Below are 56,391 nucleotides of genomic sequence, written 5' to 3'. Positions count from 1 at the left end.
TACGTATGTAATATCACTTTGTACATTACATATGCAATATCACTTTGTACTTTGCACATGGAATATCACTTTAGTAATTTACATATGCAATATCACTTTGTACTTTACATATGTAATATCACTTTAGTACTTTACATTTGTAATATCACTTTAGTAATTTACATATGTAATATCACTTTAGTACTTTGCATATGTAATATCACTTTAGTATTTTACATATGGAATATTACTTTAGTACATTACATATGCAATATCACTTTGTACATTACATATGTAATATCACTTTGTACTTTACATATGTAATATCACTTTAGTATTTTACATATGGAATATCACTTTAGTAATTTACAAATGCAATATCACTTTGTACTTTACATATATAGTATCACTTTAGTACTTTGCATGTGTAATATCACTTTGTTTATTACATATGTAATATCACTTTGTACATTACTTATGCAATATCACTTTGTACTTTGCATATGGAATATCACTTTAGTAATTTACATAATGCAATATCACTTTGTACTTTACATATGTAATATCACTTTAGTACTTTGCATGTGTAATATCACTTTGTACTTTGCATGTGTAATATCACTTTGTTTATTACATATGTAATATCAGTTTGTACATTACATATGCAATATCACTTTGTACTTTGCATATGGAATATCACTTTAGTAATTTATATAATGCAATATCACTTTGTACTTTACATGTGTAATATCACTTTAGTACTTTGCATGTGTAATATCACTTTAGTAAGTTACATATGCAATATCACTTTGTACTTTGCATATGTAATATCGCTTTAGTATTTTACATATGGAATATCACTTAAGTACTTTACATGTGTAATATCACTTTAGTAATTTACATATGTAATATCACGTTAGTACTTTACATATGTAATATCACTTTAGTACTTTTCATGTGTAATAACACTTTAGTAATTTACGTATGTAATATCACTTTCATTCTTTACATATGTAATATTAATTCAATACTTTACAATTGCAATATCACTTTAATACTTTACCAATGTACTAATATCACTTTAGTATTTTACATTAGGACTTAACATATGTAATATTACTTACTTTACATATGTAATATCACTTAGTACTTAACATATGTAATTTCACTTAGTACTTTACATATGTAATATCACTAATTACTTTTCATGTGAAATACAACTTCAGTAAATGGGGTGTGTATGTATGTGTGATTTGGATTTTTAATGTAGCTTTAACAATTTTTCAGTCATATCGATACGATGTTGGCAGTGTGACAGTTTATAGTGATGTCTAGCATTGGGGCATCATGCCGCAGACATTTAACATGATATCCCACCCAGTCACATTATCCTGACACCAGGCTGACCAGTCCTTCAACACTAACCTCTTAATGCTGAGTGCCAAGCAAGGCAATGTTAGTACCATTTTTGTTAAGTCTTTGGTATGACTCGGCCGGGGATCGAACCCACGACCTCCTGCATCCGAGGCAGACACTCTAACCACTTGGCCACAGGAGCAGTGTCAGTAAATGGTGCCTCTAGGACATCTGATATGGCCACTAATGTAACCATTTTGAAAATCTTACTAATATTACTCATTGCGAATGATAGTTACATTGGTGGTGTTTTTTTCTGAATGACTTCTTATGAAGTCTAAGACAAAATAAGTTTTGGGGGCCCCGAGTGGCCAAGTGGTCTAAAGTGCTGTCCATTATGGATCACTGCCATCTCACCTCTGCGTGGGTTCGAGTCTAGGATTCGGCCAATGTGGGTATGTGAGAAAGCTTGCCAGTAGCTTCTCGTGTGTCGGTGTTTCTTCCCAGGTTCTTCCTCCACGATTAATACTGGCCACCATGTATAGCCTATCATGTGCTGAAAAATGGCATTAAACCCCACAACAACAACAAAAATAGCTATAATTTGTCATCCACTCTGGTGACCATGACAGCCATCTTGAAATCTTATCGCTCCACCTCCAGAATGGTCATATCAACATGGAACTTTGAAGAAATACTTTTTATAATGTCTGATTGGTCCTAGATGAAAATGGTGCCATGAAAATCAATTTATTACTGTTCAACCTGCATGGATAGTTGAATCATCATTGGGCTTTCAAAAGAGACTGGTGATGTCTGGTTTGTACTAATTAAAAAGGGTGCTAATTACCAGGAGGCCATCTTGAACCTCTTATCACTACTTAAGACATGACATTTTTCACTAGTCAATCAGACCTTCAAATTGGCTGCCATGGTAGCCATCTTGAAAATCATGTTAACACTGCTCTTTAAGGGATGGTCATATTGACACATGGATTTGACTAAAATGCTTCTCATTATATGTAGTTGGTCCTGAATGAAAATAGGTCAGTGTGACTTCTCAAAATTTGACAAACCTTGTAGCAGCTACTTCTTCTGAAAAAGATGGTTATACTGACAGTTGTGTATATATTAATATCACATTGATCCAACATCCAAGGTGGCTGCCTGGATGACCATCCTGAAAATATTCATATGGTTCTTAACCTCAATGGAAGGTTCTGTAAGCATGGGGTTTTCATTAAAATATTATGGCAGTAGGTTGCTGGTTTTGAATGACTATATATTGATTGCCAGATTAGCCTTGTAAGATTAAAAGGGTAGAAACAGTGCCAGATCAGCCATGTAAGACTAAATGGGTGGGTACATTGCCAGATTAGCCATGCAAGATTAAATGTGTATGTTGAGTGCCAGATTAAATATGTGTGTTGAGTGCCAGATCAACCATGTAAGATTAAATGTGTGTGTAGAGTGCCTGATCAGCCATGTAAGATTAAATGGGTGTGTATGTTGCCAGATCAGCCGTATAAGATTAAATTGTTTATGGAGTGCCAGATGTGTACAGTACCAGATCAGCCATGTTAAGATTAAATGTGTGTGTACAGTGCCAGCTCAGCAGTGTAAGATTAAATGGGTGTGTTGAGTGACAGATCAGCCATTTAAGATTAAATGCATGTGTAATATCAGGATTCATAGGTCATCACAGCATATCACAAGGAATTAGAGTTGTGCTTGAACAGATGTTTGTGTAACCTCAACAGACATTGAACAAATACTAATGAACAAATACTAATGGAAGTTCACAAAATATAATATATGTGTACATTTTAATCACTTGTGTTCGTATGAGTTTTCCTTGTGACATGACTGCAGGGTTTTCCCAAAATTTTGGAAAAGTGATTTCATTGTTCATTGAGATAAGGAGATGGAATATACATTACTGTAAGGATGAGATGACATTGGGTTTTACATATACAGTTTCATTTCCTGACTTGGACAAATCATGCATTGATGTCTGTATACAAAGGGATGTTGCATGATATTGTTTTAAGTTTGCAATAGAATTTTGGCAGAATACAGCTTCAAACAGTATGTGTGTGTGTGTGTGTGATTTGGAATTTTAACATAGCTCTAACAATGTTTCAGTCATATCACTATGATGTCTGCAGTGTGACAGTTTATAGTTATGTCTAGCACTGGGGCATCATGCCACAGGCATGTAGCATGATGTCCCATCCAGTCACATTATCCTGACACCAGGCTGACCAGTCCTAACACTTACCTCTTATGCTGAGCGCCAAGCGAGGTAGCTGTTAGTACCATTTTTCTAAGTCTTTGGTATGACTGGGCTGGGGATCGAACCCATGACCTCCCGCATCCGAGGCGGGTTTCAAAAAGTAAGGTATGTCTTTGTGGTGTCATTTCTATAATGTGTTACCATAGTATTATACCAGGTTTGCATACAAATGTTTTGATATCATGGAGGCATGCAAGAAGTCTGGTTCAATTAGATTTTTCCATCTCAGTTGAATAGGATAATTGGCATTATGTGACCTTGGGTTTCATGTCAAAGGTCATGACTTGCATTCAGATTGTTTTAAAGTTATGATGTCTTGTGAAAAAAATATAAAATACAGAATTTGATCTAACTTTATATGTGCTTGTATATGAACAATATGACAGTAACATTTTGATAAGCAGTCCTCTAATGTCTTTGGTTAAAGATCAGAATAACAAATTTTAATTTTGTGTTACATATTGCTTGTGAACACAATAGCTTTAACAATTGCAAATAAAATATGACCAGATTTGGTATATAGGTACATATAGGTACATAGGCAATGACATATTTTACGATTCGGATAATTAATATAGTCTAACCTTGTGTTCAGGGTCAAAGAGATCATTAGATATAGTTTGTAACTATAATAGATGTGAAGCAATATGATTTTTATTTTGATTAATGCATCTCTGGTTTTGCTGTCTTATGTGGCAAAAAATTATGTATTTGTGAACTATGGATAGCTTGTAAGAACGATAACATCAAGAAATATCCTTGAATTGAAACAGATTTATCTCATCCAATTTCAGGCAAGTTTGATAACCAGCTGTCCATCATGTTGACTTCAGTAGGTCAAAGGTTTTACACTACAAATACCTTGTGAATGCAGTAACTTGTTCAAATAATATGGTTTTTAGCAAATATAGCTCGCTTGTTTAGCTTTTTCCATTTCAGACAAATGTTTTAGACAGTTTCCAATACTTCGGATTCAAGTTCAAATACTAAATCTGATTTTTGTGCTACAGACAGCTTGTTAGCACAATAACTTGAACACAAACAAATGGATGGTATGTAGATATATATCAGTTACATCTGTGATGAATATTGTTAATCATATTGTTTGACTTTGGGGTGAGAATTAAAGATCCTAGGGTATTTTTCTGTGGCTGGTAAACATGACAACTTGAATATATTTAAATGGATCTTGATCAAACATAGCTGGATTGTATAAAAAAAACCAGCTGCAATTTCCTTCTAGTAACACAGCAGCTCGAACAATTAAAAGTGGATCTTGATCAAACTTTGAATATGGATACATGTCAGTCACATGTCAGATGAGTTTGTGAATCAGTATTGTGCAAACCTCCTGGTTAAGGTCAATAATCGTGACTTATGTAATTAAATCAGACTGCTCGTGAATACTGCAAGAAATTAGGTCATATCTAAATCAAACCTTATTTGATTGTTTATCTCATCAGCATCTCAGAAAGTTCAGCATCATGCCCCCTGTGACCTTGGGTTGTCTTTTTTCTAATAGATCTTTGTATTATTTATGAACACTATTTCTTGTGGAAATATATGTGAAGAATCATTACAAAATCATCTCTACAGTGCTTCAGGTTGAGCTTGGTGAGAAACCTAGTGTGACCTTGACCTAATGGTCATTGATCATAATTCAGGTTTTTATTTGTAATTGCTTGTGAACATTGATTTCAGTTATAAAAGGAGTTGTATTGTAGTGTCTCACATTTAACATATATTGTGAACATTATTAATGAAATAGAGTATAAATGAATTTTTTATTAAACTTTGTTTTAGGAGTTATATAAAAAATATATATGCTCAATGAGTGTAATAAATTCCCTTGTCAGCTTGTAATAAATATCAATGACCAAGGACACAGGGTTGTAAATTAGAATAGCTTATTAATTAATACAGATATCAAAGCAAATAGTAGCAAGGGAATTTTGTTAACCTGTTCTTTGTGTGTATATGTTTTCCCTACTGAGACAAGTTCAGTCAGTCACCACCATATCCACAAATTTACATTCCACGTTTATGACTTCGACATTCTTTATCCTTCACTCAGCTTGTTGGCATATTAAGCTAAAATATAATGGATGCAGGCCCTATTGGATTGGTTGGGGTTTCTCAAATATATCTTGCATGATTTATATACTCATCAGTTAAAAATAATACAACAGAGAAAAAATTATAATTTATTTCTGCTATCTCTATAAAGTATCGGTTTCTTCAAAGGGCTTGAGTTTAAAACTGAAAGTCAATTTGATCATGTTATTACAATTTATCACTAGCTTTGCACTTGGTTTCTAAAGTAATTAATATTTTTGTTCTTTTGTCAAAACTGGCTGCAATTTAATGTGTATAAAAGAACTACTGCAAATTTCTAGCAATATTTACTTGCTTATAAGTCGAATCAAACTGCAAACAACAAAGATCCTGATCTGCCAAGGCATAATGCTCCTGATGATCAGGACTATGTTATACTGAGATACCACTGTTGTGTTAGGGACTGTGTTATACTAAAAAACCAGTGTTATGTGAGGGACGATGTTATACTGAGACGCCAGTGAATTGTGAGGGACTATGTGATACTGAAATACCAGTGCTATGTGAAAGGATTATGTTATAATGATATACCAGTGCTGTGTTAGAGACTGTGTTATATTAAAATACCAGTGGTATGTGAAGGAATGTGTTATACTAAAATACCATTGTTATGTTAGGGACTATGTTATACTGAAATACCAGTGCTATGTGAAGGATTATGTTATACTGAAATACCAGTGCTATGTGAAGGATTATGTTATAATGATATACCAGTGCTGTGTTAGAGACTGTGTTATATTGAAATACCAGTGGTATGTGAAGGAATGTGTTATACTAAAATACCATTGTTATGTTAGGGACTATGTTACACTGTTATGCCAGTGTTATTTGCAGCACATGTACTGTTATACTGAGATACCAGTGTGATGTGAAGGACTATGTTATCTTGAGGTTCTGTCTATTGAGCTGATAACTTAGAAATTATTTTATGCAACATTGAAGAAAAAATATGGAGAATTAAAGTTTCCAATAGCAAATACAACTATAAAATGTAAAATTGTATTTCTTTGAAACTAACTGTCATTGTGCTGTATTGTTAGCATTAGTTGCAAATCCATCTAAAATAAATACTGTTGAAATATTTCTCATTTAAGGAGCAGATCTAATTAAAGCATATACCTTTCTGTAATTTGACGCAAGGAATTACAGTTCTGCTTTCAGCTTTCATGAATTATTTACTTGTTTAATTCATTTTGGTTTCTGAGAATAACATTAAAGCAGTCTAGTTAAGGAGCTAGTTATTGATCCTGAGTTTGTTGAATACTTTCTTACTTTTAATAAGGTTATTACTAAAGTTAACAAATTAAATAAGTTAAAAGATGCCAGCTACACTTTATAAATGTAGGGAGGCTCAGCAGGTGACTGGGTATAGTCCATGTCAGGGGTGTGCAGTGGGGACAGGCTACGAACATTAAATTTAGTGGGGAATGGCAGAGAAAACATTCCATCATGAAACTGTACTTGACTCCAAATATTCTTGCTGTGAATTAAAGGCAGCATATGTACATTTGGGTAAGACATATTTTCAGTACAGTATAAAATATTAATTGCCCAAATTAAGAGTTTTATGACAAGAGGGAGCGGGTAAACTTTAGATAGATTAATGGAAGTATTCAGATGCAAAATGACCATTATGCTATTATACTTGTAAAGTCTCGTTTTAGTGGGTCATTTTGTTAATTGGTTTTATGTATGGGAAGATTTGACCTGGTTTGGTTTTTTAATTCACCTATACAAAATTGAAATAAAGTATTGTTCTCCCCAGTCACTGGCTTTGGTGTCCACACAGACAGAAGTACTTGATATGCATCTAGGATATATATATCCCAAGGAACATTTTGCTGTACCACATCACAGATTTTTCCCAGGACGAAAATGACTGCCAGTTTTCAAGATGGCTGACATCTATTTAAATGTTACCTAAAATCTGGTAGGCTGGATCCCTTTGTGGGATTGAAAACTTGATTTCAGTCACATTTCCATTTATAATGATTATACAAGAATCATACAAGATTATGTAATTTACATTTTTGATATTATAAGGTTTAAACACATGAAATATTTTGTTTCTGTGGATGACAAAGGCCAAGATAGACAATGCTGTGGATCCACAGCAACCTGGGATTTCAAGTACAAATTGGAAGAAATGCTTTCTGTGTCAGGGGGAAACAACTAAGGTACTCAGTTGTCAGACTAATTCAAAAAATAGTACAGTTGAAGCTGTCTACAAGACCCTAGCTGACAATTTCATTGGTTTCAACAATATTGGTTGTTTGCCAAGAACAATGCAGTTCTCATGACTGGATGATGGTGAGGACATCGAAGCAATATTCTAGCATCATAAGGACAAAGTTTCGGGTCATGCAGACTGTGTTTCAGCTTCAATAGACAGTGAAGGTGAAGCTGCCTGATGAAGACAACTAATATGTTCCAGAGAAATACACATGAGAATATGCAATAAGCGATTTTGTTTTGGGGGTTGTTTTGTGACAGACTTGCAGCTGGAGCATCATTACATGAAACTTCAGCATTTCAGCCTGATATTCATGTGCTCTCAAACTGCAGAATAAACCTCTTCTTGCCAAACTCTTGGCTATTGACTTAATTGCACAAGTAGTCAAGTGCCACATGAAGTACGTGCTCTCTCAGTACAATAAAAGCATGAGAAATTAAAACTAAATACTCAGTACAATCAGATTCTGATGCCAATGACCTTGCCATCACATTTGCTAGTCTGGTGTTCTGTGTCAACAGCATGTCACCAGTGTTCAGACTGACAAACCTGGCCAGTCTATATATCACCAGACTGAAAGAGCTTGGGACTGAGATATAACTGAGCATATTCACTCAACTAACCAGGACAAGTGCCCATCATCATTATAGTTCAGCCTCTGTACACGCTTGCACAGCAAACCCAGCGGTGCTGGCCAACAAGTTATGGTGAAGAAAACTTTGTTGTGATGTTTGGAGGGCTATGCATCGAGATGGCATCTCGAAGACACTTGGAGATTTTTTTTAAGGACATTGGTTAGATCAGTGGACTTGTTGAAGCATGTGTTACGACACTGGGAACAGCAATGTCGTTTCAGAAAGCTTATGTAACACACTCGACGTGTGCTGCATGTACTCATGGTGAAAAGCTTTCACCCAGTACAGATGAAGTCCGAAAGAAGGAGAGAATATGATGTCCCAGGAGAACTGGTGTACATACAGGGCTGTGGCGAAGTCCCATGTTCCAGTTTTGGTCCGTAACCCTCCAGTTGGAACTTGAGGTTGCAATCTGTTTGAGAGCAATACAAGATGCAGATAAATTGCTCAGTATTGGTGCTTTATCTAAGATCGTTCCATGTCTCTTTTCCTGGGACCACCAATTATGCTTGGCGAGTTCTAGTTCATCAACTTGACCTGGTTACACTGGAAGTTAAAGATCGGGATGTATTTACCGAGTTTCTCAAATTGAATATTACTGTAAAGCAGATGATACGTGTCTCCTCAGCTATAGACCAGGCTCACGAACGGAACTTTACACAGTGGTAGGTGATGGCCGGACCATGAGTCTGTTTGAGAACCCCACAGCCCTGCACTTTAAGTAGCTGGTACCGAGGTGACCCAAATGATAAGAGAGTCTGAAGTCTAAGTAGAGAAGTAAATGGAGACATGTCTCCAGCATCATACGCAGACGCTATATATACAGACAGCATTTACGCAAGATGCCAAGTCGCTAATGGTTGTCATAGAAGATTTAGTTATTACAGTTCTGACCTTCTCGCACTAAACAGCAGAGACTGCCGATCCAGCTGTCATAAACATGCTGAAACACTTGAACAAGAACATTATGATACTTGTATCAAAGAGCGCCTTGTCGGACAAACACAATCTATTGATGGTTCAATCAAGAGGACCCCCCCCCCCCCATTATGTCGACCTACAATCTGAGGGAAGTAAAAAGATATATATATATATATATATATATATATATATATATATATATATATATATATATATATATATATATATGTCATCCCTGAAGAACGATTGTTCCATAGTATCCAGGTTGTACTTTGTGCTATATATATGCGACCTCGATCAGTTCACAGAAAACCAGGGATTTCGACCGACGTTATCATAAGTAGGCAAGATGAGAATTGTAAGCAAAATTGTTTGGTAGGTTACATCAAATCCCCACCGCAAATAGTAAGCCAAGCAGGTGGTGTGAGGGAGAAACAAGACGGAACTTTTCTTTGTGGCGACCAGTGTAGCAGCCATGAACTGCAAACATAACTGCAAATAGAAATCATCAGCACACATAACTTTAGTGTGCTATGTAGTCAACTCCGATATGTGTCAGGTCTTTTCTCCATGCATCGTGAAGAAGGCGTTACATGAATCCTCTCCAAGGTGTTATTACACACAGTTGACACGGATTGGTCATTCTGGCAGTTACGTCAGCCCAGCGCATCAACATGTCTGAGCTGTTGTTGCCTTTGGAACTGGGAAGAACTTTCGGTTCTTAGCGACTCATGAAATGGCCTGAGTACTGGGTCCTGATCGGTGAGTTGCTTTGCCAATGTTGCAGTCCATTTACTGGGTGTGACACAATGTCATCCATTGCAGGTAGAAGGAAGAAGATTGCATGCCACACATGGAAAGCCTACGACAAAGTCACACCAACATTTTTTGCTTTGAGTGATACACCAGAGTTCATAGAAGACTATTTGGAGCCACAAGAACACCTTGTGGTCTTGCTGTATGACGGTACCAGCAGCCATGAGTGTGTAAACCAAACTCGGTCTTTACTCGGAAGGGTAGAACACTTGAACACCTTCCTCCGACAAAAGCATCACTCTTTCAGCACAGAGGGTTGCGTACCTGACAGGTCATTGCTATTCCCAGATGATAATTGCGGCTCTTGAGCTTCTGTCACCAAGTGAATAGGTCTGGAACAAAAAATGAAAAATGTAGTTGGAAAGTATACTGGACAACTGTTCAGAACCAGAAGCTATGTAAGCTATTTGGTAACTGATATGCTGCATTTGCAAGAACGGCTGCACGAGACAGTGCAAGTGCCATAAGGTAGTTCTCCAGTTCAGTGGCCTTTGTCACTGTAGTGGAGAATATGTTCGAACCTAACATGTCTATTATAGAAATAATGCGAATAATAAGCTATATAATTGTAATTGCTGGATACACTGTTTAATCTTGTGTGCGTGGTGTGTTTTTGCTCAAGATATCACATTTTATATTTTTAAACCTTATAATACGAATATATCAATGATATTATCTTATATGATCCTGGGACAGTCATTATAAAAGCAAATATAATTGAAATACAACACTAATATCAAATTTGCAACGCTACGAGTCAGTTCGGACTACGAGATTGAGAGCAATATTTAAACGGATGGCGGACATGTTGGCAAATGGTTGCCATTTCTGTTCCATGAAAATCCGGGACATAGCTTACCTGTGTGGCAAATTTGATGTTTGCGTCACCAAACTTAACATTTCATTCACATTTCTGCTGTACTACTACAGATTTCTTTAGGGCAGGGGCTGGGGCTGGGATTGTTTGTTTAAATGGTGGGGGACTTCAGATAGCTTGAAAAAATGCAATTTTTCTGCTTTATACAGGACAAGAACCTATTATATTTATTTTATTAGTTGAAATAATATATTTAGATAAGAGAGAGAGAAAAAAAATCCCGGCTTAAAAGAAATCCCTACCACTCACGAAAATTTTATGGATTGGTCCATTTGTAAAATTTCATCAGGGTTCAACGCCTGTTGTATTGATATTGTAAATGAAATATTTCATAAATCATAATTATTTTTTTTATATATAAACCAAATGTCTCCGTCGTTATAGCAGCATTTAGAATAAATGAAGCGTTCATTGATCTGTTTTCTAATGTACCATGTTTTTCATCTATAACAATGTTTCATTTATCAAGGAAAGACTCCTTTGCAATCGAATCAGAGGTAATATGATCAGGTTTGACGTTTCTCTCGCGCCGGTTTAATAGACTCCGGGGATTTTATATCATTAGAGATATTATGGGGAGAAATTATTGATTCTTCTCATGTTAATGCTACTTGGCCAGACCATACTATACCATCAAAGACACCATCAATGACGAGGTCGGTGTGAATGGGATTTGCACTTTGTTTATCTTCCACCGCAAACTTCGTAGGGCATATAGTGTTACCTCTTGTCCGTCCGTCCGTTTGTACAACCATTCGTCGGTCCAGTCAGTGTGGTTAAGTTTTGCGTTTAGGTCCGTTTTCAGGCAGTGTTGAAACATTCTTGTTTCATGCACACTTTTATTTTTCTTTAAATAGGGACGGATTAATTAATTGATTAATTGATTGATTAATTGATTAATTATTTGATTGGTGTTTAACGGCACACCAGGACATGCAAAGTCATGTCGTGCCATCGGATATCCATTACGTTTATGTTTGGGCAGGATTCGAACTCACACTCTTACGGTTACTATTCCTGCAGGGTAGGGGTCGAGCCACATTGGGTTCAGGAAAATGGGACATGAGGGTAAGGGGGTTATGTCATTTTGTCCGTCCGTGCGCTGATGCAAGTATGTTTGTTGTTAATTCTCGTCAATTATGACAAATATGTGTGTATTTTACGATTGACAGACATGCAGATAGATATCATAGTATTTAAACCGGTGACCACTTCCATTGATCAGTATTCTTCATCTGGACGATTGAACCCAATTGTTGTCAAGGATATTTTAGTATTATTGGGGAACACGTATTTCTGTGAATCTCTAGTGTTATTAATGAAATGAGACTCGTAAAATGCAAACTAGGTCGAAGTTTCGTTGTAAAAGCCTTTTTTTCTTCCCCGACCTGTGCCTTTTACTCGGTGTATGGCTCGTATCGGTTTTAGATTGCTTTTCCATCACTGTCACCATTAGTAGCGCGTGCTTAAAGGTTTAACACCCTTGGGAACACCATATAAACTTGTACCATTCCGCGCCATCAAACCTGTTATATCAAGCACACTGATGGCGTTTAAATATTTTATGAACTGCGGAGCACCCAGTATTTACAGAAAGCTATAAAAGGAAACTGCAGCATTTCCTTCATAACCATATTGCGAAATTATCAGTACAGCAGGGAAGAGAGACATAGCCAGAGACAAAATGGTAAGTAACTGTGTTAGTGTTTTCCGCAAGAAAAAGGATTATATTTTTTTATTGAATTACGAAACTTAGAATGTGAACGTGTTGCATTTATTTATTAATTTCAAATGAAGTGTCACAAACGATAAAGGTTTAATACAGACGAGTTGAAATGAGTATATTTCAAACGGAAATCACACGCATTCCCATCAATGTAGTTGTTTGCGGAGGGATGACTAAACTACAGGGTACGACCAATCATTAGCCTCGAGGATATCATAATGATTGGTTTTGGTTACTGAAAGATTAATTTAGGTTCCTCAGTGAACTAATACGTGAGTTTTTCTTCATTTTCTTTCAAAGAATGGCCGTAAGATTGTTTTTATAATTAGTATAGCTATTAATGATCTGCCGAAGTGTAAAATAGATAGTATACAATTGAGTATAGTTCGATTCAAACTACAAACTGCACAGATCCACACCTGCTGTGGCAGAAAATGCCGACAGATATGGTTCTACGCAGTTGGGAGTAATCAGTAGAACAAAGATGGTCCCAGAGATGTCGGTGCATGATGCGACGGCAGATCGGTATCTACGTTGTTTACAGTAGGATTCGACCTGTCTTGAAGCGAGCAGTTTTATTTTATAGTTTCATAGATGAGTTTTTTAAAGCTGATTTGAACATTTGTTGGACCCGGTAAGCAATTTTTAAAATAAAAAATAGAGCGAAAATTAAAAGGATAATCGAATATCCGAAGATATTTGTGCGTGCGTGTTTATGTGCTTTATCATCAGGAAATAAAATAAAACGCCAGGAAAGAAAAATGCGCTAAGCAGATGTCATTTTAACGCAAACATTAGATTGAGAATACGTACAACTTTGTTGCAAAAAATGTTAAGAATGAGAGGTTCACATATATTCAACAAGATACTCCTAATTTTACTACTTGTGCTCGTTTTTTTATCGTTAGTGTTCAATGTTAGATGGGTATGGTTATTTGTAATTTTGTCTAACTTAGGACATATTTAATAGATTTTCGTCGTTTTATGCCAAGCGCCCAATTACAAACAGCATAGACCCTAATCTGCTATTGAATAATGTCATAAATGGTAAGAGTCAACGCATGGACCCAGGACCCAATGCTATGACAGGTTTATTTAATTTGTATGGGTTTGAATACATTATTGGATATTTCAGCCGAGGAAATTATAGATAAGTGCCTTTCTAAAGGATTTGCCTGACTGGGTATGGAACCCACTATCCTTGGAATATGAGGCCGACGTCTACCAGCTGCCGTGGCTCAAATGAAAGAGGGTTTTACGATAACCTGAGCGGGTGTTATTTGCGTACATCTGGTTCTTTCTTCGTCACACACACACAAACACACACACACTTGAAGTCTACATCTATACTATTGCCATCGTGCAGTTACCTATGATAGGATATTTTGTTTAATTAATAATCGATGCATATTTAATATAAAAAGTTACCGTGCAAAATTGGCGCACATAGGAAAGGTTTTATGACTAAGGTCTTCCACATTTCACTTTACGGTTAATGCAGTTTCTCAAATATCAATATATATTTTTATATTGTCAGATTGTTTTGATAAATATGAACCCCATTACAAGACTGTAACACTAGTGTTACGTATTGTGATTATCAGTAGAATAATAACCATGCACTATTGCCAAATCGTTATCGTAATATCGCCAAATCATTATCGCAATATACCATGCAACATGAAATGTAACTGTCTTTTTTAAATCATTTAGAAAAACAGCAACAAAAACAACATAAAATTTAACTGTCTTTTTAAATCATTACAAAACATACAAAGTTTTTAAAAAAAATCGTTGACACTTGTAAGTATACGAAGTTAATATATTAGTTGGTTATCTTTTTGAAGTCAAGTGTATGATTTTATTTCAGAAACTGATATACGTATGTTACGATCAATGTTTAAAGTGATATCTGCAGTCAAGAAAGATAATGTGCATTTGATGGACATCAGCACGAAAATTGGTTGAAACAGTCCAAATGGTCATTCATGGTATTTTGACTGTCATTAATTTCTCAATATGCAATAATTTTTGTGCCCCCAAAAATATGTTAAAAACTAAAATTACCAGTTGATGGAGCAATTGGAAAGAAATGGCAACTTTAACTATAAAAATATATAATCGATCACGCACCTCCCCATTACCCCTCTTACTTTCTGGATCTCCTTTTGTGCACGTGCAAGTTATACACAAAACCTGTAAAATGCGGAAAAAATCGGAGGCGGAATTCGGGGTTGGGACCTCTCCTCTTCCGAACCCTACATAAAATAAGCGAACTCTGTGTGTGTGTGTGGTATATATATATATATATATATATATATATATATATATATATATATATATATATATATATATATATATATATATATATATATATATATATATATTCAGTCAAATCGTTACTATGTCTGTAGCGTGGCAGTATCTAGTGATGTATAGCACTAGGGCATCATGACGCAGACATATAGCACCATGTCCCATCCAGTCACATTATCACGACACCAGGCCGAGCTGTCCTAACACTAACCTTTTAATGGTGAACGCTAAACGAAGAAGCTGCTTTGGTATGACTTGGCCGGGGTTCGAACCAGCGACCTCCCGCAACCGAGGCGAACGCTCTATCCCAGTGCTGTCCGACCTGCGGCCCGCCAGCTGATTTTAAATGGCCCGCCAGAGCTCGAGCAATTTTGTGTGGATTTATGTATATTAAAAATGTCAATGTCCTACTTTCATAGTATATCTTCTTAACCAGGTAATCACGTGAGCTTGGATCAACAATATCAAACATAGCGTATTACAGGTAACGCAATGTATCGAATGATAATGACAGATAACCAGTAAGTTAGTAAATTAATACATCCTGTCATGCAAAAGACACGAGCCGTGAGTAATTAAAATAAACGCATCCCGCCAAAATTAATAAAACCGGAAACCGATATCTAGAACACGCTAGCGTGTCATTTTTTGTAAATAGTAATAACTACAACCATCATAAATATATTTCTTTATAAAAATCTAAAAAAGTGACAAGTAGTTCGAGAAAAGCAAACATTCGGAAAGTTACGGAAGAGAACCGTACGTTTAATAAGTCATGGTAACTGGATTTTGTCTTCATATTGTCAAATGATAAGCCGGTGTGTCTGAAATGTCAGAATTCTCTCTCTGTTTTGAGAAGAAAAAATCTACAGAGGCATTAAACGTACATGCATTAAGATTTCGACAGACATTATCCAATCGGTACGAAGGTAAGAAAAGACAAAGTTGCTTTCCTGAAAAAGAATCTTAATGGCCAGCAAATTGTTTTTCGTCGACTGTTGAGCTCACGTGAGTGCTACTGAGGCATCTATAAAGATAAGCTGGGTCTTAGCTCAAAGGCAGAGACCATACTCAGATTGTGATACTGTTAAACTATGTTTCCAAGAAAGTGCAGATTCTTTATTAGCTAAGTTTAAGAACAAAGATGAGATCAAGAAACATATATCAAATCTTCAGTTGTCTTACCAGACGGTAGCAAGACCTGTTGAAATTATATCGCGTGAGATAATTGAGCAGTTTCTTTCTTCCTTTTTTTTTTTTGAGGAATGCAACCGGTTTCAGTCTAGCATTGGACGAGTCATGTGCTGTCCCTGATACAGAACAACGTATAATTTAGGTTAGATTTGACATGGAACATAAATTTAAAAAAAGAATTGCTGGCACTGGTTCCATTGCAAAATACAAGAGGTGAGGATATATACAAGGCATTGAATGATTTTTTTTTTTAAAGAAATGTAATGATATGAAAAAGCTCTTATCGGTTACCACGGATGGTACCCCAGCAATGGTGAGACGAAGAGTAGGCCTGATCGGATTGCTGATGACAGATGACGATTTTCCAGGTTTCTAAGCATATCATTGTATCATTCACCAGCAAGGCTTTTGTTCAAAACTGAAAGATGACGCGCTCAAAAATGTAATGGATATTGTTGTTACAATTGTAAACTTTATACGAGCAAGTCCTTCAAATCAATTGCAGTTTACAGTGTTAGAAGAGTACGAAAGCAATTATGGTGACTTTGTTCTTCATACTGATGTTCGTTGACTGAGCAAAGGGAAGGTACTGGCAAGATTCTGGGATCTAATTGAAGAAACCAATCTCTTCCTCACGGTCAAATCCAAGGAAGAATTATTGAATTATCTGTAAACGCCAGTGTTCATTGTTATGGTAGCATTTCTTACTGACATCACAGACCACCTGAATAAATTAAATTTGAAATTACAAGGGCAGCATAAAATATTGCCAACTCCGATAAAGGAAATTAGCGTTTTTGAAACAAAGTTGGGCTTATTCATCAGTCAATTGAATCAATCGAATTTTCCACACTTTCCTGCACTTTCCAAGATAGCACAAGAATGTCCAGATCTAGTCAAAAGTGAGCAGTTCAACATATCATTAGAAAAGTTAAAATTGGATTTCTCTGCTCGTTTCAAAAACATTCGCAGTCTGACTCCTCTGCTACCTTTTGTTCAAAATCCATTCACATGTGACATTTCTATCGTAGCCACAAAGATGCCGTTATTGGAAGGAGATGAAGGTGCAGTGCAGCTTGAAGTAATTGAAATGTAACATAATATGGCTCTTCGTGACAAACATAAGGATACGCCGCCAACTGAGTTCTTTATGACACACATTTCTTCTAATGAATTTCCGCACATTTCGAAATGTTGTAAAAAATATTGACAATGGATGGAAGTACTTATGTCTGTGAAGCTGGATTTTCTGCAGTGACTAATATCAAGTAAAAAAAACCTAAACTCTTTGACTGACGAACATTTTAAAATCTAATGACGGCAGCAGTTACTGAATGTTAACCGGAAATAAATAAAATATCAAGTTCAATTCAAAGCCAAATATCTCAATAAAAACGAGTTTGAACTTTTTTGCTATACGTTTGTGCGCTGAACTATTTCAAACCATACATACATTATTACTTAACACATTTTAATAAAGATAAAAAATTGTGAGTTGTTGCTTTTAAGTTTTCTGCTGTGGCCATCGGTTTCAAGAAAAAAAAATGCAGTGGCCCATGGCGTCAAAAAGGTTGGACAGCACTGCTCTATCCACTTGGGCCACCGGAGCGGTACAATTAAGAGAAGATATCGAAACGTGTCATAGAAAAGTTTTCCAAGGGCATTACTCCTTAGGCACCGGCCAGGTGTTCCGTCTCACACCCCTCCGCAACATGTTTAGCAATCCCCAGCGATGGAACCGCCACTTAAATTCGTACATTTCTTGAACCCGAAAAGACAATGTCTTGTTTGAAGCAGAGGGTGGTTCTGATTCCTGATATGAAGTTCGTTCAGACTGAAAGGGATACTCTGGTACGAAACGATTGGTAGTTTTGACCACTTGCGTTAAACGCGTCAGAAGCAGTAACTCATCTTAAATTGTACATTCTTTTCATGACTATAATATGCACGTGTAAAAGTTGAGTGGAAATACTTTATCTTATTTATGCTAGTAATATAAAAGGGGGGGGATTCCCAGAGAAGTCGCTATTGTTTCTATTTTATTTTTTGTCGTATTTACTGACTTCAAGAGACTTCTGTACTACCATGTTACACAACAGAATAGCTAAAGTGTATGTAAAGCAGAGTGTTACTCAAGAACTACCTACTTCTGTACTACCATGTTACACAACAGAATAGCTAAAGTGTATGTAAAGCAGAGTGTTACTCAAGAACTACCGACTTCTGTACTATCATGTTACACAACAGAATAGCTAAAGTGTATGTAAAGCAGAGTGTTACTCAAGAACTACCGACTTCTGTACTACCATGTTACACAATATAATAGCTAAAGTGTATGTAAAGCAGAGTGTTACTCAAGAACTACCGACTTCTGTACTACCATGTTACACAACAGAATAGCTAAAGTGTATGTAAAGCAGAGTGTTACTCAAGAACTACCGACTTCTGTACTACCATGTTACACAACAGAATAGCTAAAGTGTATGTAAAGCAGTGTTACTCAAGAACTACCGACTTCTGTACTACCATGTTACACAATATAATAGCTAAAGTGTATGTAAAGCAGAGTGTTACTCAAGAACTACCGACTTCTGTAATACCATGTTACACAATATAATAGCTAAAGTGTATGGAAAGCAGAGTGTTACTCAAGAACTACCGACTTCTGTACTACCATGTTACACAACAGAATAGCTAAAGTGTATGTAAAGCAGAGTGTTACTCAAGAACTACCGACTTCTGTACTACCATGTTACAATACAGAATAGCTAAAGTCTATGTAAAGCACAGCATTGTTGGCAGAGTAGTCAGCGTCTTATGCAAAAGCGTACTTTCATTTGTAGAGCAAACGCGCTAGGAATTCCAAGGTCTAATGAACGAAGCTACAGGCATAATTAGTTGTAATAAAATGTCAGCAGATAATATATTGCGGTCCTAATTCGAATATGTAATTTTATTTTACAGCAACGTATAGTTTGAAACAATGAAATATATCGATCAAAATAGAATGAAGATAAGGGTAGGCTACATAAGCTTGTAAGTAGAGAAATGTATTTGAAAAGATGCAGATTGTAGTGCAATATAAAACTATATATAAAAAGCCCATATATAACCAGTCGTAAACGATGATCGACACTACAGTTCTTAGAAATTGTATTGCTGTAACGCTGTGGTAAAACCATATCAGAATAGTAAATAGAAAAAAAATTCCTATACTGCTATCCAGATATATATATATATATATATATATATATATATATATATATATATATATATATATATATATATATATATATATATATATATATATATATATAGATATATATATAGTCATAGATCATCATCCAGTGTCTCACCAATTGTACGCTGATGACACCCAAAAATACAAATCTAGCCACCCAACTGAAGTTGATGCTACCATCCAAGATGTAGAGAGGTGCATTTCTGATGTGAAATCATGGATGACATGTAACAAGCTGCAGACGAATGATGCTAAAACTGAGGCCATTCTGATCACAACACAAAGACTTTCTCATTCACATCCTTTACCTCAAACAATAAATATCAGCAACACCAACATTAAATTCACCCAATCAGTACGAAACCTAGGTGTTACTCTGGACAGTACTCTCACATTGCACCAACATGTCATGAATATATGCAAGGCTGCATATCTTGAGCTGAGACGCATCAGCTCAATTCGCAAATATCTTTCATTTGATGCCACTAAAACACTTGTGTTCATTAGTACTTTCAAGGCTGGACTATTGTAACTCAATTCTGCCTGGTTCATCTCAATATCTGCTCCTGAAACTTCAAAAAGTTAAAAACACAGCTGCTCGGATCATACTTAGAGTACCACGATCAGAGCACACTTGCCCTGTACCCTACACTGGCTATCCATTCGATTCAGAATCAAACACAAATGTGTTCTGTGTGCTACGTTTCACTGTCGGACTCTAGTCCAATATACCTCTTCGACCTCACCCATGTGTACACACCAGCAAGATACTTACGCTCTTCTTTTGACAATCGTATACTCATTATTCCCACTATGAAAACAAAGTCATATGGACAGTGTTCTTTTGCATACCAGAGCCCAGCAACGTGGAATGAATTGCCCACTGAACTTAGACACAAAGACACAGTGATCCCATTCAAGAGTGCTCTCAAAACTCACTTATTTCGACTGCAAGAACAAACTTAAAGACCTAATAATGTTTCCTACCTTAAATATTCTCAGCATGTTTTTAAAAATATATTTTCTAATTTCATGGTGTTTGTTTTTGTAATCATATCATGTTTTTTTTTTTATCTTATAGGTGTTGTTTAATGTTGTAAAGCGCTTAGAGCTTCTAAAGATTATGCGCCATACAAAGTCATCATCATTATTATTATTATTATTATTATTATTATTATTATTATTATATACGGCCTGTGGCGATACAAATAAAATTTGAACTCCTCCTTGCAACACACGAAACCATTTTTAGATATCATGTATTGATTTGAGCCTTAATGATGTGCTTTCTTGCATATATGGTCTTGTGTATCAGGGTAGCTAGTTCCTTACATTTTCCTGGTGGGTTCAAATTTTCACCAAATTGTTAGACCAAATCTTGGATCAAGCACTGCAGATTATTTAATTTGTTTTTGTTGATATCCATCTCATCCTCGATCGTCATGATCTCATCAAATTATTTTATTTAATCCATGGCCGTGTTTATAAACGGATGCTTGGGGCATGATGAATAGGAACGTGTTTTCTTGTGCATTGGATTTGACTGATGTCTTCTTTAGACTCAGTTCCTGCTTCTCCTTGAGGATATGCAACATGTTATTGTCACTCGCGCACTTAACTAAGACATTTTTTGGGGAAATTCAGTTTTCCATTCCTTTTCATCGCGTACAATATCTACTCTTTCATCACATACAATATCTACACTTTCATCGAGTAAAATATCTACACTATACGAATTGTTTACGTACAAACGGATTAAATGTTATGGTTCTTCCATCCGAATCGCTCCATTAGTATGCATTTGTTTCTTCTACTTTTAGTCGTTTTTGCATCAGGGTAGATATAAATGCTGGACGTGAATCTTCTTCAGTAAGTAAGATATGAACGGTGGTTTCGTTTGTATTTGTAGGAGCCGCTTCATTTGAGAGAAAAAGTGTTTTCTTTTGCAAATTTGTAATTTTTTCATATCTTGATGGCGATGAAATACCATACTCTCTCATGATTACACTGGACAACAAATTTTTACAAAAGTCATGTTACTGAAATAAAATTAGTCAATTCTTATCAATTTTTATGTGCTGAACACGAATATGACAGTCAAATTGCAAAATTGGCTCTAGTTTTTTTGTAATCTGCAAGAAATTAATGTTTACATAACGAAATGCATTCCAATAGTAAAAGGTCAACTGTAATAGCCTACCTATAAAAAATCAAGTCATTGACTACATCTTAGATTTCTTCGCCTGTCTCTTGTACAGCTGTTCGGGAGCATCTCTGAGGAGTGTCCAGCAGTAGTCAGCCAGCATTGTAGTGGACCATTTTCCCTGGTATCTTTGTTCCATTGTTGCGATATCTTGATGAAAACGTTCGCCGTGTTCATCACTAACAATACCACAGTTACTAGGAAAGAAATCCAAATGGGAATGAAGGAAGTGAATCTTTAGAGACATATTGCAGCCAAGTTTCTTATACTTCATCAACATGTCTTCTACTAGTTCCTTATAGTTTTCTGCCCTAACATTTCCGAGGAAGTTTGTAGAAACTAGGCGAAAAGCATTCCATGCTTGTTTCGCGTCACCTTCCAGCAAGTTGTTGAACCGGTCATCTTTGAAAAGCTCTCGAATCTGAGGACCCACAAAAACTCCCTCTTTAATCTTTGCTTCGCTGAGTCGAGGGAATTTTTCATGCAGGTATCGGAATGCTGGCAAAGTCCGGTCAATGGCTTTCACGAAGTTCTTCATCAAACCTAGTTTGATGTGAAGGGGTGGTAGCAAGATTTTCTGAGCCTCAACCAGAGCTGGGTGTTGGATATTCTTCTCTCCAATGGCTACATTCTGCCTGTGAGTCCATTCCTTCCTCATGTAGTGCATTTCCCTTGCTCGGCTATCCCACTCGCATAAGAAACACATGTATTTTGTATATCCTTGCTGCAGTCCCATTAAAAGGGCAACTACCTTCAAATCACCACAGAGGTGCCAGCTGTACTTGTTATACTCAATGGAATTCAGTAGCTGCCTTAAGTTATCGTATGTCTCTTTCATGTGGACAGCATACGCTACTGGAATAGATGGAAGAATGTTTCCATTGTGCAAAAGCACAGCCTTGAGACTCAGTTTCGAAGAGTCCACAAATAGTCTCCATTCTTGTGGGTCATGAGTGATTTTTAAAGCATTCATGAGGCCCTCAATATCGGAACAGAATATCAGATTACTTTCGTTTCTGAAGAAAGGCTCCAATTGCTGGTGGCGCTTTCGATATGTAGTAATTGTGACATCTTCTTCTAGAAGATTCCATTGTTGGAGTCTTGATCCTAGCAATTCTGCCTTGTTCTTTGATAAGTCCAAATCACGAATCAGGTCATTTAGTTCTTCCTGTGTTATTCTGTGTGGGGTTGATGATGCACCACAGTGAAAATCTGGATCACTGCATGCTGATGGACCAGGAGAAGAACAGGTCGACTCACCTTTGTCTTCGTCAGATGAATCAAGAGAATATTCTGCTGGAGGTTCTGGAATAGGAAGTCCCTCACCATGTGGAACTGGTCTCAATGCAGACGGAATGTTTGGGTAGACTATTCTCGACTTCTTTCGCTTCGTTATTCCGCCGGAAAGAGGAGGAACCAAGCAGAAGTAACAGTCATTTAGGTGGTTGCTTGGCTCTCTCCACACCATTGGGACTGCAAACGGCATTGATGACCTTTTGCAATTCAACCACTGTGAAAGCTGTGTTGTACATGTAGCACAGCATATATGCGGAGCCCAAGGCTTGTCTTGGTCACCAACCTTGCATCCGAAGTAAAGATGATATGCCTTCTTCACTTGAGAATTGATACTTTTCTTCTGGTTGGCAAATGTCACTTCCCCACAAATATAGCAAAAATTGTCCGCGGTATTAACACACTTTCGAGGCATTACTGTTCTTTATTGTACGTAAATGGATAAAATAATAAGTTTTATGTAACAGTAGCTTGAACTGTCTCGCACAACGTCTAAAATATTTTAAATGCTGAAACTATCTGATTGGGCTTTATATAGTACACTGCTTACGTCAGCTTCAGCAGCCGCCTGGCATTAGTATAATAGGCCTACACATGTATAGTACATTGCTGACGTCAACTTACTTCAGCAGCCGCATGGCATTAGTATTGCATTGCATCAGAAAATGATGCAATCAACTGTGGATGATGTGAGCATGATGGTATTATGCAATGTTACATCATTATTCCGGATGTTGCTGCAGTCCTACTGGAGAAATTTACACAGTGAAACATAGAAAATGAGGTATATGAATATCTTCAAAACGAGAGCCAATACAAATTTTTCACGGTTATATTCGTGTTCGGCACACCAAAATACTACAGATTAGGGCCTTTTCAAGTCAGTAATGATTTCACTGTTGACCAGTGTTATGTACTGTTTCTTGAAACATCAGCAATGTTGCAACGTGTACTTATGTTTCTCTTTTTCTCAAGTTCTGTGACTTCCCATCCACCCCCATCCCAAAAAAGCCTAAAACATAGAGGACAATTTAATATTTTTGGTGATGTCATTCACATTTTTAACATACGGGTCTTAAGAAGAGGTTTATGTGGTATGAGTGACAACATTTCTATTTAAACGATTTAAATGATTTCATTTGTGTAAATGATTGAAACTGAATAGCAGTAAAGCATTGGTGTAAAACTATCAATTTATGTACTTTTATTAACATGAGACGGCAAGTTTAATTTACTCATTTTATAATGTACATCTCCTGACTCGATGATCTCAACAGATACATTTATTGGTAATTTGTTTTCTGGTTGAGTAAACATGTACATATCAAATCTAAGATTTTTTTTATCATGTCTTTATTTATCCATTTACGGCCATTTTACTTACCTTGAGCAGTTTTAAACAAATACTACGTTGATCTGAAATCTACAAAGTTTCTAACAAGGACACGATTCAACTTACCTGTTGATTTATTGCATGTTATATGTTATCATTTGTATTGAAGAGATTTAGATCTTTCTTCATGGGATCATATCAATGCATAGTGAATCAGCGTCAGTCAAAAGTATTTTATGCGATCACAGCATTTTTGCTTAAATTTTTGAATTAGGACAACAAACACTTTCCTAGCTCAAAGATTGTAAATTTCAGTATATCGGATTGGTTCGGTTAATTTTGCTGTTCTTTTTCTGACCAAAATTAAATCATCGTCAATTATTTTTCAATTTGCAAAAACGATTAACAATTTTTCGTGTGTTATTTCGTTTGTACTTACATTTACTGCTGCTCTCTTACTATTATTCTGTATGTGTTTGCCACACACTCTGTTGATCATGAGTTTGAAGAATGCTGAAGAAGATCTTTTGATAATCTTTGGTCCTGTTTTGTTTCAAACTAGTATTGAAATTAATGTAAAGTTTGAACCGAGATTTTTTGATTAAAAAAATGACAACGTTTTTGTAGTTTTGTTAGTTATAATCACAGCTACATTTAAATCTGTAATTTCCGGCAATAGATGCTGTATTTTTAATGTTTGCTGTTCAATGTACAAGTAATTTAGGTATAAATGGGGTGGTTTCCTCTCGATTAAATTTTTTTGTTTGTTTTATACGTCCTGGAAAATTAATTTCAGCAAGTTTGTGTCTACTCAATTTGTTTTCATCCTCATTAAATTTTTGATGACGCGTGTAATCATTTAATGTTCTGATATTAGATGCATTGGATACTATATCATCGAACTTACCATTAATCTCTAATTTATAATTTGCAGTCATCATATACTTTGTTGTTTGTTTGGGTGAATAATTTGAAATCATACATAATCTCCTCTAATTCCACTTAGCTATGTATATTGTTTGATACATGAACATTTGTTTTGTTCGACACACCGCAGATTGAAGCCACAGTACGTATCAAACGGTACCTTCATTTAATGGCTAAATCTTTTACAATTTTATGATTGAGCCTTCTTCAGACATACTATAAATGTCATAGCCTGCTCTGAGCTATAATTATTATCATTCCGTTGTTTAAGCGTTTTGAGGAAATTTAGATATTTCTTGAGGAAAATATGTCGTGTCCATTTTATCCAGGTTGACTCCAATTTTGATACATGTGTTTTGTTCCAAAGAAATAATATTTATATATACCATACAAAACTATTCCCATGTCAGCGTGTTTTCAATATTCATAGCTCCAACGGATCCAAAACAGTTACCCTCAACAATTTCATAGTCCCTAACAGATGTACGAAACCTATCATTGACTTTAGAGATGTATTCAACTTTTGGACGACATCTGTTAAACCAAAGTGCGCATTTATTTTAGATGGGTTTGTTGTTGGTCTCTGAGGATCCTTAATCTATGTATTGACAAAAATGGAAGAAAACAAACATTTGTTTTCGTTATTATTTTTCGTTTTGTACTTACGATTTTTGTTTCAAAAGTATTTTCAACCAATCAGGCAACTCGTTATAAGTGCTGCCGTTTAATAGGCCATACTGATCCACATTTATGCAAATGGCTTCATCTTCAATGAAAACCAGTTTAATGGAGCTTGTGATACTCAATTTGAATTGGGTAATAAATTCATTCAACACCGTATTTCAAGTTTGTTCATGTGTCGAAAAAAATATTTTGTTTTCTGTACGTCTGTCTTTAACATGATTTTCCTGAGTCTGACTTAGAGTTCACATTGAAAAAGTACATAATTTGAACTAGTACAGAATTTGAACTAGTATAGAATTAGTTTATTCATGATGGTTTCCTTGGCGTGTTGTTTGACCTGATTTAAAATACGTAGAAATCCTGAAGTTCTTTATAAATGTATGTGTATTCACTGCGCTATCGAAAGTTTTCTTTTTTGTTATCTGTATCATTTTTCTTAGTTGTGTACGCTATGTTATATGTTTGAACCTCATCGTTTAGTCCTTGACCTTAATATGTTGATCTAATACTTCTTTTTCTGATCTTTAGGGCTTTCTCTTGGGAATTCTTATTTCCTCCTTATGCAAATGTCTCGTCAACATTTTTCTTGCTGTTTTTCTTTTGTTCGTTTTTATTTATCGTAAACCTCTCTTCTACTTACAGTTTTACATGTCATTTTCTCCATCATCGTAAAATCATTTAATTTATTTAGGCTAAAATCTTTCAATGTCAGAACGAGAGATTTTCTAGAACTCTGCATTAGTTCCATCCGCGTAATCTTTCTTCTAAATATGAACGAAAATTATTCTACAACTATTTTCTGTATTTCCTATCATCGCACAATTCTCTAAATGTATATGGGTTAAACTTACAAGATTGGAAATAAATAAATATTATGGAACTTTCAACCTTTATTCATTCTCGAAAATTTTTCTTGTATATGTCAATTTTTAAAAAATATTGATATGAACAATGCCATTTGAAAAAATAATGAATTTGTTATATCAGTCCTAAGGAAATAATTAATTTAAATTGCAGGATCCTTTAGAAGTATTCGTGATTCATCATCAAAACATGCTGATAGCATGCTTTTACTTACATTACTAAGTGTTTCACTAATGAATTCATTGTGTCTTTTTGATTTACTTGAAACGGCATTGCAAGAATGCGAAGTTTGTTCTGAATTCACATTCAAGATTTTTATGCCACGTAGTATATTAACGTTTCTTTTCTATTCTACTTCTGACTTATTTATATCTGTTAAATATCTTTTTTTGTGCAGATTTAAACTCATTACAGTCCTGTACGGAATGTTTAATATTTCGCGCAATGGTCTATCAATTTCTACCTTTGTTTAGCATTGCACGCAATGGTTTATCCTTTTCTACCCTTGTTTAGTATTTCGCGCAATGGTCATTCCTTTTCTACCCTTGTTTAGCATTTCGCGCAATGGTCTATCCTTTTCTACCCTTGTTTAGTATTTCGCGCAATGGTCATTCCTTTTCTACCCTTGTTTAGCATTTCGCGCAATGGTCTGTCCTTTTCTACCCTTTTTAGCATTTCGCGCAATGGTCTATCCTTTTCCACCATTGTTTAGCATTTCGCGCAAAGATCTGTCCATATCCACCCTTGTTCAGCATTTCGCTCAATGGTCATTCCTTTTCTACCCTTGTTCAGCATTTCGCTCAATGGTCTATCCTTTTCTACCCTTTTTAGCATTTCGCGCAATGGTCTATCCTGTTCTACCCCTGTTTAGCATCTCACGCAATGATTTATCCTTTTCTACCCTTGTTTAGCATTTCGCGCAATGGTCTATCCTTTTCCACCATTGTTTAGCATTTCTCTCAATGGTTTATCCTTTTCTACTCTTGTTTAGCATTTCGCGCAATGGTGCATCATACATATAAAAGCGATATTCACAGTCGTCTTGAGTGACAAATTTATTGTACTAAAATTGATTGAAGTTTTTTTTTATTTTACGTTGGGTCAATTAACTAAATTCACCGGTGTTTTGTGTACATTTTACTTCCGATGTAGACTTTTAGATCTTGTTTTCACAACTTATCGCCTACACAGACTGCATCATTTTGTTTGAAAAATCTAAAGAATCCTACTTTTTCTGCATTAAGTGTTTTGGTTAATTGAAAAAAACTTTACCTTACAAGGTTTGCAAAACATCAAAGGATCATTTTCTCTAACAAAATTCCTATGGAAATTTAACTCAAGGCACATTATACATATTATACAGTATATTGTCGTATTAGATATTAAAGCAGAATCCTCAGCAATATCGAGTGAAATGTGAAATAGTTATTTCTAGTGAACAAAGTTTACATACAGATTTGCCATTAAGGTACAAAACTTCTTTATGCAGTGTTTGCCATTGATGAGCATTCGTAGTATTTATCCTGAATTGTCATGTATTATTTAGTAAACTTCAGCAAATAATAGTAAGGTAGATAGGTGACATAAAAATTGCTTGCTTTTTCCCTTTTTAAATAAGCGTGCCTAATAGAGCCCATGTTTCCATCACAGATCGTGATTATGTGGAGTTGGAGTACAGATTATGCGAGGAAAACCAGTTGGATGAATTCAGTTGACTAAGAGCTGAAAAGAATATAATTGCAACTGAATAGAAACAACAAGAAAACTGTAAAGTTGGATATGCAAATTGTGTTGAAAACAATTTCGGCAAAACTGATAACAATGCAATTGAAGAAGCATCCAGTTGACTTTAAACGAGTTTTAGAATTTGATCGAGAATATATACTTCCTGTCCCGAATTAGTGATGATTTAGAAGCAAACAGGTAGATTTATCTGCTTTATCCAGGATTCGTAGTAAATAATGGAACGAGGAGTCTGGTGAATTGAATAATGGAGCTAAAACATTCTGAAAAGAATAGGGGAAGGATTTCCTCATTGTCACGGTCTACTGTTTTAGGTATGGTTTAGAAATCTTCTTCGTCAGCAAGGCTGTAGAGCCAAATCCTAAGCCCACTAAAGCTAAAGTGGATATGTAAAAAATTGTACCAAAAGTTATCAAAGTATTTACATTCAGAGGATGATATGAAAAAAATAGTTCAAAGGAGTCAATGAGGGGCTTGATAAACATCATGTATCATTCAGCACTTGACGAGGCTTTCATCGTGTCATACATTATGCTGTTCTATAAATCTGAGATGCAAAATAGGACCGACCTTAAATTAATTTTATAACAATTGCCAAAGTTAATTGTGACCACGGGTTTCTATGACTTAACCAAGAACTTCCGATTTATTTGTTGCCCAGTACAATTGCGCTGTGGTTCAAGAAACTCCAAGCATTTGATGAAGAGAAATACCTTACAATTTGTCTTTGAAATAAGTGAAACAGAATTACATTTCTATTGAATTTATCGCACCATCTATCTTTTTTTGTTGTTATCTTAACGACTTATTTCTTGAAAATGTGTTGATTCTGCAAATATTGTTATTCTGTTTGAATAATCAGTTTTCAGCAAATATTGCTGTACTTTGTATGCATATTTGCTATTTTGTGTTGTAGACGTATTGCTGTACTTTGTATGCAAAGTTGCTATTTTGTGTTGTAGACGGGTAGTATAATAGTGGGGAGTTCTTGAGTAATCTGTTTTTTTCGAACCATTGTATATCATTTGAAGTACTCATTAAATTAACACATAAACTTCGTGTTTATCTAGCTGTGAAGTAAGTACAAAATGATGCAACATATTTTAAAGAGTGTAGTTAGTCTCTTTTCTAGCTCATTTTTAATTTTACAAATGACACAAAGAAATGGGGCCCCGAGTGGCCGAGTGGTCTAAAGCGCTCTTCGTTACGGATCACTGCCATCTCATCTCTGTCTGCGGCGGTTCGAGGCTAAGATTCAGCCAATGTGGGTATGTGAGAAAGCTTGCCAGTAGCTTCTCGTGGGTCGGTGGTTCTTTCCGGGGTTTTCTCGGGTTCTTCCTCCACCATTAATACTGGCCGCCATGTATAGCCTATCGTGTGCTGCAAAATGGCGTTAAACTCCACAACAACAACACAAAGAAATAGCGTCCTTGCTCCAACCCCAATTCATACTACTCATGCCCGTACTGGCGCACATCTAGTGTCCATCACGAGATTTCTGTCCAACTTGCTCTTTCCATGAATAAAGTATTCTAGTTTTGTTAGTTGATTGTATTACTTCAAACGAAAGCTCTGAGCATTGGATTTAGACTTCCAGTTTCATGTACTTCGACAAATGAAGGAGTTTCTCGAAACCAGACATTTCATGAAAACCAGACTTTTCATCGCAAATTGTAAGAAAATTTAGAGGATTTTTTTCTTAGTAGAAATGACATGTTAACAGACTTGAAGACAAACAAAATGAGTTAAATATGAACGAAGGGAATGAGTGTTAAAATGAACTAACCTTTGTACCATGTCTATTTAGTTAATGCACACAATTGTGGAATAAGACCATTTTAGAGGTTATTTTTCGCAAAATTGTCTGATTCTATAGAATTCAGCGAAGACTCAACTATTTAAGAGGCACTTTTGTGTAGCGTTTGAATGATTTATTTTACAATAGACCTTGTCCTTTATATGATTTGTTACAATTAAAATTGTACACACTACTCTGCTTATTCGTTTTGCGTCAGGAAATACGTCTCTGCTACTCGCAGATTGCGGGAAATGACATTCTTGGGAAAAAGACAATTATGCAGTAGAATTAGATAGAAGTCGCTTTCTCGATTTGTCTATCCAATCTCGTTATGAAATAACGGACAAAGCTTATCATCAACATTGCCTAGGGGGTTAGTTTTAATATTGTCTAGGATACAACGAGATGACTTGTCTCCGTTGAGGGTTGCATCAAGAGAACACGTCATGATTGAGTTTTAGATGAGAGATGAAACGAGTTACAAGTATTTGTTGGCATGTTCGGTATGTTTAATATCTTTTATATGCCCGAGGTCATATGAACTAAACGTTTTTTTCATAAAAACAAAGAAAAGAAACAATAACAACAAAACTCATCCCACCCCAACAACAAATATTAGTCATTTCGTTTGTCAAGAGTGTATATAGTATCGTAATTTCATTTCCTAGATTATGATATTATCTGGGATTTGAAAGAATAAAAATGAAGTTCCTTTTGAAATCTGTAGACTGGCCCAAAATGAGAGATAGAGAGAGTTGATTATGAAACTATTTAAAATAAGATGCTCGCTACTAATTCTCTGCTTCTTTTACGCAGGCTGCACACGTACTGACGGAGGAAGAAATTGCTGGTAGGTGAACAATATCTACACTTATTTAGTAAACGCTAATTGATATTCAAAGAAAGCTACTGGGACAGATCAGTTTCTGTAAACTGTTTAACTCTAGGGCACCAATCATTGTTGCCTAGTTACAGACCTAATTAGCAAAAATTTTACCGACAAATGTTTTTCCTTTTGATCTGAATTTGCGCAAGTGGTTCCTATCTTTTAAAAGAACAATCCTCTTGATAAAAGTAATTATAGACCTGTCAGCATTCCTCCCATCAAATCCAAAATGTTTGATTGAGACCCAGTTAGCATCATCTTAACAAATATTTGGGAAGTTTTCGTAATGGTCGTATTACGTTTACTTTAAGTCTCCAAGAATGCTCTTGAAGAAAATACATACCTAGCTGCAGTTCTGATGGATGTATTCAAGGCTTTTGATTGTCTTCATCATTGCATTTCAATTTGCAAGGTAAATACTTTTGATATGGCAGACGATTGCTCAGTAGATCTCTTACTGAGCTATCTCTCAAATTTAAAGTAGCACATTCAGATGCATATTATATATATATATATATATATATATATATATATATATATATATATATATATATATATATATATATATATATATATATATATATATATATATATATATATATATATATATAATTTTATTAGGGATCTTTACATAACAATGATGATGACAACAATTAATTCCTTTCTCACCGGACTTTGATATTTTGATTGACACGCTTGGAACAGAGTGCAGTGTTATCACTGTCTGGTTCACTGCGAACAAAATGCAAGCCTACCTTAAAACGTTTCAGGCACTATTGATGAATAAAGTACGTTCAGTATGAAGCCTTTACTTAACATACAGCGCAACCAGAAACTGTTAAGAAATAGTTAAATTACTATTAACTGACATTTGTCTATCAACTGAACGTCGATTCACACGCAAAGAAATCTCTGCATGAAAGCTTCAAGGGAACTGTCTGTCGTGAAACGTATTGGTCAGAAGCTACCTAGATCAACAAACTGACGAAATACGTTTATCCTACCCATTTCCACTTCACTCCCTTGGCCTGGCATATCTGCAGTGACATGAATGCTACTAAACTAGAACAAATATAGATTTGTGTACGATAATTTACAATATCGGCCATTATAAACTCTTACTTTGCTAAAAAATGCCAACCAGAAAGATTGTCAACTTAAGTCGGTGGCTTTAGAGACTTTTAAAATTCTGAATGAGTGTGTTCCCAAATGTTTGGATGATTTGATATGTTTGAAACACGGCAATTACAATTTTGTATTTTCGGACATTTTAGATGTCAAAAGAATTAAAACATCTGGCAAAAGAATTCATATATATATATACACAACTGACTTTATATGTAAATAGTTACGTAACCCCTTTAGAGACCATCACATTTAAATTTATTTAGATCGTTAATTTTATCCTGGAATGGTCTCCTACCATGAAGAGGACAACTAATATATGTGTTATCGTTTTGTTTTACTGTCCTTGTCATGTGTACCATCAAGTGCTTACTGGTAGCTCCTGTCTTTTTAAGTAAGCTTTCATCTGATCGTCAGCATGCTTTTAATTCAAACGTTGCTGTTATTTCTTTAAATTTATTTTAACCTATAGATGTAAGTTATCGAGACTATTTTCAACATTAGTATAGTTTTTCAATGAATATATTAGGTTCATTTTTTTTTACAAATCGGACCAAGAATACTGTTTCAAGTTATTTTAGAGTCGGATTTGTTTTCTCAATTAATCTCCGTCTCCCCCCCCCCCCATTAATTAGCCGGTCCATCTGCTATGACTTTTATTTTATTTGTTCAAATAAAGTAACTTTATGACGTCAACAAAGTAAAAACATTGAGATCGTTTTTAAAGAAAATAGCTATGATAGTTATCTTAATACAACAGAGATCAACGAAGCCTTCAACATGTTTGATAAAGACGGTGATGGCAAGATCACCACCAAGGAACTGGGTGAGGTAATGAGATCCCTAGGGAAAAACCCGACCAATGCCGAGCTTGAGGACATGATTAGTGAAGTGGACATTGATGGTATGTGAGGGACCTTTTTGTATGTATGCATGTTTGTCTAATCAATCAATCAATCAATCAATCAACCAACCAATCCTCAATGAACTTCTTTATTTTTGGAATGCATCTCATGGAATGAAATACTTTACTGTCCACAATTTGAATTCAAATTAAGCTCACAGAAAAAAGTTTATTGGATTTAATATATTTAGGTTGCGTTTAACCGAGTTTCAGCACTGATTGACACGGCTTCATTAAATCAAGAAACCAAAGATAAAAGCTTAATTGCCTAAATGAATTCTACGTAATATGAGAATTTATTTTTCTGGACCAATATGTTTTATCTTGTTTACAGATAACCGACTTTTTTATATAAAATAATCTACGAGAAAAAATACTGTACTCGGCAGATAACAATCGAACTGACTCAGAGGTAATTTCACATAATGTACACGGTGGATAACACTCGGGTTAACAAAACTTTTCTTAATATAAATATTGATCCTGGCTGGCTAAACCAGTATCAGAGTACACGCATAAAGGAAGCTCGTAGTAAAAAAAAAAAACAATTTATCAAACATTTACAGGGAGGTATTTCCTTGGAGGCAGAATGGTCTAAAGCTCTCGCCTTTTCTGATCACTACCATCTCACCTCTGTAAGATCGGGTTTGAATATCGGACTTGGGCAATGTGGGCATGTGAGACAGCTTGCCATTAGCTTTCCGTGGGTAGGTGGTTCTTACCGGGATTTTCCCGGTTTTCTTCGTCCACTAGTAAATTGGTTGCCATGTATAGCGTATCTTGCACCGCGCAATGGCATTAAACGCACAAAAATGCAATGACTTTGGTGATATTTTCTTTGTCTCTTCTGGGCATGCAATGTTGTACCACACAAGCTTCAATTGCTGGATCACAACCGTTTTTCCTGACCATATTTTAGAAAGTGAAAGAATATTAATTTCTTGGATTGATTTTGTACAAGTTTCAAAAGATATTAGAATACCAAAGAGGACAATCGGATACAAAAGTTACAGAAAATAAATAACTAATGCGTTCTGTTGTTTGTTCTGTTTTGTTTCACAGGTCATAAATTCTTACCTTCGTTAGTTCGAGCTTTTCTTTCACTTCTTTTATTGTAAGAGCTCAGTGCTTATTCCATTGGCTTCTATAAACGTGTCCTTCATCAGAACGCTTAGAGTCGGCATAATAGTGAATGTTGGATTTTTTTTGTAGACTTGCCGTCTTGTTTTCACATGCTGCGATACTAACTTCATTATGTCGTTGACTGTTAACTTCTGTAAAGCTGCTGAAGTAAGCTTCTTTAATGGTGTCGACGTTAACTTCGATTTTGGCTCTATTGACGAAGTTAACCTATTTCGGTTTCCACTATAGTTATCTAGACACACGACACGTACATTATTCTTATAGTAGCTAATCCTTCAGACGTCTTCCCGAGGGAGAATGTTAAGTCTTCCAACATCAGCTCTTTAGTCGTTGTTATCTACTCACACAGAAGGAGCAACGTAGCTAGCGTTGGCCTTTCGAGGTTCGTACCCGTAAACGCAGAACATATAACAACATCGTTAAGTCTTTCATTTTCTATAAAACTGATGATTCAATGCTTTGGATTTCAGCAGTGTTAATGGAGGACATTATTTAACTCTCTTTTTACTCTTTGCGGCGATTCGCAATATTGTACTCCATCAGTCTAATACCACTGTTTTTGTCACAATACACAATGCTATTATATTTTTGTCATACAGTGATATTAAATAAGTTATATCATCACTTAGGGATGATTCGAGGATTTTATTCACAGATGGACTTTCTATCCAAGTAAATACCGTTAAGCATGTATTTTTACCAAATGTTACACCTCAAGTTTTTCTGTAAAAAGCACGCAAGTAATTGCTTGCTTGCACTATCATACGTGTTTACATGGTTTTAATGGAATTATTCATTTTCATTGAAATTTAGTTCAATATTAAATTCCTCTGTCGTTTGAAATATGCATGCCGGATCCTTATACAAGATACTGTACAATTACAAAATACCTCCATGCACATTTTTGCAATCAGTTATTGTTCTCTCAAATTAAGAGCGGTAATCCTGTATCATAAAACTTACTGACACTATCATGGTACTGATGAAGAAGGAAATTCCTTTCTCGAATATTTTTCTTTTATACCTTTAGTCTATTTTTAACGTTCCTTAGAACTTGTCATTTGATAAATTATTTGCTACGAGGCAAATTTATTAATCTTACAGGGGACAACCCCCCCACCTGCACAATTTTATTGTAAATATAAGGATATTTAGTACTTTGTGTATATAATCTATCCCGACTATTTTTTTCTTTGCATCTATTGTATTTGCACAAACATTTCATTCAAAATATTGTCCTGTATTCCGAGATCAAACGGAAAGAACCTGCCCCGAATTTGTTAGCTTCCTTCCATACAAACAGGATGTGACGTCATTTGAGATGATTAACGTATAAGAGTTGTATTCAGTTTGTGCAGCGAAGTGTCAAGTAGAAACAAGATGGTTCAATGCGCAGCTCTATATTGTGTGAATAATAGCAGTTCTGGAACAATTTTCAATCATTTTACTCTTTTTTTTTTCTCCATCTTTGAAAAGTAGAAATTATCTACCAAATTAAATAACATTAAAGAAATGTTTACGGTTTTTCATTCAATGTTTCCAACATCAATTTATTATGCACGTTTAATTTTGTATGTAACTGCATCAGATGAATATGCATTTTTCTTCCACACTTACGTTCAAGACTGTTTTCCACTCGTGTATAATAAACCCCATCTTCCCATTCTGCATTCATCTTGTTTGTGTAATGTCGATAAAAGAAACAAAAAAATCACTTATAATTGAAAGTCTGTGTATAAACTCGTTAGATTTCTTAAAACTACACACACCAGCACACCACGATACAATTTTTAAAACAAATGTTACTGTCAACTTTCTTGATTGATAAATCTATTATAGTAACGTTATTCATTAATGTGGTAATTGCTCTCAAACTCGGACCCGGCTGATTCGGTACAAATCGCTGACTTATTCAACCCATATATCTGGCTGATTCTCCAAACTTCCAAGCTGATTCGGACCATGTGAAATATTATTCAGTTTAGTCCAGGATTTCTCATTATGTCCCAAGTACTTTGAGCAGTTCAAATATGCATTTAAAGTAACAAAATCCTGTTAGTACTCGTGATCATGGTATTGTTATATAAAATAAAATGACGTAATCATGTTTATTGTGCATCGGCAATTTTGTAGTGCAAAATTTTTTAAACTTCTCGTTCAACTTTAAATAGTTTTATTGAGAAATAATAAAATTACGAACACTGACAAAAAAGAAGAAATAAACTAAATGATGGGCGTAGTACATGATAGCTTTTAGAAACCATCCGAATTCTGTGCGTTATTTCATTATTGACGGTCAGCACGAATTCAGTCGATTTCGGGTTATAGAGGTGCATGCCATAAAGTCGTCTCAGGATGACTTTAGTTATTAGGTTGGTGCCCTTTCATGTATAAAACTGCAGATTTCACATCATGCTTACACCTGTTCTATTTTTCCAATTAAAATGCATTTAATGATTTGAAGAGCAGAGCAAAAGGGATAGATACCACTTCTTTTTCGTTAAATACAGAAGAGGAGTTGATCAAATGGAAAAGTTGACAAGTTGCAAATTTTATAGATTTAAAAAGTTTTTAAGTTGAAGAAAAACAACAATAAATAAAGCCTTAACAACCACGTGGCGACATCTCAGAATTAGTATATATGATCCTTGGGGCGACTTCTCCGACCACCATGGGGCGACTTCTCCTAACACCTGGGATGAGTTCTCCCAGGGCGAGTTCTCCATAATTCATTATCAACAATGCCAGTGTGTACGCAGTGTCTCAAATGACGTCACACCAGTTATTTTTACAGGGGGAGGGAAGCGCGTTGTTCTATTCAAGACGTATCGGGAGAAATGATTGGTTTTTCATAAATTTCGTCGTAATGAGTAAGAATAAAAGGTACAAATTTTCAGAAAATGAACCTTGTACATATAGCAAATTATATATGAAGTTTACACGAATTTCAGTTTTGCATGTTGGTCCCCTTTAAGCTAATAGTGATATTTTCTATCCCTCTATGACAATTTAACTTACTAGAATGCATGCATCAATTGATGAGCCCGTTATGCTACACTCCTAATTAGGTTTATTGTTGTTGTTGTTGTTGTAGGTTTTAACGCTATTTTCAGCACAAGATAGACTATACATGGCGGCCAGTATAAATGGTGGAGGAAGAACCCGGGAAAACCCCAAAAAGAACCACCGACCCACGAGAAGCTACTGGCAATCTTTCTCACATACCCACAATGGCTGAACCCGAGACTCAAACCTACGCAGAGGTGAGATGGCAGTGATTCATAACGGTGAGCGCTTTAGACCACTCGGCCACTCGGGGACCCCTCATTATGGTAGGTTTCAATAAACCTTTTATGACCAAGTGGGTATCATATTTGGAAGATTATGACAAAACATGGGGACAACGTGTGCCAGAGGAAACATTAATGCCTCGAAATTTGCTTGGTCAACAACATTAAATTTTCTCTTGTATTTGGAGTTTACAAATTTATACATTTTTTTTTAAATTCCGAAGCAGAATATATAAAGTGTTCTAGCTTTTAGATTTATTTAATTAAAACTTTGCCATTTGTTGTCACTATACGGCGACTATTGTGCTGATATACCGTTAAACGAGACTACATTCATGCGTCTATATTTTTTTCGAAGCATTTACAAAATGTCTAAGACCTTATTGAATACATATTCATTATGTCAAATAATTCAGGCACACAAGGAAGTATCTCCACCTCTTGCGTAAAATGTCACTTCATGGTCTGTCAAAAGTTGCATACTTCTGATTCCAACTTAACGAAAGTTCACTACCTCATAAATGACTCCACGTTCTAAAATTCTCACGACGTTCAAGTTCATGCCTTTTTGGATGGCTTTGTTTTTTGCAATCGTATTCTTCGTCGTTATTTTATATCACAGTTCGAGCTGCTATTCATTTGACATACATCACACCAATGTATATATTTGTATGTTATAGATAGTTTGACAATCCACATGTGCATTGGATCTATTCTAATCACTCTGTCAGATACAAAAGCATTTATTTCCGTTATTCTCAATGCTAATACAGGTTGTTTTCCATCCGTCAGAGTTGGTCGTTAAAATTACCCAAAATTCTTTGTTTGATAAATGTTAATTCCCAGATACATAATTCTGTATGTCTGCCAACTTCTGACACCTTTCTCTTATTACACTATATAATGATTTCGTAGCCCATGTCATCAAAGTGTATATCAATATCTTGTTAATTTGTTTCATAGTATAAAAATTTAAATCTCTCGAACTGACCCTGCGTCTTCTCTCCTAATCATTTTAAACAATACAACCTTCACTGCTAAAGAAGCCGTCATATTTGTTTGCCTTCTAGTGCTTCTAGCGATCAGTTCTTTTATTCAACATGTAATTTTGTTCGATAAACATGCGTAAGGCTGTCTTTTTGCTCGTAAGAGAGTTTCGTAGTGGTCTGTTCTAAGGCGCTCGCTCTTTACGGATTACTTAAACCTCACTTCTGGCCGCGTGGTTTCAAGTCTTGGCTCGACCAATGCGGTTGAATGAATTACCAAATATGTTAAATGTAAAAAATGTTATCCACTCTTTTTTAAAAATAATTTACCCCTAAATTTCAGGAAGTGAAAATGTCCAAGTGCAGCTAGTACTTTTTTGAAAGGTGCACATCTGGAGTAAGGCTAACCTATATACTCTATAACCCATATTGCACCCATCAATCATACACCAAAATAAAGGGAATTAAATGTTATTTGAACAATACCTAAGATATACAATGTCTTTTTAAAATATCCAGTATAACCAGTGAGGAAACCCGGGGAAATTCTTTTGCTTTAAAATTCTAACCCCTATGTAAAATACGAAACTGTAAAAAGTTCATGATGAAGGGTCACTCATGAATAATGATAATGTGATGTTGTTCAAGAGGAGGACCACTCATGAATAATGATAATGTGATGTTGTTCAAGAGGAGGACCACTCATAAATAATGATAAAGGTGATGTTGTTTATGAGGAGGGCCACTCATTAATAATGATAATGTGGTGTTGTTTAAGAGGAGAACATACTCATAAATGATCATAATGGTGATGTTCACGAGGAGGACTAATCATTAAATAAAGATAATGGTGATGTTGTTTATTAGGAGGACTACACATTAAATAATATTAATGGTGATGTTGTTAATGATGAGAACCACCCATGAATGATGATAATGGTGATGTTGTTAATGATGAGAACCACTCATGAATAAAGATAATGGTGATATTGTTTATTAGGAGGACTACACATTAAATAATAATAATGGTGATGTTGTTAATGATGAGAACCACCCATGAATGATAATAATGGTGATGTTGTTAATGATGAGAACCACTCATGAATAAAGATAATGGTGATGTTGTTTATTAGGAGGACTAATCATTAAATAATAATAATGGTGATGTTGTTAATGATGAGGGCCACTCATGAATAATGATAATGGTGATGTTGTTAATGATGAGAACCACTCATGACTAATGATAATGGTGATTTTGTTAATGAGGATGAATAATCATTAAATAATAATAACGGTGATGTTGTTAATGATGAGAACCACTCATGAATAACGACAATGGTGATGTTGTTCATGAGGAGGATTAATCATTAAATGATGATAATGGTGATGTTGTTAATAATGAGGGTCACTCATGAATAATGATAATGGTGATGTTGTTAATGATGAGGGCCACTCATGAATATTGATAATGGTGATGTTGTTAACGATGAGGGCCACTCATGAATAATGATAATGGTGATGTTGTTAATGAGAAGAAGAGGCTAGGTACCTTATCTTTAGATGTATCATAAGTAATTTCTTATTCTGTTGATCTAGTTCATCCATAATGGGATTCCATATGCACTTGATCTACCTGTGTACATGAAGCGATAAAACACATTGGTTTATTAGAGATAAAATCTTAAAATGTTGAAACCTTAGAACTTTGTACGGATGCGTTAGAACTTGCTGATTTATTATACACGGAACCTTTCAAAGTTGAAATGCTAGAACTCGATGATTTATACGGCATGAAACGGTTCAAGGCAAAGTCGATGATTGTTTTTCCTAAATTTGTTATGTTGAAGCATTAAAACTAGGTGATTTATTAGGTTAAAAAATCCATTTCAATATCGAATCACGAGAGTTGACTCGACTCAGATTTAGTACTCTGCCGTGTTATGAAAGAGTTATTTTATGTGGAGTTAAGTTTTTTCGCTTTTCTATCCTCATATTCTACTGATCTTTCTTCTGAGTGTACTCGTTTATTTTCTCTATGTACTCGTTTATTTCCTCTCTATGTACTAGCTTTTTTCCTCTAGGTGCATTCGTTTATATCCTTTGTACCCTAACATTTTATTCCATTTAGACATTGATTCCATTTAGACATTTTATTCCATTTAGACATTTTATTCCATTGAGACATTGATTCATTTAGACATTATATTCCACTTAGACATTGGTTCCTTTTTGTACATGTAATGTATCTTTAATATCCAGCAATATTTCGTCTTAAATTCGTTTTCAAATTTCACCAAATTACACTTTCTTCCAGCCATTTTAAATATTTTGCACAATGACTATCCATAGTTGAAGAATTAGCTTTGTATCCTCGACCGATTTCACTAATATATTTATATGGGCTTAGATTCTACAATTGAAGTATTTATTCACCATCCTAAATAGTCATTTAGTATTCATAAACCTAATGATATCCTTAGTTCCATTACTCAACAAGGGACACGTGGAATCTTGTACATGTAGGAAACCAACTTCAGAACAAGATGAGCGAGTTCAATAAATTAAACGTGGTACAGAATACGTTGTACATATGCAAAGCTTGGTCGAGACACAAGCAGAGGAAGGAATGGACAAGAATATACAAAAGCGTCAAATGATAAACCGTGTACAAGAAAGCTTTGCTAGATCAGACAGGAAAATAAAAAAACGCAAGAGGCGTTAAAACTAATGTCAACGGAATTAGTACTGCAGATATAAAAATAATCAGTTTCCTTGACAAGCTAGAGAAGATTGAGGAAATTTTAAAAAATATTAAATGTTTCAAGAGTTTAAAGAAATAGAGGAGGACTTTGGACACAAATGGAGGAGGAACCAAAAGCAGAGCAAAAAGAACAAAAAGAAATACAAAGGTAGTCTTAGAGTCACTCCTTACATACAGTTGTTTGGTGTTTGTTGGTATCATTTACATGGTACACAAAGTTTGCAATCATCACTGAAGGTACGGCTTCGTGAAGGAGTTTCCCGTCTTGAATGTATAAAGCCTAAACCATGAATTGACGGCGTAAGTCTGCCTTAGCAGCATTAGTTGTAGACCAGAGTACAAAAGTAAAACGGTAGAATTTACAACATACTAATCAACTATGGAACATAAAAACGACTATACAACCTAGAAACAACTATTAAATGCCTGGAATGTTTTACTTTAATAAATCTCTGAGTAAAAGCACATGTTGAACATCGATTATCACGCGTCGTTAGAAGCAGCTTTAAATATTAGCAATAAGAACTTGTTGCTGAAACTATTCGGTTCCGAAATAATAATTTAAAAAAACTTTCCGTAGAAGAGACTCTAACTATACCAGAAATCATGATGTATTGTATAATTTTCCACAATTCATCACCTGATAAAATAGTTCTCCCGGCAACTTTCCTCGTGCTCTTTCGTTTCTGTTTTGTTTCAAACCATTTCAGCAATACGTGTTACGTTTAATATCTAGCAAAGTGTTTATTGTATTTCTTGTTGCATTTTACTAATGTATTAATTTAATTAGCTGGCAGTTTTGATTGTGCAGTACGTTACTATGACGCCATCTGATGCCAATTTTGTCTTTCCAGTAGACCCCATATATTGATTTGTGCCAGCTATCTATTCTACAAAGTAGATTATGCTCTATTTTTGACAATAAAAAAAATGTGTAACACAAATCGATAGTTCTTAATGCAGTCTGGAGTAAAATATATCTAGGAACAAACCATTGATCATAACTTTAAAACTATGTCTGCATTAATTCTTTTTGTTCGACCTTTGTCTTCTGTTGTCCTTTTTTGCACTGCTCATTTTGTGTTAGAATCAGAACAAAAATCAGTCCAAACAATGATCAGTCTCAAACTTATCTGTAATTAATAAAGAAAAAAGCCATTGATAAAATTAAAGAAGAGAAACAGAAGAAAAAAACAACTTTGTAGTGGTATAGCATGGCTTCTCCCGAACGAACAACGACATTGCCACAAAAGGCATAGCAGACCTCGCTCTACATTTTTGCAAATGGGCGGGGGGGGGGGGGGGAGGCGGGGTGAACACCAACTTCAAAAATTTACTTCGATATAGGAAAGCTAGTACATACATGCTTCCCCATTACGAAGAAGTCAATTTATCGCGCATAAATTGTAACTTCGTTAACTTGGTTGGTGTCCACTTAGTACTGAATTAAGTCCGATGTTATCCATTAGTACATTTTTCTCCCAGAACATTTTGAATAGATTGCTTGAGAAACAGAAAAATCCTGTTCTCTTACTACGATGATAAGAGATAAGATAGATCTATTCGTATATACAAGCTAGAAACAGTGGTATATGCCCCAATATTATAACAAATATATTGAAAGAAGATTGGAAAATTTAATTCTACAGTAAATATTATTTATTGTTTCTCGTAACCACAATGATGCGGGTTACAATCCCCTGATTGGCTACCATGGTGTATTCTTAGGCAAAACACTTTACTCCATTTGCTTCGTCTTTTACTTGAGTGTTACAGTGCCTATAAGAACAACAAAAACATAAACTTTAAAAGAAAAGAAAAATATAGTTTACTTAAAAAGTTCACCACAAAACGAAAGTAAATTAGCAATGTTCAGCAAGAGACAATAAAGCTGTTTATCAAAGAAAATGATACAATATTAAAACCAAATGGAAATATACCTATGAACCACCATGTAGATTGTTGTGATAATCAAACATTACGCTTTCATTTTTATTCGAACGATTAAATTATCGGTCTCGAAAAAGGATAAATGTAATGTATTTTGTACCTGATATGTAAGAAATATGGAATAACACGTCCTGTTAAATGAATCGACTGATTTTTAAGTGCGAGACAAAATAAGCAACAGGTACAAAGATTTGCTCTGGAGACGAGGCAACGAAAATAAATTCTTTGTTGCATTCTATCATTTGAATGAAAACTTGCGTTGAATCACAGCCAGTAAAAGGTATATTTACGGTAGCAAAAAATTGGAGCTGTTTTTTCCACAGACACTTCAATGTCCTTAAAGAAACATTTGATTATCGGAATCTGCAAATGTGTAGCATGTCACAATCATCCACAACAGTTAAACTTGAAATACATGTATCTGCCATCTTTCCTCGTTAGATTGCGTAACTTTGTGTTCACGGTACTTGCGAAACAGAGGTCCATATATTGAAATCAGTGGTTTCCCTGTCGTCCTGCCCATAGTCTATTATTATCATAGTCAGTATGGAAATACTCCAGCAGCTGTTGACTTACAGGATCCAAATATTTAAGATTTTGTCTTTATCACTCTCAATAATATTATCAACCGTCGTTTAAATCCATGAAACTTCTCTCAACTTATTCACGCACAAAACGGAATTTAGGGGTAGGGAACAAAGGCTACCGCTTTGGTGCGCTGGGCTCAGGTAAGTCTGTCACGGGAAATCTACTCAACTATCAATTTAACAGTTAAATAAAATACCACAAAGACGTACCTCGCCAAAGTGCATTTGGTCTTGGACCAGCCATGTTCACTCGCATACACCTCACTTCACCCCAACCCCAACACAGCGTTTAATGAATACATTAAGTTGAATTAGTTTATTTTTACTCATAACATATTTATGCAACTAACAACGTCAACAAAAAAATTACAGGCAATGGCACGATCGATCGGAAGGAGTTTCTGGAGATGATGGCCAGGAGAATTAAGAATACGGATAAAGAGAAGGCTCTCCGGCAAGCCTTCAATCTGTTCGACAAGGACGGTAATGGTTTCATTACGCCTGCCGAGCTGCGCCAGGTAATGGGCAATCTTGGCGAGAAGCTGACCGATGAAGAGGTGGACGAAATGATAAAAGAGGCCGACATGGATGGGGATGGTCGAGTAAACTACATAGGTGAGGGATGCAATTACGATGCTTCAATTAGCATCGTTATATTTACATGTCTGGGTCACAAATCTGGTCAAGTCAAGGTGAGGTATGCAATTACGATGCTTCAATTAGCATCGTTATATTAGCATGTCTGGGTCACAAATCTGGTCAAGTCAAGGTGAGGGATGCATTTATGATGCTTCAGTTAGCATCGTTATATTGACATGTCTGGGTCACAACTGAGGTCAAGTCAAGGTGAGGGATGCAATTACGATGCTTCAATTAGCATCGTTTTATTGACATCTCTGGGTCACAAATCTGGTCAAGTCAAGGTTAGGGATGCAATTACGGTTCTTCAATCAGCATCATGATATTGAAATGTTTGGATCACAACTAAAAATATTTATAGTTAGTTTTTAACCACATTAACATAAGCTCAGCTAACTTTATCACCAACAGTATTGAAAAAGACATACAGATAGTTGCAGTGCAAACCATGTAAACAAATATTAAACAACTATATGCTAAGACAAATGCAACGATAAAAATGTACAAATTGCATATATGCATATCATCCTTATTTATATTCGTAAGAACTGACAATTCACATTATATTATCATAAAATCACATTCAACATGGTATGGTCAATAAAACATTTGCAGGAGCGGATCTGGATTGAAAGGGACAGAGCCGGCGCACCCTTCCACCAACCTCTAACAACTGTATACATTTTATGAAAGCAGTATGTGTGCTATAACATACATTTAATTGAATAAAAAAACAGGATATAATTTAAAGAGTAATACACAATCAACTCCAGGATGAACCATTCCAGCTGCTGTTTAGAAATTGATTTAAATATAATTCTTCTGTGAAAGTGTTAGGGAGTCAGTTTTGCACCAAACTCTTTATAAGAATTTCAAACCATGGCTCTCTCATCATGGGTAATTCTACGGTATTTCTGTATTCAAATCAGTAGAAGTTTTCTATAATATGTAACAGATGATGTAAATAATTTTGATTTACTATTTATAATCTTAAAAAATCATTTGTGCAAATGACAGCTTTCTTATTCTTGTTATTTTAAACTCTTTGAGCACAAAATGAAAGTTCAAAGTCATCATGAATTCGAGTACATTTTGCTTCTTTATAAGTGAGAATGGCAGTATAGAAAAATTAATAAGCCTTAAGATAATTAAGACTTCTATTACTTAGACTGGTCTAACAAAAACAAGTTATTACCATACAGTAATTTAAAAAAAAAACACAAAGTATTTGCCAGTGAGTTCGGATTCTATGCTGGTCAAGCTTTGAGAATTCAGTGCCAGGAACACAACTGAATATTCTTGCTTCGCGATTCCGTTTGTCCAGTATTTTTGTATGTTCATTATTTTTCTTCCTTCTATTTATCCTGTATATTCTGACTTCGCAATTTCTATTATGCCGTAACATGCCATGTAGACACGCATGTCATATTGTTATGTTTTGGCTTTTTAAAAAAATGTAGTCAGCAAGCTGGGTTGATTTGGAATGAACATCAAGCTAAGTGATTGCACATCAACAAAACGATGATTAGTCACGAACATCTAAATCTGTAAATCAAACACTGGCCACAATAATCGATCATACATTTTGATCTGTTTCTTGATGGAAGAATAGAAAACGAAAGTGTAAAGGCAAAAGGAAACATTTTTTTTCAGTTGTGTCCATGAAGTAGAGACACCCGACGAGAATAATTTAGCAGTTTGAAATTGTGACATATTTTGTGATTTGACACACGTTTGTTAAAAAAAGGAAAGAAAAACAAAGTTCATCATTTTATGCTATCACTGCAAAACGCTAATTCAAGTAATGTGTTAAACAAGAAAAAAAGGACAAAACATTAGTGGATGTAAATTGCATTTCATCCTATAGAAAAGTGATAATCGTCCATTTTTTTAAAAAAGAGCGTTAACTCATTTATAGTGGAATAGTGGAAATGTCGCTATCAACGAATGTATTACGCAATACAAGCGTAAGCCAGGCAATAGCGATTTATTTAGCGCAACGCTGAGCCGATTCCGAGTGCAACGTTGACCGAATACCGGTATTTGACAAAACGCAATTTATGTACATTAATCAAAACGATAAAAGCAAGAGTTTTCTTTTTGCCAAGACTATCAATTAAACTAACCTAAATCTGCGCAAATGAGAGCTGGAAGTACCCCAACATAAAACTGGAAACATCGACATGCATACACTTTTTGATGACCTTGTAATGGATTTACATTGTTTGCCCGTGATTCGCTGTCATGTCAAGTCAGGCCTTGTACGTCATTTGTAAAGCTACGATGACTCATTTGGCAGAGCGCCGGTTCGTTGGTATCTGGAAATTTCGAGTTAGTATTTGGAAATTTCGACTTTGTATTTCGACACAGTGTCTGGAAATTTCGATATAGTATCTCGAAAGTTCGAAGTTAGTACCTTTCCAAATATCGACTTATTTCTTCACATTTCTAGCTGATATCTTAAACTTTGAAGTTGGTATATTTTTAATTTCGAGTTAGCAACTCAACATTTCTAGATACGAAGTCGAAATTTCTAACTGCTAGACAAAACTGTGAGATGCTAGCTCGAAATTTCGAGATAACTCCAAATTTTGAGTTACTGTCCACATAATAAATCAGTCCACCTGGCGCTAACGTTCTTTTGTACTATTCACTTTTCTGATAATTTTAACATAGCGTTGCCCAAAAAGTATCATTCCTTACTCAGTTAAATGAATAAATGTTTTATTGAATATTTTACTATTTCATGAATTATTATTATTATTATTATCATTATTATTATTATTATTATCATTATTATCATTTTGTTTTATAGAGTTTGCAAGAATGATGACCAAGAAATGATCTTATTGGCGAAGGAACTGCCTGAAAGAAAACGAAGCTTACAGCTAGACCATTAACTTCCAAGTTTTCGTTGTTGGCATGTTAAAAATTGTCTCTCTGATTTCAATCAAACCCTCAAGTTAATTTACTCTTGTGTCACATCGTCGTAAACTTAGAAATTGTCTTTTTTATTAGACTCACGTGGATAAGCATGGCGAGACATAGTTGTCACTTTTTTTACCTCGTCAACAATGTTAAAGTTTTATTTTATAGTCTTCAAAAAGTCACATATGTTCTGCAATTATCAACACCAGTATTCAGATTTACGTTTTATTAATTATTTACCTTTGGTCTAAAATTTATGACATGATATACAAAAAAAAAAAAAATTCATGTACCGCCAGCTTAACCAGAAACCTTGACCTTCATTGTGAACAATGCTAAAATTAATTATTGAAAGTCATACCTCTACCATATCACACTTACTGCATTCAAATGAAACTTTAGGATCGTCGGTCATCGGTCATCAGTCATCAGTCAGTCGCACCATGGTGAAAATATTGAAGCTTGGCTTTAATGTTTTTGAAATTCACGTGTCGTCAATATTAGTTGCCCTATACAATTTAAATTTTAGAATAATACTACTGTTGGTATAAAATTTTTATGTTCGTATGTGAGGTCAACAATGCGAAACTTCTGTGTGAAAATTTATCGAGGTCAGATAAAGGTATTCTACTGACAAGCATACGGACGCAGTCGAAACATGTGGTTCTATTGACACGCATACGGACGCAGGCAGAAACATATGATTCTACTTACAAGCATACGGACGCAAGATAAAACACGTGGTTCTACTGATAAGTATTCGGGCGCAGGCAAAACAAGTGGTTCTAATGAGAAGCATACGGACGCAGGCAAAACACTTGGTTCTACTGACAAGTATTAGGGCGCAGGCAAAACACTAGGTTCTGCGAAATACTTATTTTATTTTTCTTCATGAGCACATTAATATTTGTATCAATATCTTTATTTCGAAACGTACAGAGACACAGATACATCATCCATTACACACACACACACACACACACACACACACACACACACACACCCACACACACACACATACTTACTTACTTACATACATACATATGCTTTTATGGACTAAAATGTGGCCATAATCAGTTCGCCTTGGTTAACGTTATAATCATCATGCAATCTGGAGTTTTAGATAGCTCACACTCATTGAGAGAATTTATAAAACGTAAAATGAAGAAGCAAAGAATTCTTTCATAAAAGAGTTGGCAAGAATTTTTCAGTGTAGTGTCTTCAAAATAAATATTTAAAATACCAATAACAATTTATTAAAAAAAAAAGTTGAGTGCATAACAGTTATATTTTTGTGACACTGAACACCCTTCTGCATAATATATGTATGTAATTGGATTAACATATTTATGTTTATACAAATCTGAAAAATATATGTAGTACACTTACTTCATAACCCAAGGAAAGCGACGAAATTTCCGCAATTTACTGAAACAAAATGAGTGGGTGTAATCAGCCTGTGTTAACCCATGATTTAAGCAACATGGTTTGAAGCATTTTCTCTTTTCTCATCCCCTTTTCTATATTTTTACAATTTCCTAATAAAGCTTGTCTCGTTTAACAATCGAACTCTTTCTTTTGTTTTTCATGGTACTGAACCCAGTATAATCAGCCGGAAGAAAATATTTGCTTGAAATCTTGTAAGAGAGGCTCAAATAATAGCGAAGGAGACCAAAATCGATAGTATCAGAGTTTGTGATATCATACTGGCTGAATAATTGTTGTATGTATAGATTAATAGAACTATCGCTAAGTTTCCTCCTGAAGGACAGTCAGTGAAGTATGCGTACCATGCACCTGTGTCCTTGATGGCAATGGTTATTTATTTTCCGTATGCTTTAGGCATAGCAGGGCGTGGGAAGAGAGCATATAGTTACACCGTCACTTCTGGTCGTGTGTATATTTCTTTGAAATCGCTGAGTGGAAATTAGTTCACTTGGTACAGGGATTTCCCATGTCCTGACCATCTGAAAGAGGTGCGACTGTTGGGACCCTTCCTTTGGAGTGATGAAAATGATGACAGATCTTATTGCATATATAACTGACAACTTGTAATGACGGAGTTTAAGCTCGAATAAACAGTAGCACAAGAAAGAGTGAAAACAACAAGCGTTTAAAAAATACAATAATTTATTTCCTTGGAAAAATTCTGTAAAAATGAAGAAAAAATATTAACTTACGATTTTATGGAATCAAATCCAAAAATAATCCAAACATAATCCGAGAATAACATTTTAGTTGTCCTAATAACAAAATGTTGTACTGATTTCACGTTCGAACCACGACGAAGAATCCAAGATGGAAGACGATGACATATGTTGCAATCCATGGTGCTGAAGTCTACAGTTCCTTGTAGAAATAAAAATTATCACTCTGGTTTCTGATAGCTGAATAAATATTTATTTAAAAAACTGTTCTTGTTCCACAATATTACATGAGCACACGTATTTTCCAGAAAAATAAGACAATGAATTCTTTGGAATCCAAGTAATTTGAAATAACTCCAAATAGCACAACATACAACTAACAGTTCAACAGCCCAGCTTCTACTGAGATTAATTCTCCAAAAATGGGTTAAATGTTCTTTCTAAAACGTAAACAAAGGTCACGTGATCATCCTCTGGAAGTTTATAGAAGCAAGTAATTGTTACAGATCATGTTTACCCAATGTGACCTTGAAGAAAACCATTTTACTCTAAGAAATAAAAATAAAATTGTTTATATCTTAAAGACAAAGTCCCATCATGACCTCGGAAACAACCAATCATTTTAAAATAAAATAGAACTTGTTTACAAAGGTTGCTACAAATTCTGAAACAAGGTCAAGATCTAGATTTAGATCAACACCTGGTGCTTATAAACAGTCAAGGTCAAACTATTTTCTAAAAAGGTATGATGTCTAGTGAATAAATTTACATTACAATATCATGTAACGGAAAATAACTTTTTAAAAACTGACAAATAATTAAATTGAAATACATATATGTTAAATCAGATATAATTAAATCAATTATACATAACAATATATATATATATATATATATATATATATATATATATATATATATATATATATATATATATATATATATATATATATATATATATATATATATATATATATTGGCATCCGTCCGTCTTCTACGGGAAACGATGGCGTAGCTCCAAAGTAAGCTTTTGTCTATCCTTCCTTCTAGCTCTCTTTTCAGCCTGTTTTATTCTTCTCTCTTTCTCTGCATTTTGAACTCCCTGTCTGACAGCTAGGCGCCAGCTGGAACGGTTGTTTGCACAGTTCTCCCAGTCGTTGACATTGATGTTTGCCGTCTTCATATCCTTCTTGCAAACATCTTTGTAGCGCAGATGTGGTCGTCCAGTTGGTCGTGCACCTTCTGCTAACTCCCCATATAACAGGTCCTTGGGAATGCGACCTGGGTCCATTCTTTTGACATGGCCAAGCCAGCGAAGGCGCCTCTCGCTGAGAATGGAGAACATGCTGTTCATGTTGCCGCGTTCTAGAACCTCTGTGTTGGGTACTTTGTCCTGCCACTGGATGTGCAGAATGCGCCGCAGACATCTCAGGTGGAAGCTGTTGAGTTTCCTCTCGTGTCTTGCATAGGTGGTCCATGTTTCGCTGCTGTAGAGAAGTGAGTTGAGTACGCAGGCTTGGTAGACACACAGTTTGGTCTTCTCTGTGAGGTTGGGGTTGTTCCAGACTCTCTGAGATGTTAGACCCGAGGTATGTTCGTTTTCTTCAAACTGATGGTCAGTTAAAATTCCTTACAAGCATGGGAGAGGGGGCATACCAGCTGCTGCAGTCCATCTTCCGTGTGTGATGTCAAGGCTGCATCGTCGGCGAAGAGCAATTCACGGATGAGTACCTCTGTGACTTTAGCCTTAGCACGGAGACGGGCGATGTTGAACAGCTTGCCGTCAGCCCTGGTATGGATGTACACTCCCTCGCTGCAGTCCTTAAATGCGTCCTGGAGGAGCATGGAGAAGAAGATGGCAAAGAGCGTCGGCGCAAGGACACAGCCTTATTTGACTCCGCTGATGACTGGGAATGCTTCAGATGTTGCGTCATTGAAGCACACTGTGCTGTGCATGTTCTCGTGGAACGACATGATGACAGCAAGCAGACGTGGGGGGCAGCCGATCTTCTGCAGGAGTCTGAAGAGTCCACTCCGACTAACCAGGTCAAACGCCTTCGTCAGGTTATGAAGGCAATATAGAGGGGCATCTGCTGCTCGCGACACTTCTCCTGCAGCTGACGTAGTGAGAAGATCATGTCTACAGTTGACCTGCCGGCTCGAAAACCACACTGGGACTCTGGGTAGACGCGGGAGGCTAGGATCTGCAAGCGCGCCAAGGCAACACGGGCGAAAGCCTTTCCAATGATGCTGAGGAGGGAGATGCCCCGATAATTGTTGCAGTCGCTACGGTCTCCTTTGTTTTTGTACAAAGTGACGATGTTGGCGTCACGCATGTCCTGTGGGATGTATCCCTGTTCCCAGCAAAGGCAGAGGAGTGTGTGTAGGGGCTGGAGCAGTGCTGGTTTTCCGCTCTTGAGGACTTCAGGCGGAATGCCGTCGCTTCCAGGAGCCTTCCCACAGGCAAGGCAATCGATGGCTTTTCCGAGCTCTTCCAGGGTGGGCTGTGTGTCTAGCTCCTCCATAACAGGCAGGTCTGGAATGGCGTCCAGGGCAGTTCCAGTGACATTGTTTTGGGTTGCATATAGCTCGAGATAGTGCTCAACCCATCGCTGCAGTTGTTTCCCCTGGTCTGTGATGACTTCGCCCGTCTTGGACATGAGGGGGGCGGTCTTGTAGCTGGGGGGGGGGCCTGTCGCCTTTTTGATACCCTCATACATTCCTCTTGTATCCCCGGTGTCAGCAGCCGTCTGTATACTGTTGCAAAGGTTCAGCCAGTAGGTGTTGGCACTGCGGCGGGCAGTCTTCTGGGCATTGTTCCTTGCAATCCTGAGGGCTTGTAGTGTTCTGGGGCTTAGGTGCAGCCTTGTATGCCAGGAGGGCTTTCCTCTTCGCCTCAGTCACGGGCTCCATCTCCTCCCAGTTTGCCTCATACCAGTCGACATTCTTTCGCTCCCTCTTCCTGTAAGCTGTGATGGCTGAATTGTACACAGAGTCACGGATATGGGACCACTTGGAGTCAATGGTGTCATCAGGTGTAACTTTGGTGAGGGCTTCCTTCAGTTTTCTGATGAACTGCTGTGTTTTCTCTGGGTTGCTTGCACAGCAGGTGCTGATGCGTGGGTGACCCTTCTTCTTAGCGTGGTGCAGCTTCTTGGGTAATATTCGCACCTTGCTGGCCACAAGGGAATGGTTCGTGTCACAATCGGCACTGTGGTAGCTGCGGATGAGGAGGACACTGGTCAGTTCTGCACGCCTGGTGATGACGAGGTCTAGCTGGTGCCAGAGGCGTGAACGTGGGTGTCTCCACGACACCTGGTGGATCTCCTTGCATTTGAAGAAAGTGTTGGCCACACATGTGCTGTGGAAGCAGCACATCTCCAGCAGTCGCTGACCATTCTCGTTGATTTTGCCCCTTCCGTAAGAGCCGAGACAGGTGGACCAGGCCTTATGGTCAGCTCCCACTCTAGCATTGAAGTCTCCTAATAAGTAAAGGCTTTCATTGTTGGGGATACTGGATATTGCCTGATCCAGAGCCTCATAAAACTTGTCTTTCTCCTCGTATGTGGAGCAGAGGGTTGGGGCGTACACGCTGAAGATGTTGACCGGGCCTAAGGATGTTGACAGCCGGAGGGCAAGGATTCTCTCAGTACCTGATGATGTAGGTTCAGTGAAGGCGAGTAGCGTGTTCTTTACGGCAAAGCCTACACCATGCTGCCTAGGTTCATCCGAGGGTTTCCCCTGCCAAAAGAACGTGTAATTGGCTTCCCTGATTGTGCCGCTGTCAGCCAGTCGGGTCTCCTGGAGGCAGGCAATGTCAATGTTCAGTCGGGAGAGTTTTCTGTCAATGACGGCAGTCTTCCGTGCATCGTCGATCTGCTGTAGGTCAGCGGTCAATCCAGGACACATGGTCCTGATGTTCCAGGTTGCAAAACGAAGAGTTGGAGTCATCTTATTTCTTCTTTTAGTCTTTCATGGTGCGGAGTTTTGTGGCCCACTTGTCGAGATGGTTCTCTAAGCTCCACGCACCCAGTGAAGCAGGCAGGCCATGGCGGGCAGCACCTTACTGATTGGGGCTGCCCAGCTTGAGGCGGGCTGTCCAGTGTGACCTGATGATCTCTCCCACCGTCAGAAGTAACCCCTGGCGCCAAGCTCTACGCCAATCGAGCTTTGACTTAGAACCGGTAAACTGCTACTTCTCGTGTTGTGCCGACGCCGTACGACGATGCTGGAGTGTCCTCTCCAGTGGAGCTATGAAGCCTGGGCAGGGTGGTATGGAGAATCAGAATTGTCCATGCAGCAGATCCCCCTCTCCACGCAGCTGGTGTGCCCAAGGGAACGACGAATGCCGATACAGCTTGGCACCAACGGCGTCGCAGGAGTTGCCGGAATAACATTGAAGTCAATGTCAGACCGCCTTAGGGACTCCATCTCCGGATTTTCTGTCGGGGTTTACTCCCTTAGCCTTTCCCATGAGTGGGTATAGCCACAAGGCAGCAGAGGTTTGGAATCGGAGTTTTCCTTCTCCTAGATGAGCTACCATCCAACGTTTACGAGTCCCATCTACCCGAAGCGGCTGGTTTTAAGGCGCCAGTGGGCCGCCTTCACCCCTTCTCCTGTAAGTAGAAAACATGGTCTGCCGGGCTTCACATCTGAGCCACTCGCGAAGGCCAGCTGGATTTTAGTTGACAGAGGCAGTCAGAGACTCAAGCCGTATGGGGCATTTTTTGGAGGATTGGGGCGCTTGTCTCCCACTCCTACCCCGGGCAATGTCAACCTTAGACCATATATATATATATATATATATATATATATATATATATATATATATATATATATATATATATATATATATATATATATATATATATATATATATATATATATATATATATATATATATATATATATATATATATATATATATATATATATATATATATGTGTGTGTGTGTGTGTGTGTGTGTGTGTGTGTGTGTTACTCTATATTCTTAAACTATGTAACAGAAAAGAGTAAAAACCAACAAGATTTGTAACCAATCAGCAAATAAGTTCTTTCCCTAGAATACAAGCTGAAAATTTAAATTGAACTTAGAGTATTGTGAATTAAATTCCGAATAGTCCTAAAAGTTATATCACAAGTCCAAACGTATGAAGTTCGTATTGAATTCCATTGATATGCCAAATTAGTTCCACTATTGAATGCATTGATGTGCCTGCAGTCTCGAACATGTGGCAATGTGTTTAAGGGTCTTTTTATGTATCACAATAATATTATTAAAAATGTTCTTGTTTGAATTCACCATATATCCAAATTAATGTTCCATTCCACAAATTTTACTGAGCACTTTGTAATTCCAGTGAATGATAATTTGAATAAATAAATCCACCCAAATAAAAAGAATGATTCTGCAGCAGATTAAGACAAGAATGAGTAATATTTGAAGATTATAAACCCTCTTTTATGGTTGTATTTCTGAAAATAGTCTGTCATTTAATGGAAATTTCCATTCTAGAGATTCTAAGATTAGAATCATAGATCATAAATACATCGTTTACCATTTATAACGAAATGAATGTCTAATTCACATTCATAGCATTGTATTCCCTAAGGGTACACGACTGAGAGTCAGAACTCTCCTTGGTGTGAAAACTGAGAGTCAGACAGCAACAAAAAAAAATTGGTATCAAAACTGGGTGTCAAATTAGAAAGTTTGGGGTCTCTGAAGCGCAAATGAAGGTAAATGGAAACACTGGTCATAGACAAACATCAGCTATGTATTATTGCTAACAAGATGAACTGGTCAGGTAGAACATGAATTTAATGTTGGACAATGTCAATTTCGAAAGTACGTAATACAGATATACATAACATGCAATCAATAAGAAAAGTCAACAAACAATACAAATTAAATAGAAATAACAATAGGGGAGGGGAGGGGAGGGGAGGAGTAACTTCATTTCGAAATTTTTATCATACTTTCCGTTTGAAGGTCATAGGTAACTAATGACAAGAAATCTTCCAAGGCTGGATTCGCATTTTCTTTAAATCAATATAGAGGAAACTAAATAAAAACAAATGACTAATGATTCCTGGAATAAAAGATGTCCGTATATCAAGCTGATAAGTTGCTTATAATTTTGGAGCAGATCACGCTTTTCCTGGTGGTAAACAACATTAACCTGGAGTACACAAATATTCCCGTGCGGGATTCATTCTATCGCCGGTTAAGAAGATAGGACGCTGATGCCATTTTGTACGGCTTGGTCGACCGATGCAGTTTGGACGGGTGTCTTGTTTGAGACCACATATTAGTGTCCATGGCTGGTCTCGAATCAGAGTTCAGAATCTTATCCATTGAGCTAACCGCTGGATTATGCTGCCACGGAATGAATCAAATGATGAGCTTAATTTTAGGAGATTGCATGACAGTCGAGACTAGGATTTGCTAAATAACTGTTACGGATCATTACGGACCATTGGTCAACTGGCTA

General features: G+C 36.2%; 1 protein-coding gene across 1 annotated transcript; it reads left to right on the top strand.

Annotated features, from left to right (window-relative positions):
• The first annotated feature begins 12,772 nt into the window (after positions 1-12,772).
• LOC149805561 (neo-calmodulin-like) lies at positions 12,773-49,313 on the top strand. The gene is made up of 5 exons (XM_089950166.1): positions 12,773-12,915; positions 31,367-31,400; positions 33,322-33,465; positions 44,555-44,797; positions 47,637-49,313. Exons 1-5 carry the CDS (start codon positions 12,913-12,915, stop codon positions 47,663-47,665), a joined length of 453 nt encoding a protein of 150 aa, XP_089806292.1. The 5' UTR covers positions 12,773-12,912; the 3' UTR covers positions 47,666-49,313.
• The last annotated feature ends 7,078 nt before the right edge of the window (positions 49,314-56,391 follow it).

This window comes from Sinohyriopsis cumingii, chromosome 2 (assembly GCF_028554795.1).
Source record: "Sinohyriopsis cumingii isolate HCF-2022 chromosome 2, ASM2855479v2, whole genome shotgun sequence".
NCBI lineage: Eukaryota > Metazoa > Mollusca > Bivalvia > Unionida > Unionidae > Sinohyriopsis > Sinohyriopsis cumingii.
The sequence above is the reverse complement of the archived record's forward strand: the minus strand, read 5'-3'. Positions and strand labels throughout refer to the sequence as shown.

Coding starts and splice junctions, on each gene's coding strand:
- LOC149805561 (XM_089950166.1), top strand. Junction 33,466..44,554: donor TAGTGAAGTGGACATTGATG/GTATGTGAGGGA, acceptor AAAAAATTACAG/GCAATGGCACGATCGATCGG. Junction 44,798..47,636: donor TGGTCGAGTAAACTACATAG/GTGAGGGATGCA, acceptor TTTGTTTTATAG/AGTTTGCAAGAATGATGACC.